This window comes from Nicotiana tabacum, chromosome 1, assembly GCF_000715075.1.
Source record: "Nicotiana tabacum cultivar K326 chromosome 1, ASM71507v2, whole genome shotgun sequence".
NCBI lineage: Eukaryota > Viridiplantae > Streptophyta > Magnoliopsida > Solanales > Solanaceae > Nicotiana > Nicotiana tabacum.
In genome coordinates, this window is record NC_134080.1 from 182,696,142 (window position 1) to 182,768,230 (window position 72,089).

General features: G+C 42.2%; 2 long non-coding RNA genes and 1 pseudogene across 2 annotated transcripts in view; 2 read left to right on the forward strand and 1 right to left on the reverse strand.

Annotated features, from left to right (window-relative positions):
• Positions 1 to 9,205, forward strand: part of LOC142181705 (uncharacterized) — a 9,267-nt gene extending 62 nt beyond the window's left edge. The window contains exons 1-3 of the long non-coding RNA XR_012710621.1: positions 1 to 834; positions 1,405 to 3,013; positions 8,879 to 9,205. The exon at positions 1 to 834 is cut by the window's left edge and continues 62 nt beyond it. This is a non-coding gene — a long non-coding RNA (uncharacterized LOC142181705). The remainder of the gene's footprint in view (positions 835 to 1,404; positions 3,014 to 8,878) is intronic.
• Positions 9,206 to 18,429: 9,224 nt separating this feature from the next.
• On the forward strand, positions 18,430 to 38,518 carry LOC107766016 (omega-amidase, chloroplastic-like; annotated as a pseudogene).
• Positions 38,519 to 38,724: 206 nt separating this feature from the next.
• LOC107766014 (uncharacterized) lies at positions 38,725 to 43,141 on the reverse strand. The gene is made up of 4 exons (XR_001643570.2): positions 42,696 to 43,141; positions 41,709 to 41,977; positions 39,217 to 39,393; positions 38,725 to 39,133 (listed from the first exon to the last, which is right to left on the reverse strand). It is a non-coding gene; the product is annotated as an uncharacterized LOC107766014 (long non-coding RNA).
• Between the last annotated feature and the right edge of the window lie 28,948 nt (positions 43,142 to 72,089).

Below are 72,089 nucleotides of genomic sequence, written 5' to 3' on the forward strand. Positions count from 1 at the left end.
CGACGTATAGGCATGGTGACGAGTATCTATACGTTGGTGTCGAGCATGACCGTGAGTCCTAAATTGATACTTGTTGTATTCTTATATGATACTACGAATGCTATAGTGGGTGAATTCTTAATAATGAGTAAAGAGTTAAGTTTATTTTCGTGAAAGATACTTATGATTGAGAAATGGTGATAATTGAGATGAGTAGGAGTTGAGTTAAGATTGGTTATAGTTGATTCTCCCTTGCAGGAACATATATATTTATATTGTTGAATTCCCTTACCGGGATAGTATAGTTTATTGTTGACCCCTTTCCGGGACTGTTATTATGATAATTGTTGACGGTATATTTGGGATGGGTTGCGTGCCGCAACATTATTATATATATTTATGGATCGGGTTGCACGCCGCAACAGATATTATATTGGATCGGGTTGCATGCCGCAACAGTTATATATGTGGATCAGGTTGCACGCCGCAATAATATTAAATTATAAGGGATCGGGTTGCGCGCCGCAACAGTATTGTTATTGTATTGTTGTAGATATTGAATTGTCCTTTCATATATTATTAAGTTGCTGTTGGATTTGGTATGTTCCTCGAAGCATGTACCCCCTCCCATTTAAACTGCTTATTCCTATTTATTTTCCGCCATATGTTATATAAATGCAAAGGTTTATCTGGAGTCTGGTCCTAGCCTCGTCACTACCTCGTGGGGTTAGACCAGACACTTACTAGCACATAGGGTCGGTTGTGCTGATGCTACACTTTGCACTCTGTGCAGATGCCGGAGTAGCATTGGATTAGTAGCTTGGGAGCCAGCCTTCAGTCCACCGAGATTCCAAGGTAGTCCTGCAAGCGTCCGCAGGCCCGACGTCTCTTCTATATATTATTATGTTCTGTTATCACTTGTATCCGAGACAGACTGTGTTTCGTTCCTTCAGACAATTGTATGTAGTAGTCATAGACGGTCCGTGAATGTTGTGACACCAGTTTCTGGGTAGAGGCATATGTTGATTTCCGTATTACTTTGGCTTATTTGTCTAAGTCTTCCGCTTAATCTTGTATTTTGCTGTTATTTAAATGTTTATCACTTGTTAAAATAAGTTGTAAAAAGAATTAAAATAAAAGAATTAAAGATTCCTAATTTCGTGGCTTGCCTAGCTTCTAAGAGTAGGCGCCATCACGACTCCCGAGGGTGGGAAATCCGGGTCGTGACAAGTTGGTATTAGAGCTCTAGGTTACATAGGTCTCACAATTCACGGACAAGCTTAGTAGAGTCTGAAGGATCTGTACGGAGACGTCTGTATTTATCCCTCAGAGGCTATAGAGTTAGGAAATCTTCACATTTGTTCTTTCCTATCGTGCGGTTTTGTTTCTCTATGCTAATTGAATTTCTACTCTATTCTCTCACAGATGGCGAGAACACGTGCTTCCTCATCTACCGCTCAGTAGCCCGAACCCCCAGCAGCAGCTCCCACGAGGGGCAGAGGTTGAGGCCGAGGTCGTGCTAGAGGCCGAGGAAGGGGCAGAGCTCAGCCCAGAGCAGCAGCACCAGTGATGGAGCCTCAGGTTGATTTTGATAAGGAGGTTCCGGCCCCAGCAGTTTCGGTGGGCCCATCTCAGGTCCCAGAGGGGTTTATTGCTACCCCAGTCCTTCAGGATGCTCTAGTCCGATTAGTGTGTCTCATGAAAACTGTCACCCGAGCAGGCTTGCTTCCTATGGCACCAGCCATCTCTCAGGATGGATGAGGGGCCCAGACTCCTGCTACTCGCACTCTGGAGCAGGTAGCTCCTCAGATTCAGACTCCAGCGGTTCAGCCAGTTGGAGTAGTTTAGCCGGGTGTGGTAGCTCAGGCCGGCAATGGAGCGCCTATGTCTGCCGAAGCTTTGTGGAGGCTGGATAGGTTCACCAAGCTCTTCACTTCTACTTTCAGCGGTGCATCTGCTGAGGATCCCCAGGATTACATAGACAACTGCCACGAGGTTCTCAGGAACATGGGTATTATTGAGACCAATGGGGTCGAATTTGCTATGTTTCGCTTGTCTGGATTGGCTAAGACTTGGTAGAGAGATTATTGCTTGGCTAGGCCAGTCGAATCACCATCTTTGACTTGGGAGCAGTTTATAGTGTTTTTTCTGGAGAAGTTTCTCCCCATTACTCAGAGAGAGGCCTACTAGAGGTAATTTGAGCATCTCCAACAGGATTCCATGACTATTTCCCAGTATGAGACCAGATTCATCGACTTAGCTTGCCATGTCCTTGTCATACTTCTTATCGAGAGAGAGAGGGTAAGGAGGTTTATTGACGGTCTTATTCAACCGATTCGTCTTCAGATGGATAGGGAGGTTGGGAGTGAGATTACTTTTCAGGAGGTGGCTAATGTGGCCCATAGAGATGAGATGGTTCTGTCACAGGGAGGTGGTCATGGGTCGGACTAGAGGCTTTCAGGTAGATTCAGTGGTACCTCGTCCAGAGGTAGAGATTCATATGGTAAAGGCAATCCTCTGAGGCCTTTCTAGTTAGCACTTTAGGTTTCTCACGGTGCTTCAGGTAGCCGTGGTCCTCAGATGCAGTATTTTGATCAGCAGTCCTACAGCGCACCACCAGCTCCTATCAATGCACCGCCGCTCCAGAGTTTTTAGGGTGGTCATTCAGGTTGCCAGGGTCAGTCTCAGTTTCCTCAGCCGTAGCACTCAGGTGGATGCTATGAGTGTGGTGAGTATGGTCATATCAGGAGGGCTTGTCCGAGATTGGTGGGTACTCAGTCGCAGCAGCAGCAGGGTCCCTATGCTATGGTTCAGGCACCAGGTGTTCCACAGCCTGCCCAGCCAGCTAGAGGTGGGGGTAGAGGTTCTAGAGGTGGAGGTAGAGGATTTAGAGGTGGAGCTCAGACCGCTAGAGGTGGAGGCCAACCAGCTGCAGGTCGTCCCAAAGATGTAGTCCAGAGTGGTCGGGCCCAGCCCCGATGCTATTCTCTTCCAGCCAGGCCCGAGGCTGAGGCTTCAGATGCAGCTATTATAGGTACGGTTCTTGTTTGTGATAGAGATGCTTCAGTGTTATTTGATCCAGGGTCTACATACTCGTATGTGTCCTTTTATTTTGCACCATATCTGGTTATGCCTAGTGATTCTTTGAGTGATCCCGTTTATGTGTCTACGCCGGTGGGTGATTCTATTGTGGTAGATCGAGTCCATCATTCATGTATAGTTGTGATCGGGGGTCTTGGGACTCGTGTAGATTTGTTACTTCTGGACATGGTTGATTTCGATGTCATATTGGGGATAGACTGTTATCACCTTACCACGCTATCTTGGACTGTCAAGCCAAGACTGTGACCTTAGCTTTACCGGGTTTGCCTCGTTTAGAGTGGAGAGGGAGTCCTGGTCATTCTACCCGTAGTGTTATCTCTTATGTGAAGGCTCGGCTCATGGTCGAGAAAGGGTGTTTGGCCTATTTGGCATATGTGCGTGATTCTAGTGTTGAGGTTCCTTTTATTGATTCTGTGCCCGTTGTTTGTGAGTTTCCTGAGGTTTTCCCTTTAGACCTGCCAGGTATGCCACCCGATAGGGATATTAATTTCTACATTGAGTTGGCTCCGGGCACTCAGCCCATTTCTATTCCGTCGTATCGTATGGCCCCGCCTGAGTTGAAAGAGTTGAAGGAACAGTTGCAAGACTTGCTTGAGAAGGGTTTCATTAGACCTGGCGTTTCGCCGTGGGGTGCGCCGGTGTTGTTTGTCAAGAAAAAGGATGGATCGATGAGGATGTGTATTGATTTCCGGTAGTTGAACAAGGTTACAATCAAGAATAAGTATCCATTGTCGAGGATTGATGATCTATTTGATTAGCTTCAGGGTGCCAAGGTATTTTTAAAGATTGATTTGAGATTTGGCTACCATCAGCTGAGGATTAGAGCATCCGATATGCCTAAGATAGCTTTCCGCACTCGGTACGGGCATTATGAGTTCTTGGTGATGTCATTCGGGTTGACAAATGCCCCAGCAGCTTTCATGGAATTGATGAACCGAGTGTTCAGTCCTTATTTGGACTCGTTCGTGATAGTATTCATTGATGATATCTTGATATATTCCCGCAGCCAGGAGGAGCACGAGCAGCATCTCAGAGTGGTTCTTTGGACTTTAAGGTATAGTCAATTATATGCTAAGTTCTCGAAGTGTGAGTTCCGGTTGAGCTCAGTTGCATTTCTGGATCATGTTATATCAGTAGAGGGTATTTAGGTTGATCCTAATAATATTGAGGCAGTCAAGAACTGGCCTAGACCAGCATCAGCTACAGAGATTCAGAGTTTCTTGGGGTTGGCAGGCTACTATCGTCGATTCGTAGAGGGGTTTTCATCCATTGGAACCCCGATGGCCCAGTTGACCCAGAAGGGTGCCCAGTTCAGATGGTCGGACGAGTGTAAGGCGAGCTTTTAGAAGCTCAAGATAGCTCTGACTATGGCACCGGTGTTGGTTTTGCCCACAGGAGGGCCTTAAATAGTTTATTGTGATGCATCTCGTATTGGGCTTGGTGCGGTGTTGTTGCAGGATGGAAAGGTCATTTCCTATGCTTCACGGCAGTTGAAGATTCATGAGAAGAACTATCTGGTTCATGATTTGAATTTGGCAGCCATTGTTCACGCATTGAAGATTTGGAGGCATTATTTGTATGGCGTGGCATGTGAGGTGTTCACGGATCACAAGAGACTTCAGTATTTGTTCAAGCAAAAGGAGTTGAATTTGAGGCAGAGGAGGTGGTTGGAGTTGTTGAAAGATTATGATATCACCATCTTATATCATCCGGGAAAGGCCAATGTGGTGGCCGATGCTTTGAGTAGGAAGTCAGCCAGTATGGGCAGTCTTGCTTATATTCCGATCGGTGAGATACCTCTTGCTTTGGATGTTCAGGCTTTGGCCAATCAGTTCGTGAGGTTGGATGTCTCTGAGCCCAGTCGTGTACTAGCTTGCACAGTCGCTCATTCTTCATTATTGGAGCATATTCGAGATCGACAATATGATGATCCCTATTTGTATCCTTAGAGACACGGTGTAGTGCGGAGATGCCAAGCAGGGTACCTTAGATGATGATGGAGTTTTGAGATTGCAGGGTTGCGTTTGTGTGCCTAATGTGGATGGGCTCTGAGAGTTGATCTTAGAGGAGGCCCATAGTTTCCGGTACTCTATTCATCCGGGCGCCGCGAAGATGTATCAGGATTTGTGGCAGCATTATTGGTGGTGTAGAATGAAGAAGGACATCATTGCATATGTGGCTCGGTGTTTAAATTGTCGGCAGGTTAAGTACTAGCATTAGAGGCCTGGTGGTTTATTTCAAATGATTGAGCTTCCCGAGTGGAAGTGGGAGCGGATCACTATAGACTTTGTTGTTGGACTCCCGCAGACTCGGAGGAAGTTTGACGCAGTATGGATCACTATTGATAGGCTGACCAAGTCAACGCATTTCATTCCTATGGCAGTCTCCTATTCATCCGAGAGGTTAGTTGAGATCTATATCCGTGAGATTGTTCGTCTTCATGGTGTTCCTGTGTCTATCATTTTGGACCGAGGTACATAGTTTACCTCGTATTTCTATAGAGCAGTGCAGCGAGAGTTGGGCACTCAGGTTGAGTTGAGTACAACATTTCATAATCAGATGGACAGGCAGTCCGAGCGGACTATTCAGATTTTAGAGGATATGCTCCGAGCCTGTGTCATCGACTTTGGAGGCTCATGGGATCAGTTCTTGCCTTTAGCAGAGTTTGCCTACAACAACAACTACTAGTCGAGTATCCAGATGGCTCCTTATAAGGCTTTATATGGTAGGCGGTGTCGATCTCCAGTTGGATGGTTTGAGCCGGGAAAGGCTTGGTTGTTGGGTATGGATCTGGTTTAGGAGGCCTTGGACAAGGTCAGGATTATTCAGGATAGGCTTCGTACAGCTCAGTCCAGGCAAAAGAGTTATGCAGACCGCAAGGTTCGAGATGTGGCTTTTATGGTCGGTGAGCGGGTATTGCTCCGAGTGTCGCCTATGTAGGGCGTGATGAGATTTGGGAAGAAGGGAAAGCTTAGCCCTATGTTCATTGGCCCGTTTGAGATTCTTGATCGAATGGGAGAAGTGGCTTATAGACTTGCTTTGCCGCCGAGCTTATCAACCGTGCATCTAGTGTTTCATGTGTCCATTCTTCGGAAGTATCACAACGATCCATCCCACGAGTTAGATTTCAGCACTGTCCAGTTGGACAAGGACTTATCTTATGAGGAGGAGCCGGTGGCTATTCTAAACTGGCAGGTTCGTCAGTTGCGATCGAAGAGTTTTCCTTCTGTTCATGTTCGGTGGAGAGGTCAGCCTCCTAAGGCATCGACCTGGGAGTCCGAGTCCGATATGCGGAGCCATTATTCTTATCTTTTTCCCGACTCAGGTACTTCCTTCTTATGTCCGTTCGAGGACGAACAATTGTTTTAGAAGTGGAGAATGTGATGACCCAAAAGGTCATCACTTGTGTCGCAAGTGCATTCAGTGTTCCGAGGCCTAAAAACCTCCCTTTTACCCACCTTGATTTACGTTCATGGTCCGGACCTATATCCGGAAAGCCTTCTATGTGAAAATATGAGAAATAGAAATTTTAGAGTAAAAAATTGATTATGGTTGACTTTGGTCAATATTTTTAGCAAGCGGATCTAGATCCGTGTTTCGACGATCTCGAGAGGTCTGCAGTAAAATATGGGACATGGGCGTATGCTCGGAAACGAATTCCGAGGTCCCAAGCCTTAGAAATCAATATTTGAAAGAAATTGTTTTACTGAATTATCTAAGAAATAAAAAAAAGAATTAATGTTCGAAATCATTGTTATCGGGCCCGTATTTTGGTTTCGGCGCCCGGTACAAGTCTTATATATGATTTAAGACATTTTTGTGGAATTTGGTGAAAAACGAATGTCATATGACGTGATTCGGACTTAAATTGCAAAGTTTATGTTTAAAGAAGTTTTGAGAAAATTTCATTGATCTCGAGATTTAATTTGATGTTCATGATGTTATCTTGATGATTTGATTACACGAATAAGTCCGTAGGATGTTTTTGAGGTTTTGTGTGCACTTGGTTTGGAGTTCCGAGGGCTCGGGTGAGTTTCGGGTAGGTTCCGGGATATTTTAGGCTTAAAACCAGAAGTTGCAAGCCTCTGAACCCGCCAGTGCGGTCCGCTATCGGCCTTGTGCGGTGTGCGGTATAGGGTTGTGCGGCTGCAATCAACTTTGTGCGGTCTACACAGGGGCGCTGCTGTGCGGCTGCACTCGACTTTGTGCGGTCCACACAGGGAACTGGACTGCAGTATCCTCAGGAAGGGTTGTGCGGCCACAATCCATCTTGTGTGGTCCGCACAGGGGGTCTGAGAGGGGTATAAATAGACGGGATTTTCAGTCATTATTCATTTTTCAAAACCCCATAAACATAAGAGGCGATTTTTCAAACAACCTTTCTTCTCCAAATCAATTGTAAGTCATTTTAACTAGTTTTCTTCAATCATTAACATCTTTTAACATGATTTCAACTTCAAATCAATGATTTTCATGGAGAAATTGGGTGTTTTGGGTAGAACCTAGGTTTTTCAAAAATTGGGGATTTGGACCGCAATTTGAGGTCCGATTTCAAAACAAATCATATATTTGGGTTCGTGGGGGAATGGGTAATCGAGTGTTGGTTTGAACCTCGGGTTTTGACCATGTGGGCCCGAGGGCGATTTTTGACTTTTTGGGTAAAAACTTTAGAAAACTCATTTTCATGCATTCAAATTGATTCATTTAGCGTTTGGTGATGTAATTAAGTAATTTGTGACTATATACGATCGAATTGGCAGTGGAATCAAGGGGTAAAGCTATAATTGAAACTTGAGTTGTGTTCGAGGCATCGAGGTAAGTGTTCGGTCTAACCTTAGCTTGAGGGATTAGGAGTTGAGTCCTATTTGCTAATTGCTTCTTGTTGAGTACGACTTATAGGCATGGTGACGAGTATCTATACATTGGTGTCGAACATTACTGTGAGTCCTAAATTGATACTTGTTGTATTCTTAAATGATACTACGAATGCTATAGTGGGTGAATTCTTTATAATGAGTAAAGACTTAAGTTTATTTTTGTGGAAGATACTTATGATTGAGAATGGTGATAATTGAGATGAATAGGAGTTGAGTTAAGATTGGTTATAGCTGATTCTCCCTTGCCAGGACGTATATACTTATAATGTTGAATTCCCTTGCCAGGATAGTGTAGTTTATTGTTGACCCCTTGCCGGGACTGTTATTATGATCACTGTTGACGGTATATTTGGGACGGGTTGTGAGCCGCAACATTATTATATATATTTATGGATCGGGTTGCATGCCGCAATAGATATTATATTGGATCGGGTTGCACGCCACAACAGATATTATATTGGATCGGGTTGTACGCCGCAACTGATATTATATTGGATCGGGTTGCACACCGCAATGGATATTATATTGGATTAGGTTGCACGCCGCAACAGATATTATATTGGATCGGGTTGCACGCTATAACAATTATATATGTGGATCGGGTTGCACGCCACAACAATATTAAATGATAAAGGATCGGGTTGCGCGCCGCAACAATATTTTTGTTGTATAGTTGTAGATATTGAATTGTCCTTTCATATCTTCTTAAATTTCTGTTGGATTTGGTATGTTCCCCGAAGCATGTACCCCCTCCCATTTAAACTGCTTATTCCGGTTTATTTTTCGCCATATGTTATATAACTGCACAGGTTTATCTGGAGTCTGGTCCTAGCCTCGTTACTACCTCGTCGGGGTTAGGCCAGACACTTACCAGCACATGGGGTCGGTTGTGCTGATGTTACATTCTGCACTCTGTGTAGATACCGGAGCAGCATTGGATTAGTAGCTTGGGAGCCATCTTCAGTCCATCGAGATTCCGAGGTAGTCCTGCAGGCGTCCGCAGGCCCGATATCTCTTCTATCTATTATCATGTTCTGTTATCACTTGTATCCGAGGCAGAATATGTTTCTTTCCTTCAGATAATTGTATGTAGTAGTCATAGACGGTCCGTAAATATTGTGACACCAGTTTCTGGGTAGAGGCAAATGTTGATTTCCGTATTATTCTGGCTTATTTTGTCTAAGTCTTCCGCTTAATCTCGTATTCCATTGTTATTTAAATGTTTATCACTTGTTAATATAAGTTGTAAAAAGGATTAAAACAAAAGAGTTAAAGATTCCTAATTTAGTGGCTTGCCTAGCTTCTATGAGTAGGTGCCATCATGTCTCCCGAGGGTGGGAAATCCGGGTCGTGACAACCGGCCTTGGTTGCTATAGTTCGAGAGAGGGTCCATCGGTTTATTGAGGGTTTGCACCCCAGCATCAGGATTAGCATGGCCCGGAAGTTGGAGATGTATATATCGTACTAGCAGGTTGTGAGTATTGCTAGGAGAGTGGAGGGCATGCTTGCTCAGGATAGAGAGGAGAGGGAGGCCAAAGGGTCTCGAGAAAATGGCTCTTATTCTAGTGATCGTGCCCCGGCTACAGTTCTCCATGGTAGGGGCTATGTGAGTCACCCTTTTCATTCAGCTCTTTCAACCGCCAGTGGTATCGCGGCTACTCCTAGGCCCCAAAAGCCTTATTATGCACCGCCAATATCTAGTGTACCTCCTGTACGGGGTGCTTCTAGTGGTCAGTCTAGCAGACCTGGCCCCAATCTAGCCACGCCCTCCGAGAGCTTATTTTGAGTATGGCGACACTCGCCATATGGTGAGAGATTTCCTCAGACTTAGGAGGGGTTCCCTCTCCATAGACTTCTCAGGCACTGCGTGCTCCACCGAGTCTTCAAGCTATGATCACAACACTAGCTACCACTCTACCTGCTCAGCCATCTCGAGGTGGAGGTCAGGGAGGTAGAGGTTGCCCTAGAGGGGGAGGCCAGGCAAGATACTGTGCTCTTCCTGCTCGTATAGAGGTAGCTGCTTCCGACTCTGTCATTATAGGTATTTTTCCAGTCTGTCATAGAGATGCATCAGTTTTATTTGATTCAGGCTCCATTTATTCCTATGTGTCATCTTATTTTGCTTTGTATTTAGATGTATCCCGTGATTCTATGAGTTCTCCTATTTATGTGTCTACAACCATGGGAGATTCTATTGTTGTTGACCGTGTGTATCGGTCGTGTTTGCTTGTTATAGTGGTTTTTAGACCAGAGCCAATTTATTATTGCCCAGTATGGTAGATTTTGATATTATCTTGGGCATGGACTGGTTGTCGCCCCATTATGTTATTCTTGATTGTCACGCCAAAATTGTGACGCTGGCTATGCCAGGCTTACTGTGGCTAGAGTGAAGGGCTACCTTAGATTACACTCCCAGTAGAGTGATTTCATTTCTTAAAGCTCAATGAATGGTTGAGAAGGGGTGTGACACGTATCTAGCATATGTAAGAGATGTCAATATTGATACCCCTACAGTTGAGTCAGTCTCAGTAGTGAGGGATTTCCCTAATGTATTTCCAGCTGATCTTTCGGGCATGCCACCCTATAAAGATATCGACTTTGGTATTGATTTGTTACCAGGCACTCAGCCCATCTTTATTCCTCCATATCGTATGGCTCCTCCTGAGTTGAAGGAGTTGAAGGAACAGTTACAGGAATTGCTTGATAAAGGCTTCATTCAGCCCAGTGTGTCACCTTAGGGTGCTTCGGTCTTGTTTGTGAAGAAGAAGGATGGTTCTATGCATATGTGCATTGATTATCGCTAGTTGAACAAAGTTACAATGAAGAACAGGTATCTTTTGCCTCGTATTGATGACCTATTTGATCAATTACAGGGTGCCTAAGTGTTTTCCAAGATTGACTTGTATTCAGGTTATCATTAGTTGAAGATTCAGGAGCCAGATATCTCTAAAGCTGCTTTTAGGACTCGGTATAGTCATTATGGGTTCCTTGTGATGTCATTTGGGCTGACCAATGACCCATCAACATTTATGCATTTGATACATAGTATATTTCATCCTATCTTGACTTTTTCATCATTGTGTTTATTGACAACATTCTGGTGTACTCCCGGAGTCGGGAGGATCATGAGCAACACCTGAGGACTGTGCTTTAGACCTTGAGAGAAAAATATTATATGCAAAGTTCTCAAAATGTGAGTTCTAGTTAGATTCTGTGGCATTTTTTTGGTCACGTAGTGTCGAGTGAGGGGATCAAGGTGGATTCGAAGAAGGTGGAAGCAGTGCAGAGTTCTCCCATACCATCCTCAGCTATAGAGATCCGGAATTTCCTTGATTTGGCGGGGTATTACCGTCGATTTGTGGAGAGTTTCTCATCTATTACAGCACCTATGACTAGGTTGACCCAGAAGGGTACCCCGTTTATGTGTACAGAGGAGTGTGAGGAGAGCTTTCAAAAGCTCAAGACAGTTTTGACTATAGCCCCAATAATTTGTATTGCCTATAGGTTTGGGGTCTTATACTATTTATTGTGATGCATCACGGATTGGTCTCGGCGCGGTGTTAATGTAGGACCATAGGGTGATTGCCTATGTGTCTAGATAGCTGAAGGTGCATGAAAAGAACTATCTTGTCCCCGACCTTTAGCTAGCAGCTATTGTTCATGCCTTGAAGATTTGGCGGCACTATTTGTACGGTGTCCCTTGTGAGATAATCACCGGAGTTTGCAGGATCTGTTCAAGTAGAAGGATCTTAACTTGCATCAATAGAGGTGGTTCGAGCTGCTTAAAGATTATGATATCACCATTTTATACCATTTCGGGAAGGCCAATGTGGTTGCCGATGCCTTAAGTCGCATGGCGGAGAGTTTGGGGAGCTTAGCATATTTACTAGAAGTAGAGAGGCCATTGGCATTAGATGTCCAGGCCTTGGCCATCCAGTTTGTTATATTGGATATTTCTGAGTCGAGCCAATTTTTGGCTTGTGTGGTCTCTCAGTCTTCTCTTTATGATCGTATCAGGGAGTGTCAGAATGATGACCCCCATTTCTTGCCCTTAAGGACACAGTTCAACACGGTGATGCCAAGGAACTTACTATTGGAGAAGATGGTACATTGAGGATGCAGGGCAGGCTATATGTGCCCAATGTAGATGGTTTGTGTGAATTAATTCTCGAGGAGGCTCACAGCTCGCGGTACTCCATTCATCCAGGTGCCATGAAAATGTATCAGGACTTGAGGCAGCATTATTGGTGGAGGAAAATGAAGAAGGACATAGTGGAATAAATAGCCCGATGTCTAAATTGCTAGTAGGTGAAGTATGAGCATCAATGGTCGGGTGGATTGCTTCAAAAGTTGGAGATTATGGAGTGGAAATGGGAGCGGATCACTATGGATTTCGTTGTTGGATTCCCACGGGCTCAGCGAAAGTTCGATGCAGTTTGGGTGATTATGGATAGGCTGACCAAGTCAGCTATTTCATTCCTGTGATGACTAATTATTCTTTCGAGCAGCTGGCTCAAGTTTATATCTGCGATATTGTTAGGCTTCATGGCGTGCCGGTATCTATCATCATTGATCGGGGTACACAGTTTACATCATGATTCTGGAGGGTCGTACAGCATGAGTTAGGTACTCAGTCGAGTTGAGCATAGCATTTCATCCTCAGATGGATGGACAGTCCGAGCACACTATTCCGATACTTGAGGATATGCTCTGTACGTGTGTGATGGAGTTTGGAGGTTCTTGGGATCAGTTCTTGCCACTTGCAGAGTTTTCCTACAACAACAGTTATCAGTCGAGCATTCATATGGCATTGTGTGAGGCTCGGTATGGTAGGCTGTGTCAATTTTCAGTGGGTTGGTTCAAGCCAGACGAGGCTAGATTATCGGGTACAGGTTTGGTTCAGGATACTTAGGAGAAGGTTAAAGTGATTTAGGATAGACTTCGCACAGCCCAGTCCAGGATGAAGAGTTATGCGGATCGGAAGGTTTGCGATGTTGCATTCATGGTTGGAGAGCGGGTTCTTCCTATCAGGGTTTTGCCTATGAAGGGTGTTATGAGGTTCGGAAAGAAGGGCAAGTTGAGACCAAGGTTTATTGGCCCATTCGAGGTATTGTCGAGTTGGGGAGGTTTCTTATGAGCTTGCCTTGCCTCCCAGTCTAGCAGGGGTTCATCCAGTGTTTCATGTTTCTATTCTCCGGAAGTATCATGGTGATCCGTCTCATGTGTTGGATTTCATCTTAGTCCAGATGGACAAGGATCTATCTTATGTTGAGGAACCGATGGCTATTTTGGATAGGCAGGAAAGTTGAGGTCAAAGAACATTGCTTCAGTGAAGGTTCAGTGGAGGGATCAGTCGGTCGAGGAGGCAACTTGGGAGACCAAGCATGATATGCGTAGCCGTTATCCTCACCTTTTCACCACTTCAGGTATGTCTCTATGCTCGTTCGAGGAAGAATGATTATTTTAAGGGGGGAGGATGTAATGATCTGATCGGTCGTTTTGAGAGTTATAGCCCCGATCCCCTATTTACTGCTTCCCCGGTATCTTTTCTGCTTATGTAACTTTCTAGGAGGTTTTGTTTCTGGTTTCGGAGTGTTTTGGGACACTTAGTCCCTAAAACAGAAGCTTAAGTCTTAGAATTTTTGACCGGAGTTGAAACTGTGTGAAGATGACTCTGGAATGGAGTTCTATAGGTTTTGTTAGCTCCGTTGGGTAATTTTGGACTTAGGAGCATGTTCGGACTGTGAATTGGAGGTTTGTAGCCGATTTAGGCTTGAAATGGCGAAAGTCGATTTTTTAGAGATTTGGATCAGAAGTGGACTTTTTTTTATATCGGAGTCGGATTTCGTTTTCGGAAGTTGGACTAGGTCTATAATGTTGAATTTAACTTGTGTTCAAAATTTGAGGTCAATCGGATGTGGTTTGATAGGTTTCAGCATCGATTGTAGAAATTTGAAGTTTCAAGTTCATTAAGTTTGGATTGGAGGGTAATTTGTGTTTTTGCTGTTGTTTGATGTGTTTTGAGGGCTCGACTAAATTTGTATGGTATTTTAGGACTTGTAGGTATGTTTGGTTGAGGTCCCAGGTGGTTAACGGGTCATTTTGGACTTAGGAAAGATTGCAGGTTTTTCTGAAGTCTCCAGTTCTGGTTTCCTTCTTTGCGCTCGCGAGAAAAGTCCCGCGTTGGAGAGGAGCTGGAGGCAGGAAGAGAATTTCTCTTCGCGTTCACGAAGTGGGGACTGCGTTCACGAAGGTTGGTTCAGTGCATTGCGAATGCATGAAGGGAATCGCGTTCGCGTAGAGGAAGTGGAGCAGTTGGGACCCCAAGGCTTTGTTCTACGCGTTCGCGTAACGGAGATCGCGTTCGCAAAGCAGCAGGAAATGGAAGGTACGCATTCGCGAGAGGTCACTCGTGATTGTGAAAGAGGGATTTTGTTCAGTGAAATTTTGTTCTACGCAAATGCGAGGTTGTGACCGCGTTCGCGAAGAAGGAATGCCTAGGTAGTATTAAACATTTCAAAATCGAAAGTTTGGTCATTTTTATCAAATCTTGAGATAGAGAGCTCAGATTTGGACAAGATTTTGAGGTATTTTCAGAGACATCGATTGGGTAATGATTAAGAGAGTTAAACGGGTGGGCCAGGCCGATCTAGGTTGGGAAAAAATAAAACTGGTCGGGTTTCAGTCTGGGCCGGTTACGGGTTACAGTCTGGGCCGGTTACGGGTTAGGGCTTACCAGGCTTAACAAGTCCAGGTCCATCCGGGTAAAAAATAAACTGTAAGGGTTACGGGTACAAGAGGTCGGCCGGGCCGGGTTAGTGTAATTTTTAATTCTTTTTTGTATTTTGTATAACTATTGTAAGATAAAGTAAAAATATAAAGAATACAATGAAGATGGAAAAAATTGCACTTATAATTTGCAAGTGCTTTTTTTATTTCAAACTTACAAATTAAAGTTTGCATTTAACAACAAGTTATTGAAAAAAGAGTAAAACTAAATTTTCATTGCATAATAATACTTCAAATTAATCTAACAAACTAAAACATCAAGCATAAGTACGTCTAATAATTTTAAAATAACACAAATTGTCTCAAATCAACTTAAATACGACTTTCTGGAGGACGCTCAAGACAACTCTTCATATGCCTCCTTAAACAGCCCGTGCCCACCTACTTTAGACGAAGATTTAAAACTAGATCAGAGTTCTTGCACTTTACTTTGTGAACTTCTTCATTTTCTTCTACCACCTCAAAGTGTTCCCAAACAAATGAGCGCACTCTAGAAGTGCGGGACATGATTTAACTTGGATTGAGAATATGAGTTTGAGAAATGAGAGATGATTGAAGAAATAAAGAAGAAGGGGTGTATTTATAGTTTTTCAAAGGGCTAAATTAGTAATTATAAAAAGTGTTATTTTATATTTGAAAAATGCCCAAAAAGGGCTATTTGTTCAATAATAACGTTGGACAACGACCATAAGGCAGCTGACCATTGCCAACGTTCTTCAACCTTAAAAAAAGTTTGAAATCTAGCCGTTAAACCGAACCAGTCCGGGTCGGGCCGGTTAATCAGTTCTACAGAGATTTTGGTTGATTGGGTTTGACCAGTCCGGTTAACCGGATGAATGAAAGTGAACGGACCAACCCCCTAACCCCAGTAACCCAGCCCACCCGGCCCCTTATGTACCGGTCCGGGCCAATCCAAAAATGGGTTGACCTGGACCGTTTAACACCCTTAGTAATGATTCTATACTTGATTTTAATTATATCCCACTAATATATCATTAATTACATCTTTTAATTAAGGATTTGGGTTGAAAATTTTGGGGAAAATGGGTGAAGTTCTACAAGTAAGATTTTAGATTTTGATTTGGATTTTGATATCGGATTTAGATAGTATTGGTACGAGTGAACTCGTGACTGAATGGGTGTTTATATTTTGTAACTTTTACCCGATTCCGAGACGTGGGCCCGAGTCAACATTTTGGGACAATTTTCTAATTTCCTGCTTAAGCCTTATTTCATTAATTAGATTAGTTTCTTGTAGTTATATTTATGGTATATAATTGCTTTTGGCTAGATTTGGGCCATTCGGAGTCGGATATTCGGGGAAAAGGCATCAATTGATTGAGCTTGGTTCGAGGTAAGTGGCTTGCCTAACCTTATGTGGGAGAACTCCCCTTAGGATTTGGTACTGTTGTGACATGTGAGCGCCATGTAAGTGAGGTGACAAGTGCGTACACGGGCTATTTGTTGTAAAACTCTAATTTTCACTGAGTAATAACTTGTTTCTTTTAATTGAGTTATATTAGCATGTGTAATTATCATGTTTAGTCTAGAATAGCATGTCTATGTGTCTTAAATGCTTATCTGAACTCTCTGCAGCATGCTTAGTGGATTTTCCTGCTTTCTTCCCTGACTTGTACTTAGTCTAAACTGTAGGATTTCTTGCTGTAACTATTATTTCTATTGTTTGAGCTGCACATTTACTTTGGGACTACGAAACGATATTCCGGGAGATTCCCCCTGCATATTTACTTTGGGACTAAGGGATGGTATCCCGGGAGATCCCCTTGCATATTTACTTTGGGACTACAGAAAAGTATTCCGGGAGATCCACCTGCATATTTACTTTGGGACTAGGGGACGGTATTGCGGGAGATCTCCTTGCATATTTACTTTGGGACTACAGGACGGTATCCCGGGAGATCCCGCTGCATATTTACTTTGGGACTACGGAACGATATTCCGCGAGATCCTCCTGCACATTTACTTTTGAGAATACGAGACGGTATCTCGGGAGATCCCATGTTGTTATTCTTGTGTTTTATACTGTTATTCTTCTGTGATTTCCTTCTTGTTAAAATTTAGCCTCCTATTATACTGCGATATTTTTATTCTGCCTTATTTAATTTATATATACCAGTAGGGCCCTGACCTGACTTTGTCACTACTCGACCGAAGTTAGGCTTGGCACTTAACTGGGTGCCATTGTGGTGTACTCATGATACTCTTCTACACATGTTTTCGTGTGTAAATCTAGATACTTCCTACCAGCCTCGCTATTGGTTGTGTACTTGCTACTGCTCTGAAGACTTCAAGGTACATCTGCCTACGTCTGCAGACTTTGGAGTCTCCCTATATCACTTTTATGTTGTTCCTCCTTTACTTCTTCTAGTTATTGATGTATAGAAATATTAGACAAAATCTTAGAAGCTTTGACTTACGGTAATTCGCGTCTTGGAGAAATTTTGTGTATATTTCGAGAGCTGGTTATTGTACATACCGAGCGACATCTCTATCAGTTATTTAAATATTTGTTGCTGTTAGTTGTTAAGGTTTTGGATTTTATTTTTGGTTATTTCCGCAAATGTTAAGCTTACCTAGTCGTAGAGACTAGGTGCCGTCACGACAACTCACGGAGGGAGGATTGAGTCGTGACATTTATATGGAATGGTATTAATAAGGGATGGTTCTATTACAGCAAAAGAATCCTTTGGGTATCCACAACAAGTCAAATTTAAACATTTGAAATTTGTGTTGGATTCCAAACACTCCAACACTCTGAAACCTTATCTATGGTCCTTTAAACATCTCTGATCACAATCTAACAATCAAAGACCTCAGGCTCAATAATAATTGGGGCTTCTCTAATTTGTCTCTTACTCTGTCAAACAATATTATTGAGCTCATCAACACAATTTCTCTATCCAGGAAGCCTACTAATTGTGATACCCCCTTGTGGTCTTTAAATAATAGTGGAATACTTACTACCAACTCTTTTTATGAGTTAATTGATAATAATAACAATTGTGACAAGAACTTTAATTGGATCTGGAAGTTACATTGCCCAAATAAAATGAAATTCCTTTTATGGCAATGTTATCATGATAAACTTCCTTGTCGTGCTTATCCAAAATACATTGGCATGAACATTGATTCACTATGTCCTATGTACAACAAAGAGGAAGAAACTATCACTCACATCTTTTACAAGTGCACTATTGCTCAAGATTTCTGGAGGAGTTTGGAAGTTTCCAACTTATCGCACTTGGACAATATCCACTGGCTCATTTCCCTAAAAAAAATATGCCTATTACGCCCCCGTATACGCTTATTAGCTGGAAAAACATGTTTCCTTTTGCAATTTGGAGCCTCTAGATCAATAGAAATAACAATAACTAGAATAATATGGTATATTCTTTTACTCCCTATAATGTTATCGGGCATGTCATGAGTATAAGTTTCTCACAGAAAGAGAACCCAACTTGTCAAAAATAAGAACTCTGAATGTTAAGTGGTATAAACCATCTCCCGGTTGGTACAAACTGAACACTAATGGTGCTTATGAAGGAAATTTATTGTATTGTAGCTTTTGTGGTGTTCTCAGAAATTATAATGGCGACTGGATAGTTGGTTTTTCTAAATGTGCTTATACAGGTTCGGCAACCCAAACTGATTACTGGCTCTTATGGAAGGACTCCAACTAGCATTGAATTTAAATCTCACACCTCTTGAGATTGAGACTAATTCCACGGAGGTAATCAGAATTCTTGAACATGGTTATCCCACTCTTGACACATTAATTCGTGATTGCAGGTCTTTAATGCTCCAGTTGCAAAAGGTGGTAATCAAGCATAACTTCTGTGAAAGCAATAAAGTAGCTCACATTTTGGCAAAGAAAGCTTCTAGCCCGTCCAATATCAACAAAACAACTCACTTTAGAGTTCCTCCTCCATTAGTAGAATCTATAATTCGTTCGGATAGATAATGAACAAATACTGTGAAAATAATTTCGGATAGTATATGTACCAAGCTGGCTGAACTTGATAATCAAATGCCTTAGAAGACATTTCTATATTGTTGTAATATCTCTAACATCTTTAAGCATTAATATAAATATTTCTTATTATGTCAAAAAAATACATACTATATCTGTTTTTTAACTAAATAAGAATATCTTTTATGCCAAAATGTATAATTGAAGTATATCTTTAGACATGGGCAAAATTTAATTAAGAAACCCTTCTTGGGAATTGCTTTCTTGGGAAGCCCTTAAATGAATATTTTTGGCTGAAGATAACTTCTTATTTTGGCAACTTTTTGTGCCCTTTTGTTGAAAATCCAAATAAGGAAAGTATAAAGTAAGTACAAAAATAGACAGATTCCAGAAAAGGTAATTTCAGATAAAATCAGCAGTGGAACCACTTCCCCTGACTTCTCCTTCCAACACAGAAACAAGTGCATAGTCCTTTGCATCTATTTTATTGAAAAAATGACCAAAATTACAAAGGTTTGCTTTGCTATTTTTTTTCTTAAAATAATAATACTACTATTCTCTAGATTCGTTTTTCCTAAAAATCCCATGAATGAAAAAGCTTCAATCCTTGACATGGTTTATTTTGGAATCTGAGACCTTTCTTTCTTTCTTTCTTTCTTTCTTTCTTTCTTTCTTTGTGTGGGCTTTTTGGGTTTTGGAAAATGAAGTTCAAGATTGAAATTTGTCAGCTGAAAGTTACTATAGAGAAGAATGCCAACATTTGTTGTTCGAAAAATTGGATGATTATGAAAAATAAAAAGTTTAGCTTGAGGCGTGTCAAAGACACTGTCCCTAAGGATATTTTGTCCATACCGAGATGAATAATATTATGCATATTCCCCAGAATTCAACAAGCTCTTCTAGTATAACTAGGAGAAGAAATAACAAAGATTTATGAGAAGAAAACCCAGCACTGAAGAAAAGAGAAGAAAAGTTTTTTAACCTTTTTCACTCTACTTAGAAGATGAAAACACATAAATATATATAGTCCAAACAAATGGACTATCTGATGGTAATGTCAAAATAATGAAAAAAACGTTACCATTATAATAGCCATTATGGCTATATAAAAATTTGACTTTTTCAAAACTAATATAAAGAATCTCATAATAGTTATTTAGTGGTCAGTTTTATTTTATAGAAACTGAAATCAAACTTTATAGTTATCAGTTGAAATCAAACTTTATAGTTATCAGTTACAAATATTAAAGAAATATATTCAAAATATTTAATGTAATAAAGACCTCATTAAAAGAATGAATCTAGACATGATTTTGAATATTTCTTTTTGAGTTATCAAATTATTTTTCTAACAATCCCCCACATAACTCAAAAATAATATTAAGCATTAGAGTATAATAAAAGGTTTCACTGGGTTTTCACAAATAAGCATAATGCATCGAACCTGGTGTCTCTTGGACTATGAACCAGACCTAGATAAAATAAGATTAAACTTACAGAACAATTGGTGAAGTTCAAAACTTCTATAAACCAAGAATTCTTTTGTAAGTTTAATGTCTTATCTATCACATTATACCCGCACACGCTTTGTTGTTTATCGCAATTTTGCGCTAATAGGTCATGCGCGGGTCTGGTTTTCATGAGTGCTCTAGAAATTTTTTGCCATAAATTTCATAGGAGCAGCCCCACTCCACACTCATATAGGTACATTCATCAAGTTTATTCTGCAGCGCAGTACACCACCTATCAAAGGCTATGAATTATTAGATTAAGAGTATAATAACTCAACCTCACATTCTTTGCAGTCTTGCACTATATACACACATCATAAGAAGATACATAATTTAATAGTGCACATTTAATCAACTAATGACTTGTTATTACCCATATGAACCTACTTCATGGGATCTCCAATCACATAGACTGGATTACCATCATTGTTGATATATCTCAAATTGGCAAAAGTCTTAACCCCTCGATGTTTCACTTATAAGTCAAAGGATCGGCCAAATCCTCTTTTGACTACACATAATATTTATAAAATTTTCATCTCTAAGCAATTGCTTTATCACATTATATCTCAAGAGAATGTGTCTACTCTTCTCATTGAAAGATTTATTTTCTTACAATGGTTAATGCACCTTGGCAATCACAATTCATCGACATAATTATTGTCGGTTTAACTCACTAAGAGGTTGCTTAATTAGCCTCACTGCCAGACAATTTTAATATCATAACCCCCACCAAAAGGTATACAACAACTAGCTAGTTTTTTCTCATCTGAATCAGAGATTCAATATCTTCAATGTATCCTTTTAATATAGTGGAAAATCCACATATAGAATACTAACTCATAGTATTCTCACATAAGGCACAAAATCATCTCAAATAAAATGAAACTTGACTTCTATACAAGTGCTTTTTGAAATATTTTTCAACACATAAGAACTTATTTTCTTCTTGTATCTTCCATAGTCAAGTACCAAAGTAAAATTTTCTAAAAATTGAAGGAACTTTAACTTCTACAAGAATATCTCAAATCAGTAGGAAACAAGTCATAATTCAACGATTTCTTTACCCAAATGACTAAGAGACCCAAAGCAACATAACTTTTTCAGAGCCAGAAATATAACATATATTTTTTTTTTATCTTCCAATATAAAGTTTTGCCACAAAAAAAAATTCAATTTTGTAAGGCATTATTATAATATTAATAAATAATTTTTCTCACCTTTTTTCTTTTTAGGATCAAGCTATATAAATCTGGACACCATGGTCCCCCACAGTTTCGAAAATTTCATGTTAAGGCGTTAACCTCATCAAAACTCATAAAGAGTTCTACTTTATAAATACCAAGCTAATAATATAGCTTCACCCAATGATTATCACATAGACTATCTAACTCATTAATTAATTTAAAAGTCATATTCTTATTTCCATCTATACAATTAGATTTAGAAGAACATAAAAATCTTATCTTATGATTATTTATAATTACTTCTTGTTAATATATGCCATGATATTATCGGTATTTCATCAAGGAACGAAAAGAAGTAACATATGCCTTTATGAACATGACTTATATTGTATTTCATACATATTAACTTGCAAAAACTTTGCAGAGTTCACCCTTCATGCTTCTTATGACATAGTTAATCATTGCTGAATTGAATCATCTTATTTATCTTAATCTAGCAAATTCTATTTAACAAGAATGCTATCATCGTAAATTATTTACTTTTTTATGCTGAAAAGATCGGCAAAGAACCTATATGACCTGAATATAAAAATCGTGTATATTTTTTTTTCTAACACTCCAAATTCAAAACTCAAATTGATTGGAATTGAAAAATCAGTTTAAACCCACTATCTTAGAGCTTTCAAGAACCGGAAGAATCAATCTAACAAAAATAAAAAATATTTCATCACGGGCAAGAGCCTACTATCAAATTCATATAGTTTATGTTAGAAGTTGAACATATTAGTTTACGAATAAATTATAATGGGGTATGGATGCTATTAGACATCATGAGAAAATATTTCTCGAGAGTTTTTAGCATAAAGTGGGTTCTTAAACAAATATACTTTTGTTCCTTTGATCGAATTATATAATTACAAAATTTATATTTATGTAGGCTTACGCGCATTCAAATACTAGGAAAAGCATACCTTAATTTTGTGATGCATTTTGTCTTTCATACTGCGATAGTGTACATTTTTAAAATAGCAGCCTGCTAAGAGTGCATACCAAAGTAGAACCAGCAACAACGGCATACGATACCAATATAATAATAATATCTATCCACCTGTCATTTATTACTCTCGGAATTCCAGAATCGTTGGAGAATGCTTAAGTTTCTTCCGCGTTAGCCACTTTGAGTTTTGTTAGAAACCATAACAATTGATATTCTCCATAAGAACAGTGTGAAAATATCCTTAAGATTGTTGAAAAAATTGGATGATTATGGAGAATAAAAGGTTTAGCTTGAGGCGTGTCAAAGACACTGTCCTTAAGGATATTTCGCTCACACCAAGATGAATAATATTAGGCGTATCCCCCAGGATTCAACAAGCTCTTCTAGTATAACTAGGAGCAGAAACAACAAAGATTTATGAGAAGAAAACCCAACACTAAAGAAAAGGGAAGAATTTTTTTTTAACCTTTTTCACTTTACTTAGAAGATGAAAACACATAAATATATATAGTCCAAAACAAATGGACTATCTGATAGTAATGTCCTAATCTGATGGTAACGTCAAAATAATGAAAAAAAATGTTACCAGCATAATAGCCATTATGGCTATATAAAAATTTGACTTTTTCAAAACTAATATAAAGAATCTCATAATAACTATTTAATGGTATGTTTTAATTTGTAAAAACTGAAATCAAACTTGATAGTTATCGGTTACAAACATTAAAGAAATATATTCAAAATATTTAATGCAATAAAGACCCCATTAAAAGAATGAATCTAGACATGATTTTGAATATTTTTTTCGAGTTATCAAATTGTTTTTCTAATATTTCTCAGGCTCGAAATCTTATCCATGCTGCTGCAGACCAAGGCGCAAACCTTATACTATTGCCTGTGAGTTGCTTTGTCTTTTACTAAATCATTAAATTCTTTTCTATATATTCATAAATATTTAGTTGCCACTCTGATCCTGACTTTACATTCTTTTCTCTTTCTTTTTTGCAAATGTTTTTCTTTTTGCACAATTTTTAGAACTGTTACATGTGTGTGTTATTTTTACTAACCTGCATACACTGGTTTAATTAAGCGTACGGTTATCTTTGTTTTTAGTTTTTAATTTTTTTGACATTTTGTCCACTGCCTCAATTAGGAAGCTATCTTTTTTGTCCTTGTTCATTAACGATAGATATCTCGTACACAATGTTTGCAACACATTTATGCTGAGAAAAATAAAACTGCAATCACAAACAACTATAAAGAAAAAAGGATTTTATTGATAAACATGGCAGGTTACAACTCTGTTTATCCTTTGATTCTTTCCTCCGATTTATTCTACGTGATTCGAAGGCCTTAGCGGCGTATTTCTCGAACGTAGGATGATGCTGATCTTCCTCAGATGTATTTGATCTTCATGAAAATGAAGAACATATATTGATCACTTCAACGGCTTTGAGAAAGACAATATTTGGTGTCTTTGATCTCTTTGTGAATGTTCCATGATTTTTTATGGAATTTCGAGATCGTCTTTGAAAGATACATGTAGCCTTATTTATGGGCATAAATTAGGGTTTGATTGAAGTAGCCACCAAGTAATCCTAATAAACTCTTAACATTTTAAGAGTTGTCTTAAAATTAGGACTTATCTTGATCTGTTAAAATTTCAGTGTCTGCATAGAGCTTTGATCAGAAATTGTAATTAGCACTTGCTTATAATTTTCAGACAAATGAGTAACCTATGCTTATTAGTTTCAGAATGATAGGTATCAATTTTTTCCTTATTTGTCATTTCTGCTAAGGCGAAACTTGGATAACGACTTGGATATGTTCTGAAAGTGGATTAAAATCATTCTGCATAACCGGGAAAATGAGTTCAGCCAAGACTATGCTATGTGGATTTTCTGGTGAATTGTCATTTTGACTTGTATTACCATCTAACTAAACCACCAAAAACAACAAATTAATCCCGCAAGGGGTCTGAGAGGGTAGTTTGTACGCAGAACTCACCCCTACCTAGTGAAGATAGAGAAGGTTGTTTCCGGTAGACCCTCAGCTCGGTAAAAGTATAGTCACATCATACCATCCAACTAACCAAAAGCACCATTTAGAATGTTCCTTGATACTTAAGTATGCAGAGAATTTTCTTTTTTATAACGTGGTGCAACTGTGTAAAGAATGATTCTAGTAAAAAGTACTTAAAAGATATGGTCAAGATTCAAGAATGAAAGACTATCTCGTTAAATGTAGCTTATCAGCAGCGTCAAATATGATGATTCAACGAATTCTCAACCAAGTTTTTGTAGGAAATGTGGAACTGCCCATATTCAGCTGATCTGTTTCCAGAGTTTGCGGAGAACTTGAATGATATAATGTTATCTGAATTGGCTTACTCTCTAGGAGCCACCATCATAGGTGGATCAATTCCAGAAAGGAACGCGAGTAGTGGTAGATTGTATAATACTTGCTGTGTGTTTGGATCCAATGGAGAATTAAAGGCTAAGCACAGGAAAGTAAGTTCTTTTTGGTTAATTGGAATGAAGAAGAAGAAAATGGAAATGTTATTTTTGCTGTGTGTTTTTGCAGATACATTTGTTTGATATGGGTAAGCCATTAGAGGAGATGTTCACTTTAAGGAATGAGACAGTTTTTCAGCAGGAGAGAAGCCTACCGTCGTTGAAACAGGTAGGCAACAGTTTATGGCATGATCTGTTAGCCTGAACATTGTAAGTGTATGCGGCGAAATCAGAGAGTCCAATTTCTTGCTATCAAGTCACTTCAGAAGAACACCTCGAGACCCCGAGTGTGCAGCTGTGACCGAGTTCCCTCCCTCAGAACCCGTTGAGGTCCGACCTAAAGAGGATACCGATCGAGGCTAGAGTAGAATGGGGAACTCCCAAAGCACGCGGCTAAGTCTGGCAAAGCCGACCTATCCGGAACCTGTATCAAGATGTCACGTCTAGCCGTCCCATCTCCATGCCTTTACAATTAATATACTTTGTACTATGTTGGATTTCCCCTCCTATATAAAGGGGATCCTCATCACTTTGTAAGAGGCAGCTGTTGCTCCAACTATTTTACACAAGATCAATAACAACTCTCTCTCTCTCTTTTCTCTCTAACTTACTCGCTCAAGACTACCTTTTTCATTTATCGCTTTCATATTTGCTCTTTATTTATTGCTTGATATTGGCCGTAAAGAGCCTCCTTTAATTATACTCTAACTGTTAGTCCATTCCCGGTTACCCCCGATAGCTCGAGCCCGAGCCGAGGCATCAACCTCGAGATTCTTAGGTTAGTTCGAGGCCCGAACAGCAGGCCCCCCAGTTTGATTATAACCCTGTTTTAGTTCGTATTTTGTCGTTAAGCTTCACATATCTAGCATCGACTGCTTAAATAACTAGCATAAAAATAGATCACGTATTTTTGGAGTCCCATTAACAAATTTAATTGTTATTACCATTTCCGCGGTAAACAGTTTGGCGCCCACCGTGGGGCTAAAAATAATAGTGATTATTTTCTTGCTAGTTTCATTACACAACGCAAGTTATCTTTCACACTTCTTGTCCAAGATCTTCGATTTCAGGTCAAAATGTCTGGCTCGGTGATCAGAGTTGAGAACGACAACCTTGAAAACCACGGAGAAAATGGTGCGGCTGTTCCAATTATTGGTGTGCCACCACAGAACCCCGACAACACGCCTGGACCAATTCCAGCGGACGCGGGTTCGCTAGACGCACAGCAGGTCGACGAAACCTCACACACCGATAGGAGCATACAACATGGAGACAAACAGGAAGCCCAAAGAACCCAGCTCGGGAAGAACAGGAAGTTTGCCTTCATGTTATTTTCGAAATGTTACAGGCACAACAGCTGACTATCGCTCAGCTACAAAGCCACCCGAAGACTCCCAGCACGGTAGCACCGGGGACAGCTCCCCCAGCCGAGCATGTACCTGAGAAATCAAGCAATAACGGATCGATAGCCGACCCCGCCATCGTAAAAATACTTGAGGACCTCACCAAAAGGATCTAATCTGGCGAGAAAAATGACAGCAGCCAACGATAAGAAGGTCGAGACCTACAACTCTAAGGTCGACCAGATCCCGGGCGCACCCCCGGTCCTAAAGGGTGTAGATTGGAAGAAGTTCGTAAAATGGCCGTTCCTAGAGGAAGCGGCCCCAAAACCCATTCCTAAGAAATTCAGAATGCCGGAGCTCCTAAAATACGACGGGACCTCAAATCCCAACGAACATGTCACTGCCTATGCGCGGTAAAGGGTAATGACATAAAAGACGACGAGATCGAGTTCGTATTGCTGAAGCAGTTCGGAGAAACGCCCTCGAAGGGGGCCATGATGTGGCATCACAACCTAACTCCCAACTCCATAGATTCATTTGTCATGCTAGCAGATTCCTTCATAAAGGTACACGTTGGTGCCATCAAAGTAGCAACAAGGAAGTCCAACGTATTCAAGATTAAGCAAGGGGAGAATGAAATGCTGTGAGAATTCGTACCTCATTTCCAAAGGGAACGAATGGAACTACCCCCGGTCTCCAACGACTGGGCGGTGCAGGCCTGAACGAACAAAGTTTGGTGGCTTCAAAACAGTTGAAACTAAACTTGATCGAGTATCCAATTGTGACCTAGTGGAGCGTCCACAATAGGTACCAGTCGGAAATCAGGGCCGAGGATGACCGGTTGGGAGCCCCCTCGGGCTTAGTATGTTCGAGCAGACTCCTCGCGAAGGAGTCAAAATCAAACAAAGAAAGATACATGCAGTACATTGAAGATATGAGGAATGCCCCGAGATGCAACCTAACTCGCAACGGTCATAAAATGGATCGAGGACAATATCCTCGAAGGCTCATCAATAGAGCCAGATTCAATGGAGACACAAGGCCAATGGGGGCACCTCGCCTATCAGAATACAAGTTCAACATCGTTGTATCGGACATCGTGTTTATTGTCAGCAAAACTAGGGACATCAAATGGCCCAGGCCTATTCAGTCGGATCCTTCCCAAAGGAATCACAACTTGGTATGTGAGATTCATAATGCGAACGACCATAGGACCGAGGATTGCCACCATCTTCGAAGGGAAATAGCCAAGCTACTTAGTAAAAGTCACCGCCGAGAACTTTTGAGCGATCGGGCTCAAGTTCAATTCCGAGAAAGGAAGGCAGCCAAAAGGGATGAATCAAATGGGCCACGACATGCTATCATGATATTGGGGGAGCGTCGACACTCCCCAGGGACTCGTCAAAGGGAGGACAAAAATATCCATCACCAGAGAAAAACGGACCTGGGGATACGTACCCGAAGATGCCCTCGCGTTCAGTGAGGAAGACTCTGAAACCTCGCCCCAACCTCATAATAATGCATTGGTAACCTTCTTTCTCATTCGCTCATTTCAAATAAAATATGCGCTCGTAAATTCAGGTAGCCTGGCCAACATTGTCAGGTCGAGGGTGACAAAGCAGCTCGAACTGCCCGGCTAAATCAGGCCCGCCTCTCGAATCCTTGACAGATTCAACACGACGATCGAAACAATGAAAGGAGAGACCATTCTCTCAGTCAACATGGCCAGCGCAGATCAGAACACCAAAATTCCATGTCATCAAAGGAGACGCGAGGTATAAATGCCTTATGCGGACGGTCGCGAACACACCGCATGAAAGCGGTACCATCCCCTCTTTGCCAAATGACGGAATCCCCATCAAAGGACGGAATTAAAACCGTCTACGGGGAACAACACGCGGCAAGGGAAGTGTTCGCGTTACGTAACGTGGCGCCGGCACCAATATCTCCACTCTTGAAAGAGTCAAAGGGTAATCAAACTACGTCTTCGGCTAAGCCCGATTAAAACATAACAGAGGACCATACCGAGTCCTCGCTCCAAACAACAGGGACATATCAGGCCTCGGAACATCGCCTGCGCACCCCGCGATAAGGTAAGACCACCTCCCTCTTTTGTTATTTTACACTAACCCATATGCAGGCAGCCGGTTAGGGCGATCGAAAGTGTTAACCCAACCCGAAGATCCCATGGCCTTAATAACATCCCTTGCACTCTTTCTCTTCGGACGAGCTTTTGTACCAAATAGGGTTTCATCGATAAGGTTTTTAACGAGGCAACATTAACGCGCTACCTAAGGGGGATCCGACAAGCCTACAAGCTTTCTTTTGCAATCAACCCCGAACACTGGAGGGAACCCCCTAGAGAGGTCATCCACTTGGAAGAACTAGGGAATGACAAACGAGGCCCCAATAGGAAATGGTGTACCGGGCCAAACGGTCAAACGAACCGTGTCCGCATAAGCCGGGCTTGTAGCAACATAACAATATGTACTTATGCCAAGCAATTAAAGAATATCCTTCAACTAAAGCATCTCGTACTCCAAAGCAAGTTCAGCATTTTCGCAGCTAAGATCCTTCCATCGAGGATGCCCCGAAATACTCGGAGACTAGCGTCAATAATTCGGCACCCGCATGACCTCAGGGTCAGAACTCCGTACTCATAAGCCCTCAATGAGGCAGTACGAAAATCACGAAACATCTCTAAAAGGGAAAAATGTCCCGAACACTCGGAGACTGGCATCGCAAACTCAGAAAGCGCACGATCTCAGGGTCGGAATCTCCAAAAAACATAAGCCCTCAATGAGGCAATTCTGAGCTCGCGAGTAATGTCCTCCGAGCCTAAGCAAACTCAATGACTCGGAAACTGTTGCCAATCACCATTCACTTAAAAACCCGAGGCCATAAGACCCCAAGCGGACAGACTCGGTCTAGCAAGACCTATTAAAAGTATCAACTAAACTATAAGACCTCAAAGGTATGACAAAAACTATAAGACCTCAACATGCATGAAAAAACTGTAAGACCTCAATAGGCATAAAAATACTGTAAGACCTCAACAAGCATGAAAATACTGTAAAACCTCAAAAGGCATGAAAATTTTGTAAGACCTTACTATAGGCATAAAACTCGATCCCGAAGTTTGGGCTATATGTCGCATTTGTAAGACTCCCAAAAGGGCATACCCTCAATGTAGACGCCTAAACTACCACACTCGGGATCAAAAATGGCTCCGACCAAACACAAATGACTACAGTCAATATGGCTGCACCAACCAAATTAACGCGACTCAGGTGACACCGGACCGTCGCTATAAAATCATTGGCCATTACTTTCAATCTACTTCAAAAAGAACCGGTTAAATAGGCTGCTCTCGACTGGAAAAACGAACTTCGACCATGTCAGCTCCAAATCACAAGGCTTCGAGCTACTCAGCCTACGAGATAAACCTTCCGAGGTGCACGAACATCGCCACAAATGACTTGAAATCGAGGTTCTTCCCGAACCGACGACGGGTCAGGAAAAATCATTTCAAAAGTCCTTAACGAGAGGAAAACAAAGCCTACATATGCCCAAGGGCAAAAGCGTAAGAGCCATTATCTCCAGCCTAACGAGCCTCAAGGCCACACACTAAAAGGTCGCAACGACCAAAAGCGTGAGAGCCGCTATCGCCAGCTAAATATTTTGAAAGCTTGAGGTTAAAATGAGCTCCAGTCGTAACCCGATTCAAAGACTAGACCCAAAATAGTTAACTAATACATGCTTAAGGGAAAAGCGTAAGAGCCATCGTCGCCAGCTTCATGAGCCTCAGGGCCACGCACATAAAAGGTTGCTTCGACCCAAGGCGTAAGAGCCGTTGTCGCCAGCCCACGCAAATACAGAACTTGAGGGTCAATTGTGCTCGAGTTGAAGCCCGACTCGGAGACTGAACCCAAAATAGTTAAAATACAAGTGCCCAAAGTCAAGGCATAAGAGCCATTGTCGCCCGCCCATGCAGACACAAAAACTTGAGGGTCGAATAGACTCGAGTCGAAGCCCGACTCGGAGACTAAACCCAAAACAGTCGAGAAAAAGCATAAGAGCTCTAACGCCAGCATATACTAAGGCTGCATTGACCGAATGCGTAAGAGCCCCCGGGCCTGCCTGATGAGCCCCAGAGCCGTATTATGAATCTAAGGACTCTCACCAACTCCGAAACCAGTCCACTTGGTCAGAAGCGAAACAAAAAGGGGTACATAAGCAATAAAGCTTCAAGTTATCTCCTATTTTACATACATGAAAAAGTGCATCCTCCATCTACAAACGCGCTCTAGAAATATCACATACAAGATGGAAAAGTCTACGCCCTACCCCTGAGGGCTACAGCCTATCAGCCTTGTCTTCTATCTCCTCAGAACCGGACAGAAGTGACCGAGCGTCATGCTCGTCCGCCCTCGCTCGCGCCAGCTCTTCCGGGAGAACAAAGCCCCTGGCACTGATCTCCTCAAGTACCCTTCTTCGGGATCTGTAATGAGCATATTCTTCGATCCTCTCTTCACGATCGAGGACCCTCTTCAACTCAACATAGACATCGGTAGCATCTTTCAAATGAATCGCCATCTCCTGATCAGCCTTAGTCCGGCTCAATTCTACTTCAGCCCGAGCATCAACGATCTCAGTCCTGACCTTCGAAAGTTCGGATTCATGTTTCGTGATCATAGCCGCTTGAACTGAAACACTGTCATGAGCTAAGCGGAGTTGGGCCTCAAAGGCAGGAACTTTAGCCAAGGCACTCTTCTCCTCTGAAGCTTAAGCCTGCATCTAAGCTCTTAGCTCGCCACAGTCATTCCTGACTCGGTCAGCCTCACCCCTAAGGCGCTCCAGAGCCTCCATCTTTTTCTGCAACTGGGATAGGCAAAATGTTAACCCAAAGGGTTAAAAGGCGAAACGCATACTCACCCGGGACGAGAAGTTACCTGTTCCATTAAATAGCTCTCGTAATTCGAGCTCCGGTACGCCTCATATTGCCAGTATGTCAACTCAACTTCTATCTCCTTTCATAGGAACCCAAAGGACTTACCCTTATCGAGAGCCTTCTGGAGCCTAGCCCCATGGCGAAGCAGCTCAGACCTAAACCTTCCAAAAGCCTGCAAAAGAAAAACTCGATGAGAAAGGAAATACGCGAGATTCAAAAGGCCTATGCCAAAGCTCACCACGAAGTGAAGTCGGCGGACTTCCTTGAAAGCCGAGCACACCTCTGATAATCTAGTCCTCTCTGCCCTGGAAGAATCAATCCCGGTAGAAGCATGATCGCTCGGGGGAACTTCCTCTACAAGGCCGGAGACTTCGGATACAGTAGGCTCAGGCGATGTTTCCTCCTCAAAGACTCGGCCCCGTTTCACCCTGCTGAGAGCTCCATCGCACTGCAAATGCATATCCCATTTATCATTACCCTCTTTTAGCTCGGAAGCTAGCAACTCCACCCCCTCTCCGGAGGAGCATAGCCTCGCCCTTAGAGACCCTCCGATACCTATGACGGCAATACTAGTACATGAAAAGGGGAAAATGTCTTCCCAAATGACGAAGGACAAGTGAAAGCAGCGTACACACGTACCATGATATTTTGCTTCCCATCTGCCTCGAGACACGGCTCGCCACCTATGCTCCTTACTAGTCGAATGGGTCGCCAGCTTCCGGATATAGCCAGGCAGATTAGGAACTTCGCCGGGCGGCCATGAAATCGTTAAAGAGAAGAAGGAAACACAATTACTAAACTAGCTTCCGCCATGAGCAAATCTGAGAAAGCACCAGGCGCTCCACTCACGCGCGTATTTCCATTCCTCGGGGGAATGGCATAAGTTCCATGGGGATAATGTCAGTCATTCGAACCTGAACGAATCGACTGACCTACTCTCGATCTCCATCTTCCTCATCATCAACCACAAAGGGCGTGGATGAACGGCACCGCAAGGTTAGCAGACCTCGATGATGAAAGGGTCGGTACAGCCTGAGGAAGTGACTGAGCGTGAATTCAAGCCTTCCTTCTCCGCAAAGAACCTCATCATTAGCACTATTCGCCAAAATGACGGATGTATCTGCGCCAAAGTAACCCGGTACTTTAAATAGAAATCGAGCATGCCCCTACCAAGGGGGCCTAGTGCGAAAGGGTACAAGTACACGTTCAGGAATTTATCAGCGAGGTCTATGATACCCTCATCCGGGGGAAACGCCTGCAATGTTACCCCCTCGCCCCATCCACAGTCTCTCCTGACTATCTCTAGATGCTCCTCTCTTATCGAAGACATAGTCTTCAGAGTAAACTCCCGCGGATCCTGAGCACTAAGAGTGGAACTCTCCCATCTCAGCCGGGCAGACCCTGAAGTAGCAGTCAAGGCTATGGCAGAACTAGCAAACTGAAGTGGGAACCTAGCGAATGCTTCAGCGCTAAGGTAACGAAGGACTCGATGCCAAAACAGAAGGATAGTTATCTAGAATAATGGGATCTCCCAAGAAGCGGGAGCAACCCCATATATATATGTGGGGAAACAACAACGGTTCGCCTGCCCAAGTTAGGCCCCAGGAGGCCAACAGCTTTAGTACGGGTTCTGAGGTGGTACCCGACCTCGAGGACCTCCATCGAAAAGAAGTAATGCTTCAAATAGCTAGCCACATCGTCTTCGGTCCCGAGAAGGTATCCGACCTCAAAGGTTCCTCTCAAGAAGAAAAGTAAGCACTACAAGCTCCGTCCATGAGGATTCAACCTCAGGACATCACCCAGCCTTGGGTAACCTCTCCACAAGAACCTATCTACAATGCCTTAAAAGATTATCTACATCAAGTTCAAAGTAAATCTCCAGGTGCCCAAAGCTGACCTTCACTCAGAAACAACCCTCGAGATTTTCAAGGTTCGAGGTGCTATCTTTATGCGACTCGAGGGTCCCGATGATCCAAGTCTACCGGACCGCTTCAGGCTTGGTCCGAGGATCCACGGTAGGCTTGGAAAGGAGCCATCTCTATCGACCAAAGACCGGAAAGAATATTGACGATCGTCAATAGAGGCATACATTCAAAATCCTCGCAAATGCACAAGAATATACAAGAATAGGGCTAATATCAAAAACATAAGTAAAGAAGTTGTCTTTCTATTTCATAAACATTGGCTTACAATGGCCCTCGAAGGGTCCTTACATACAATTACAAAAGTCCGCAAAGGGTCCTTACACAAAAACAAAGAAACAAAGGGGTATACACCCATAGTGAAAACCTAAGAACCTAGTCCATCCTCGAAGGTTCATCTCCAGTATCAGCATCTCTGAGTGTCGCCTCCTCGATATCGCATCCTCGAAGGCAACTCCTTCGATCGCCGTCTCCTCTAGGTTCCCAACTTAATCCCGTGGAATGTCCTCGCCGATGGAGAAGATGAAGAAGAGGAAAAGGGGGGGATGCAGAAGAGGCAGAAAAAAGAGACATAGCCCGCTAAAGCCAAAGGTTGAAGATTCAGCGGGCCCCAGCCTCAATGGCCGGTTGTGCAATTTTATCCCTCGGGAAAGAAAAAACCCAAGGGATGAAGTGCCACACCAGGCTAGGATAGGAGAGTGAGCAGTGGTAGTCCGAATAACTTTCTAAAAAAGGGGAAAGTCGATTCCCTGTCTATCGTCATCTCGGGCCAGGGAGGACAGCAATAACAATCGTAACAACATCGATAGCGACGACAAGACAGAATAATCTCGCTCGACAAAGGGAAGCTCAGGCAAAAGGCCATCTCCCGGTCGATGGGAATGCAGCCCAACAACCTTAAGGCCGTGGACTTCAAACATGGTGATTAACATTATAGAAAGATGGCGAGAAGGAGGGCATAAGTGAATGGAGAAAGGCACTTAGATAGAAAAATGACGCCAGAACGCCCCCATTTATAGGGGATAATGACACGGCCATCAATGCCCTTAGAAGATTGACCGACATGTATAATTAATGTGTTCTTGAAGAACCAAATCGACGACGGTACTGTCACTTTGAAGAACGGGAATCAACAGCGCATTTGAGTGGTGTCAAAAAGACAAGTCCATGGGATGTCCCGGTTATCGTAAAAGCTCACCCCATAGGTTGCGTTATCGGTATGACATCATCACGGGAAGCCCGAGGAGTCGGGTATCATGATCATTTCCCATCGCTTCATTATGAGAAACGCGGAGACTATCTGTATGCGGTGAAATCAGAGAGTCCAATTTCTTGCTATCAATTCACTTCAAAAGAACACCTCGAGACCCCGAGGGTGCGAGGCTGTGACCGAGTTCCCTCCTTCAGAGCTCGTCGACGTCCAACCTAAAGAGGATACCGATCGAGGCTAGAGTAGAATGGGGAGCTCCCAAGGCACGCGGCTAAGTATGGCAAAGCCGGCCTATCCAGAACCTGTATCAAGGTGTCACGTCTAGCCGTCCTATCTCTATGCCTTTACAATTAATATACTTTGTACTATGTTGGATTTCCCCTCCTATATAAAGGGGATCCTCATCACTTTGTAAGGGGCTGTTGTTGCTCCAAATATTCTACACAAGATCAATAACAACTCTCTCTCTCTTTTTTCTCTCTAACTTACTCGCTCGGGACTACCTCTTTCATTTATTACTTTCATACTTGCTCTTCATTTATTGCTTGATATTGGCCATAAAGAGCCTCCTTTAATTATACTCTAACTGTTAGTCCCTTCCCAGTTACCCCCGATAGCTCGAGCCCGAGCCCAGGCATCGGCCTCGAGGTTCTTATCGGTTAGTTCGAGGCCCGGACAACAGGCCCCCCCGTTTGATTATAACCCTGTTTTAGTTCGTATTTTGTCGTTAAGTTTCACATATCTAGCATCGGCTGCTTAAACAACTAGCATAAAAATAGATCACATATTTTTGGAATCCCACTAACAAATTTAATTGTTATTATCATTTTCGCGATAAACACGTAAGACATCTTTTAGAAGCCCTTCAAGAAATGACTCTAATATACTGCAGATTTTGGTTGCATTGGCATAGGAATTTGCCATGACCTTCGTTTCCCGAGGTAATGATAGTTTTCATATTTAAACTAGTGTTTAGTCTTGTTAGGCTACATACTCCATCGGCCATGTTTACTAGAAACTTGTTGCTGGTCACAATCAGGTGCTCATCTAATTTGTTATCCTGGAGCTTTCAACATGTGTACAGGGGAGGCTTTAATTTGTGGGAGCTGGAACAGAGAACAAGGCAAGAATTTTGGCAAAATCATAGCACTTTCTACTGTCCTCGTCATGTTTTTTTAATCGTATTACATATGCATAATTAAGGTAGCCTCGGAGCCATGGAAGCAGTCACTATGTTTGCATTAGGGTAGATTATCTATATCACATCCCTGGGCAGATATACATGGTTACAAGTGACCCCGCTTCGCTAAAATGTTTCATTAAATATATCTATTAATGATAGATTAAAAACAAAATAACAGTTAAATTCCTTACGGTGGCACCCCTTGAACATGCAAGATGCTCCAATTCAGCGGTAACACATTTCATTATGCTAATGTGTGATGTGGGTTCGAGTCTTTGCATATGCTACTTTTCTTACCTAGAAGAGTCCTAATCCTAATGACACGTGATTCGTCCAGATGTTTTTCTTTTTTACGATTAAGAAGAGTTCCCTGAACATGCAAAGACAATTAGTGGAAATCTAACAAAAAAGATTAGGAAAAAAAAATCACAATAGTGGCTCTATTAAAACTTCATTATTAAGAATAAAATATTTAAAATAAGAATGTTGTTTTAACAAAAAATATCTCTCTCTATATATATATATATATATATATATATATATATATATATAATAAAGTTGGGAAAATAATAGATGACGTGGCATGTGTTTTTGGCCAAGAAACTCAATTATCTTTTTTCTCCTTTTTTTGACCTTTCCCTTCATTTCTTCATTTATCTAATTATTAATTTTCGAAAAGTCTTCAAATGCAATTAATCAACTTTTCACCTAATTAATTTCAAAAATAACTGAAAATAATAACTCTGCATCAGTTACAATTTGACTATAATCATTATAACTATCATGTACTAATAAAGGCTTATTAATATAGACAAAAGAAATAAAGGCTTACTAATTTTAGAATTAGTAACCGAAATCACACGATAGGTTGTATATCAAATATCCTTACCATAAATTCTCCTCCTCTATCTTTTCCTATTCCCTCAAATTCACATATGTACGTGCTCTCAATTTTGGGGAGGACCTATTATGCCCATTTCATTTGTTTCCACCTTTTGGTGCTAGCTAGGCTTCCCAAATATGATAATAGATTAGTGTTGCACTTTTTTGGCTTCCTGTTACTGTATTCTTTTCTAATGTCCTGTGTTCTAATGATATATTCCAATCCCCCGGTAACAATAAGCATTGCGGAGAAAAGAAGTTAGGTCGGTAAATGACTCAATATAAATTTTGTAATTACTTTATTCTATATATTTACATCATACTATTTGAGCTCTCACATAACAGTGTTATTTTTATTGTCTGAAATATTGCATGAAGTGGTTACTTTTAGCAAATATTAAAACATGGAACAGGTATGATGTGCTTCTTTTTATTCTATTTTGTCAGTTTAAACTCTAATCCTCAGTTATTCATTCATTTTCTTTTTCTGTCTCGCTGTTTTTTTTTCTTGGTTATGTTAACTAAGGGAAAATGATACTGTATAGTCGTTCTGAAAATAATAGTCGAAAAATATATATTTTTAATATATATGCACATTCTGTATGTTATATACAAAAATTATACAAATTTTATCGACTTTTTCGGCTATCAAATGTAAATGATTTCTAATGCGGGCTAAAAGTGATAATACCCATCTTCTTTAGTAATTCTATTGTGATAAGCTATTCAGAGGAATGAACAGAAAGATATTTCTCAAGGAGATTGCAGCTTGGAATATTATCCATCTGAATTTCTATGGATTCTCTTCGCACTTTTTTTATGTGTATGTTGAATTTATAGGAGAAACTGTCAAAGGAATTTAATATATTTTTTAGATTTGAGAAATATTAGTATAATTTAATGACTTTGAGGAAGAAAATAAATTATTTTATAGTAAAAGGTTGGTAGATATTTCTTTTTATTTTTAAAACTAAACGAGCAAGGTAGATTAATTTGATTTTTTTTATTATTTTTTTATTCTTATTTTATTAAAGCATTAATATTTGAAGAGAAAACTTAATTTACACTCACATATTAAATGTACAGAGTACAAAATCGTATTTTAAATTAATACAGATATGCACGTAAAGAGATCAAGTTTTCTTGATCATTTTCTTTACATGTTTTTTATGAGAAAACTGAGAAAAAATGTTTCACTTTTATAAATTTATTAGATTTGAAGACTAAAAAAGTATTTAAAATTTTAGTTTGAAATATTATAATATTTGGATATTATAAAAAGTTAATGATTTAATTTAATGATAGTGCGGACAAATTAACTAGTTTAATAATATTCTAAGCAACATGTCAAAACGTTTCCCGAAAACATATTTTAACCTCCGAGTTGGTGTTATAGCAATTTTTTTATTTGTTATTTTGTTTTAAGTGTGACGCTACTTACACAAAATCCTGCGTAAACGCGGGATGCCTTATGCACCGGGCTGCCCTTACATATGCATAATAAGACAGTCAATCCGAAAACAAGAAAGTGTCTTGTACTCTTAAGGATCCGATTTTGTCGATTGAGATTTGATATGTAACAAATTTCACTTAAACTTTTGATTTTGCAGGGCAGTCGATAACCAGCTAATTACACTTAAATCTCCATAAAATTCAAAGGTAGAGGCTGTAAATTGACTCAAACTTGGTGATAGCTTTATGTGGCAACTTGCTCACCATGTCGAGACTCGGCTGGTAGCTACATGATATGGGGTCATTCTACTGTGGCTGGACCAGTATGTCAACAAACTGTATCATTTATCTGCAATTGTTGCCCTCAAAAGTTCAGGACTAACACTGTAATCTGTCTTTGTAGATGGGTGAAATTATTGGAACCACAGGACACGAGGAAGCAATTCTAATTGCTGAGATTGATTATGCTAAGATTCAACTTACAAGGTGATCTGCATAATTTGCTGTATATCCTAAGTTGCTTCAGTATGAGATATTGCAGTTATCTTAACTTCATTAAAACCATTTGCAGGGACAGCTTACCCTTAGAGAATCAAAGGCGCGACGATATCTATCAAGAAAGTCCTTAAGGCTTTGATATATGATACAATAATCTGGTCATGTAATAAGTTTGAAATGTTAATCATTTTAAGGGAATATTAATAGATTTGCTTACTAGTAAAGGGGGATCAATAAGGTCCTTGATTTTTGGTCGATATAAATTTGCCTATTCGCATGTTACAGGCTTCCCTGAATTCTGAAACTCTAATATGACCAAGTAATGGCGTCAAGAACAAGATCCTTGCAATTTTAACTTATTGAACCTCATGAAAATAATATACATATACATAGCAATGGTGTTGAACGTCCAAAATCCTACACAATGGCAAACCTTTAGCACCAAGTAAAAACTTCAATGCATAAGGATAAAAACACTAACCTCCAAATATAGAAAGCCAAAAACCTAGCACTGATCCATACTAATGTTACTTGTTTTGAGGAGCACTGATCCATAAGTCTTGGTAATATGGAGTAACAATACAAATGTTTGCCATTTATTCGGAGCTTTCTGTGCTTGGTGGGGTTGCAACATTGGCCTATTCTCGGGAGGGTAAACCACCTGATATCAGAATCTGGAAAGCCTTTGCTTCTCTTATACGAAATGAGGACTATAACTTGTTTGAGATGATGAAATGCTGCTGCCCCTTTTCCGATAATGGAACATTTCAGAACCAAAAGTAAATCTAAAGCTTGAAGAGTTCTAGTAGGTGGGCGTTTGTAAGCTTACCTCTTGCTAATCTCATGCTTCTTCTTCAATGCCATGAATTTGTGCCATAGCTCTTCTCTTTGCAGTGTTTGTGGTGGCAGGTCTTCATTCTATTCTTCTGGAGATCCTTCTCAATATCAAGCATGTCAAGTGGCAATTCAATTCCTCGGTATAGCAGCTTTGGGAGCCTACACCTGTCTACATCAGTACATCAAAGTAGAGATGCAATTATCATCGGGGCAATACACTCAGGGAATTCTCATATCAGGACTAGTAGTTGATCTTTAATTTTTAAGATCATGTTTGGGATATTTGACAAGATTATAAGCAAACAAACTACTGCCTCCAGTGGGAGCAATTTGTCCAAAAGAAATGGCAAAATGAGCACATCACAAATCCTCAAAGATAGACCTAGTCATTGTTCTAACAGCCACAAGCCTAATGTGTCTATATCTTCATCTGACCTAGATGTGCTCTTCCTGAAACTGAGATGAAATACATTCTTCTACAGAATCAGCATTTTCCTGTCCTCCCCTTCCCTCCCCTCCCCCCAAAAGAAGACCATTCAGACAGCTTCTTATATCACCCATCACCAGATTCCAGTAAGACAGACGGAAGCCATCATAAGCCTGCGGATTAATGGCTATAGCTTCAACCATAGTCAAGAAATTACATCATTGGTCCTTTTCACAAATGGCTTCTTTCAGCTGTTTCAAATTATATCTGATCAGTTCCAGCTTTGTGGATATTATCTCATTTCCATCCCTAACAATAAGGTAATACAAAACCAACCTACACCATCAATCAAAGAAGTTCCAATGAACCTAGTTATAGCAATAAGAAGAAGGTATTTAGTTCTCCATAAAATTACAGCCAATAAATGACTGACAGCCAAGGAGAATGAGCTTAAACTAGAGTAGCTGATCAGGTTGCAAGCAATTAATTGAAGTCAGTATCGAGATGACACAGATATAATAGAAAGCTGAAATGGAGTGCTACGAGATACTGCGATAAGAGGATACCAATTAAAGTGAGTTGTAAGTTCAATAGTCACGGTTGCAGGACCAAAATTATGAGAATGAATGTTAGGGCACTAAGGCCAACTATATCCACAAGATGAATGACATAGAAATGTGAATATTTAAAAAAGAAAATAAAAGAAGTGTGACAATACAAGATTAGACAAAATCATCTGTCAGAAAGTAGCACATGAAGAGAACAAAAAGAGGAAAGGTCATCCAAGATGGTTTGATCATGTCCTACGTGACTGCACCTATCCGCAAGTGTGATACCATGAAAACGGGATTGACCTAAAATCACATGGAAGAATGTTATTTCAAAAGACCTACAATCTCTTGGAATTCATGCGGAAATGAATAATAAAACATAGTGGAAGCAAATACCTTACAGTTGTTGGTAAGTTACATTACGTCCAATTTTTGACAGGAGCCCTTTTAGTTTGGTTAGAGAGTTGTATTACGTGTAGGACTAGAATTCGTAGTTTTAGGAACCCTTAACTTGTGTTAAAAGATATTGGAACGGAGCAACTGCAACTGAAGATTAAAAGGGTACTGAGTATCATGTGCCGCTGCATCACAACCAGCCACCCTTCATTGGGGAATATGGCTCTACTTTCTGCTAAGCACTATATGTCAATCCACAGACATGGGGCTTCCTATCAATCATTAGTAGTCTGTCCAGACAAAAGCACATACCATGCAATTAGTTTCTTATCTTAACAAGTAGACGGCACAAGCACCAGTCATACTGCCAGAGATTAAGGATTACCACATTCTCAAGCATAAACTGAAGAGAGCAGCACCATCCTCGTTGATCTATAAATCAAACTAGTACATGAAAGTCCAGCAGACAGATTTTATAAATCTTCAAAGAATGGGCTTGCAGGATATCTAAACAACTTTTTTCTTTTTGCTTTTTGACAAACAAGGACTTAAAGAACTTATTACCCAGCTAAACACCTCAAACCTACAATCATTCAAGGGTATAGATTTCCAAATGGAAAATCCTGCAACCCCTATCAACCCAAAATCCACCTCCACACACAAGAATGAAAAGAAGAAGGAACAAATAAGGGGATAAAGAAGGGAATTATTAGCTAAGCAAAGAAAGTTGTAAGTCTTTAAGAAGGAACATTGAAGTGATACGTACAAGAATTTCTTTAGACATATAGGAGTTGTATATGCCATATATCATGAGATTAAACGTAGGCATGAGAAATTAACTTGACCCTGAAATTTCACTCTGCAAGCAGAAAAGATAGAAAATACAAATAATCCTCAAAGTGACATCAACGAGATCCAATTTTAACGCAATACTCATATTCATACATTTCTTCTAAGTTGATAAAAGTATATGTATGGATAAAAGATGCACATAAGCAAAACAAGGTAAACAATGATAAAACTCTGCAAAAGCCATTACAAAGATGAAGATTCAGGAAAAAAAATATGAAATTGCTGAAACAAAATAGGAGATCGAGGGTAGGGATATACCTCCAGCAACAAGTCTATGACACGTTTAATCTGAGCCCACACAGGAGCTTTTCGTATGCTATTTATGTGTTGAAGCCTTTCTGAATCATTTGAAAATTAAACGGCAGGGCAGGAGGTTTAGCACTAGCTGTCATTGTTGCAGTTGGCAATGTATTGTTTTGAAGGAGTTGGTATGGGAGGTCCTGCTTTGGCAGCTATACTCTAAGTGTAGATTGGCACTTCTTCTGCTGCTTCTTGAACCTCTGCAAACTTTCTTCCAGTGAAGCCATCTGGTAAAAAATAGAGCTTACTTGCAAAAGAAAAGAACACTACTGCAGTATGAACTGGTACAACATCCTAATCTATCGAATTATTTCTGAAAGAATTATACTTCTCAGCAGAACGTACTTAGAAGCTGAAATTTTCAGAAACTTGACAAATATTAATAAATTCCAAGTTCCTTTCTAAAAAAACTAAACTATGTTGCAAAAGAAACAGCACCCAAAGCAATTGACAGGGCTGACTCAGCCACCCCTTCAAAAACATGGTCCTCACAATACAAAGAATTAATTTCCAACATCTCTCTTATGATTATTACAAATGGTAGTCCTTTTTAACCTCTTACCAAATGCATGTATGATATTACTGTGTCTATTATCTCTATAATTATGAGAAATTGGTTCACGGGCATTAAATGCATGATATTACTGTGTTTATTATCTCTATATTTTTGTTTCCAAAAAAGATTAAACCTTTGATCCTATAAATTATTACACTAGTTAACAACAATTAGGTGAACCATGAAAGACTTTACCATTATCTAAAACCAGCAAAACAGTAACTATCATAAATTATTCCAAAGAATTAATCACAAAAAGAAAAAATACAAACCGAAATAACAACTTTTGAAGCTTCCATAAAATATGCACGCCCAAGAAAGAAAATTTTATGCTAAAGCATAAAAAGACAAAACACATTTAAACACTATATTCTTGGGGGTGTACTGACCTTGACCAAATTAGACAAAAATAGAACTCCGGCAATAACCCACCAAGGCGGACGGAAGACGGCGGACGACGGCGGCGACGAGATTGTGTAATTTGTATGGGATCATAAAGAAGAAGAAAAGAAACAAGATGGGTTTATCAAAGCAAATAAGTTAGGGGATTAAATGCTCACTTAAGTTTGAAACTGACACTTCTACGCCATCTTGTTCAAGGATTGAACAACTTTAACCTTTTCAATAATAAAACGTAAAAATAGCTATCATGTTTATTTCCATCACATTTTTTTACATTAAAGGTAGACATTTTTGTATGCGGCGAAATTAGAGGGCTTAATTTCTTGCTATCAAGCCACTTCGGAAGAATATCTCGAGACCCCGAGGACGTGGAGTTACGACCGAGTCCCCTCCCTCGGGACTCGCCGAGGCCCAACTCAAAGAAGACGAAGATCGAGGCTAGAGCAAAGGGGGAATTCCCAAGGCACACGGCTAAGTCTGACAAGAGCCGGCCTACCCAGAGCTTGTGTCGAGGCGTCACTTCTAGCCGTCTCATCTCCATGCTTTTATAATTAATATATGTTGTACTATAACCGGGTTCCCCTCCTGTATAAAGAGAATTCACACCACTTTGTAAGGGATTGTTGTTGCTCCAACTATTCCACACAAGATAAATAATATATCTCTTTCTTTTTTCTCTCTAACTCATCTGCCCGAGGCTACTCTTTGAATTTATTACTTCCATACTTGTTCTTCATTTATCGCTTGGTGTTGGCCATAAAGAGCCTTCTTTAATTATATCTTAACTGTTATCTCATTCCCGACTACCCCCGATAGCTCGAACTCGAGCCGGATATCGACCCCGAGACCCTTCATCGACCAATCCGAAGCTCGGGCAACAAGCCCCTCGGTTTGATTACTGCCCCGTTTTAGCTTGCATCTCATCGTTGAACTTCATACTCTTAGCATCAACTACTCTAACAACTAGCATAAAAATAGATCACGTAATTTTAGAGTCTCATTTACAAATTTAATTGTTGTTACCATTTTCACGGTAAATAGTTTGGCGCCCACCGTGGGGCTAAAAATAATAGTGATTATTTTCTTGCTAGTTTCATTACACAAACACAAGTTATCTTCCACGTTTTTCTTGTTCGAGATCTTTGATTTCAGGTCAAAATGTCTGGCTCAGTAAACAAAGTCGAGAACGACAACCTCGAAAACCACGGCGAAAAAGGTGTGGATGTTCCAGTCGTTGGCGTGCCACCGCAGAACCCCGATAACGCACCTGGACCGATTCCAGCGAACGCGGGTTCGCAAGACGCGCAACAGGTCGACGAAACCTCACACACCGACGGAAGCATGCAGCATGGCGACCAAAAGGAAACCCAAAAGACCCCGGCTCGGAAGCACAGGAAGTTAGTCTTCACGATATTTTTGAAATGTTGCAGGCACAATAATTGGCCATTGCTCAGTTATGAAGCCATCCGAAGACTCCCAGTACGGCAGCGCCGGAAACAACTCCCCTAGCCGAATAGATACCCGAGAGATCGAGCAGTAACGGATCGATAGCCGACCCTGCCATAGTAAAAATGCTTGAGGATCTCACCAAAAGGGTTGAATCGGGCGAGAAAATGATAGCAGCCAACACTAAGAAGGTCGAGACCTACAACTCTAGGGTCGACCAGATCCCGGGTGTGCCCCGGTCTTCAAAGGCGTGCATTCGAAGAAGTTCATACGAAGGCCGTTCCCTGAGGAAGCAGCCTCGAAACCCATCCCAAAGAAGTTCAGAATGCCGGAACTCCCTAAATACAACAAGACTACTGACCCTAATGAACACATTACTGCCTACGCCTGTACGTGCGCGGTAAAAGGTAATGACACGAGAGATGAGGAGATCGAGTCTGTCTTATTAAAAGGGTTCGGAGAAGCGCTCCCGAAAGGGGCAGTGATGCGGCACCATAGCCTAACTCCCGACCCCATAAACTCACTTACCGTACTGGCGTATCCCTCTATGAAGGCACACGTCGGTGCCATCGAAGCAATGACGAGAAAGCCCGGCGCATCCAAGATCGAACAAAGGGAGAATGAAATGCTACGAGAATTCGCATCTCGTTCCCAGATGGAACGAACGAAACTACCCCCGGTCTCATACGACTGGGCGGTGTAGGCCTTCACTCAGATCCTAAACAAACAAAGCCTGATGATTTTAAGGCAGTTGAAACAGAACTTGATCGAGTATCCAGCTGAGACCTGGCCGGACGCCGGCAACCGGCACCAGTCGCAAATTAGGGTTGAGGATGACCAGTTGAAGGCCCCCTCGGGCTCAGCATACCCAAGCATGCTCCTGGAAAAGAAACCGAAATCAAATGAAGGAAGATACTGGTCGTACGCCACAGATAGGAGGAATGTCTCGAGACGCAACCTACTTCGCAACGATCAGAGAACTGATCGAGGATAATATCCTCAAGGAATCATCAGCCGGGCCAGATTCGACGGGGACACAAGGCCAGCAAGGGTGCCTCGCTCATCAAGATACAATTTCAACATCGCTGTATCAGACATCGTGTTCATCGTCAGCAAAACCAGGGACACCAGATGGCCCAGACCTATTTAACAGAGTCCCTCCCAGAGGAATCACAGCTTGGTGTGTGAACTGTATAACACGCACGGCCACGGGGCCAAAAGTGGCCACCAGCTCAGGAGGAAAATAACCGAACTACTCAATAGAAATCACCACCGAAAACTGTGGAGCAAGTAGGCTCGAGTTCAATTCCGAGTAGGGAAGGCGACCAATAAGAATGAAGCAAATGAGCCGTGACATATTGCCACGATAGTGGAGGAGTGATGACACTTTCCAAGAACTCATAAAAAGGAGAGTAAAAATGCTCGTCACCAGAGAAAAACGAATCCGAGGATATATTCCCGAGGACGCCCTCACATTCAACAAAAAAGACACCGAGACCTTGTCTCGGCCTCTCACTAACGCATTGGTAACCTTCTTCCTCATTCGATCCATTTCAAATAAAACATATGCTCATGAATTCAGGTGTCTCGATCAACGTTGTCGGGATGAGGTTGATAGGGAGGCTCGGACCGACGGACCAAATCACGCCCACGTCTCGAATCTTTGGTGGATTCCACACGGCGATCGAGACAACAAGAAGAAAGATCATTCTCTCAGTCAGCGCGGCTGGCGCAGACTGGAACACCAAGTCCCGTACATCAAAAGAGGCGTAAGGCATGAACGCCTTATTCAGACGACGGCGGACACACCGCATGAAAACGGTACCTTCCCCTCTTCGCCAAAGAATGAAACCCCCAACGAAGGACAGAATTGAAATCGTCTACGGGGAACGACACGCAGCAAGGAAAATGTTTGCATCACATAACGCATCGATGTCACCAATATCTCCACTCTCGAATAAGTTAAAGGGTAAGTGAACCACGTCTTCAGCCAAGCCCGATTACACACAGCGAAGGACTGTACTAGAGTACTCGCTCTAAAATAGCAGGGACATATCGAACCTCAGAACATTGCCTGCGCAACCCGAAGATCACAAGGCCTTAACGGCACCCGTCGCACTCTTTCCCCTCGGCCGGACTTCCGCCCTGAAGAGGGTCTCGCCAGCAAGGTTCTTAGCGGAGTAACGTACCTCCTAAGGAGGATCCGACAAGATCGCAGGCTTTCTTTTGCAATCAACCCCGAACGATGGAGGGCACCCCCTTGAAGGCGCCGTCCGCTCGAAGGGGTGGAGAACGATAGACCAAGTTCCAATAGGAAATCATGTACCGGGCCAAACGGTCAAAGGAGTCGTGCCCGCGTGGGCCGAGCTCACGACAACAAAACAACATGTATTTATGCCAAGCAATTAAAGAATATCTTTCAGTATCTCGTACTCCAAAAAAGAAAAATGTGTCATGCTCGCGGCAAGGATCCCCCCACCCCATCAAGTACATCCCGAAACACTCGGAGACTTAGCGTCAACGATCTAGCACCCGCACGACCTCAGGTTCGGAACTCCGTGCTCATAAGGCCCCAACGAGGTAATTCCAAACTCATGAGTAACGGTCTTCGGGCCTAAGCAAACTCGATGACTCGGAGACTAACGTCAATCGCCATTTACTGGGAAACCTAAGGCCTTAAGACCCCGAGCGGGCAGACTTGGTCTAACCAGACCTACTTTACATAACAAACTGTAAGACCTCAACAGGTATGAAAAAACTATAAAACCTCAACAAGCATGAAAAACTATAAGACCTCTACAGGAATGACAAATTGTAAGACCTCAACATGCATGACAAACTGTAAGACCTCAACAGGCATGAAAAATTGTAAGACCTCAACAGGCATGAAAATTGTAAGCCCTTACTATAGTAATAAAACTCAATCCCGAAGTTTAGGCTATATGTCACATTTGTAAGACTCCCAAAAGAGCATACCCTCGATGTAGACGCCTAAACTATCACTCAGGATCAAAAATGGCTCCGGCCAAACACATATGACTACGGTCAAAATGGCTGTACCAGCCAAACTAACGCGACTCGGGGATGCCCGACCATCGCTAACAAAATCACAGGCCATTACTTCGAATCTACTTCAAAAAGAACCGGTTAAAACAGGCTACCCTCAACAGGCAAACAAGATTCGACCATGTCAGCTCCAAATTACAAGGCTTCAAGCTACTCATCCTACGAGCTAAACCTTCTGAGGTGCTCAAACATCGCTGCTAACGACTTGAAATCGAGGTTCCTCCCGAACCGATGACGGGTCAGGCAAAATTATCTCAAAAAGACCTTAACGAAAGGAAAACAAAGCCTACATATGCCCACGGGAAAAGAGTAAGAGCCATTGTCGCCAGTTAAATGAGCCTCAGGGCCACACGCTAAAAGGTCTCAACGACCAAAAGCGTAAGAGCCACTGCCGCCAGCTAAAAAATTGAAAACTTGAGGATTAAAATGAGCTCGAGTCATAACCCGATTCAGAGACCGAATCCAAAATAGTTAACTATACATGCCTAAGGCACAGCATAAGAGCCACCGTTGCCAGCTTCACGAGCCTCAAGGCCACATACCTAAAAGGTCGCTTCGACCCAAGGCATATAAAAGCCATTTTCATCCACCCATGCTGGCACAAAAAACTTGAGGGTCAATTAAGCTCGATTCGCAACACGACTCGGAGATTGAACCCAAAATAGTTAAAATACAAATGCCCAAGGGCAAGGCGTAAGAACCGTTGTCGTCTTCCCGTGCAGGCACAGAAGATTGAAGGTCAGGAAAGCTCGAGTCAAAGCCTGACTCGGAGACTAAACCCAAAAACAGCTGGGCAAAGCACAAAAGCTCTAATGCCTACTCGTGTTAAAAATCGCACTTGACCGAGCATGAAAGAGCCTACGGGCCTGTCTAATAAGCTCTGGATCCGTAGGTCTCCCTCTAAACACCGAAACCAGCTCGCCTGGTCGAAAGCAATGCAGAAAGAGATACAAAAGAAATAAAGCTTCAAGTTTTCTTTTATTTACATACGCAAAAGGTGTGTTCTCTATCTACAAACATGCTCTGCAAATGTCAAATACAAAATGGTAAAATGGCAAAATCTACGCTCCGCTCTAGAAGGCTACGGCCTACCAGCCCCAGCTTCGCTCTCTGTGACGTCAGCAAGAAGTGACCGAGCATCACGCTAGTCCTCCCTCGCACGAGCCATCTCCTCCAAGAGAACAAAACCCCTGGCGCCGATCTCTTCGAGTACCTCTCTTCGGGATCTGCAATGAACATATTCCTCGATCCTCTTTTCACGATCGAGGGACCACTTCAACTCGGCTTGTGCATTAGTAGTGTCCTTTAAATGAATCACCATCTCCTGATCAACCTTAGTCCGACTCAATGCTGTTTCTGCCCGAGCATCGATTATCTCAGCCCTGACCTTCGAGAGATCGGCCTCGAGCTTCGCGATCATATCCACTTGAACTGAAGAGTTGTCATGATCCAAGCGGAGTTGGGCCTCGAAGGCAGGAACTTTAGCCAAAGCACCATTCTCCTCTATATCTTAAACCTGCACTTGAGCCCTCAGTTCACCACAAGCATTCCTAACTCGGTCGGCTTCGCCCCTAAGGTACTCTAGAGCCTCTGTCTTTTTCTGTAACTACTTTTGCAAAAGGATTAACCTTAAGGGTCAAAAAGTCAAAATGAGTACTACGAGAGGTTACCTACTCCATCAAATAGCTCTCGTAATTCGAGCTCTGGTACGCCTCATATCGCCAGTGCATCAACTCAACCTCCTTCTCCTCGCTGAGGAGCCTAAGGGACTCACCCTCATCCAGACCTTTCCAAAGCCTAGCCCTATGACGGAGCAGCTTAGACCTGAGTCTATCAAAGACCTGCAAAAGAAAAACTCGATAAGAAAAGGAAGACACAAAATACAGAAGGACTACACCAAAACTCACTGTGAAGTGAAGCCGGCGGACTCCCTCGAAAGCCGAGCAAACTCCTGTTGGTCCAGCCCCTCCAACCCTGGAAGAACCAATCTCGGTCAAGGCATAATCACTCGGAGGAACCACCGGTCCTGAACCAAAGACTTCGAGAATAGCATGCTCGGGCGATGTTCTCTCCTCGAAGACACGGGCCCGTTTAGCCCCGCTAAAAGCTCCATCGCACTACGAGTGCAAATCCCATTTATCGCCATCGCCCCTTAGCTCGGAGGCCGACGACTCTTCCCCCTCTCCAGGGGAACACAACCTTGCCCCAAGGAACCACCCGATACCTGCAATGGCAAAGCCAGTACAAAAGAAAGAGGAAAATGCCATCTCAAACATACGAAGACCAAGGTAAAAGCAGCGTACGCGCATACCTTGGTGTTTTGCTTCCCATCTTCCCCAGGACGTAGCTCGCCACCTACGCTCGTCGCAAGTCGAATGGGTTGCCAACCTCCAAACCCAACCGGGAAAATCGGGAACTTCGCCCGGCATCCATGAAGTTGCTGCAAAAAAGGAGGAAACACAATTACTAAACTGGTTTTCGCTATAAGCGAATCTAAAAAAGCTCGAGACAATCCACTCATGCGTGTAATTCCATCCCTTGGGAAAAGGCATGAGCTCCACGGGGATAACATCAGTCGTCCAGACCCGGATGAATCGACTGACCCACTCTTGAACCCCATTTTCCTCGTCATCAACAACAAAGGGTGTGGACGAACGGCACCGCAAGGTTAGCAAGCCTCGATGATGAAAGGGCCGGTATAGCCTAACGAGGTGGCTAAACGTGAATTCAAGCCCAACTTTCTCCGCAAAGAATCTTATCATCAACACTATTCGCCAAAAACACGGGTGTATCTGCGCCAAAATAACCCAATACTTCAGGTAGAAATCAAGCACAACCCTATCAAGGGGGATTAGTGCGAAAGGGTATAAGTATATGTTCAGGAATCCATCAGTGGAGTCAGTAATACTCTTATCCGGGGAAAGCGCCTGCAACACTACCCCCTCGCCCCATCTGCAGTATCTCCTCACCATCTCCAGATGTTCCTCTCTTATCTAAGACATAGTCTTCAGAGTAAACTCCCGCGAATCATGAGCACTGGGAGGGGAACTCTCCCCTCCCTGCCGGGCCGGCCCTGAAGTAGCTGCCATGGCTATAGTAGAATTGGCAGACTGAAGCAGGGGCCTACACCAACACTTTTCCGCTTAAGGTAATGAAGGACCCGACACCAAGGCGAAAAGATAGCTATCTAAAATAATGGGATCTTCCAAAGAAGTAAGAGCCACCCCGCATATATGCGGGATACAACGATAATTTGCCTACCCAGGATAAGCCCTAGGAGGCCAACGACCCTAGAACGGATCCCGAGGTGGTGCTCGACCCAGGAGATCTCCGTCAAGAAGAAGTTAGGCCATAGAGGGTCAACAACATCATCTTCAATTCCAAGGTGGTGCCCGACCTCGAAGTTTTCCCTTAAGAGGAAAAAATAAGCACTTCGAACCCCAATCACGAGGGCTCGATCGTAGAAAATCGCCTAAATACGAATAGCCCCTTCCTCAGAAGCCTGCCCACAACACCTCAAAAAAGTTATCTACGCCAAGCTCAAAGTAAAAGTTTCGAGCTCCCGAAGTCGACTTTCACTTCGGTGCTCTATATCCATGGGGCTTGAGGGCCCCGATGATCCAGGTTTATCAGACCACTTCGGGCTTGATTCCAGAAATAGCGATGACCTCGGAAAGGAGCCATTTTTGTCGACCAAAGGACAGAAAAATATTAGCAATTGTCAACAGAGGCATACATTCAAAATCTCCGTGAACGCGCAAGAGTATACGAGAACACGACAAAAATCAAAAGCAAAAGTAAAGGAAACATCTTCATATTTGGTAAATATCGGCTACAACGGCCCTCGAAGGGTCCTTACATATAATTACAAATGCCCGCAAGGGGTTCTTATGTAGAAAGGAAGAAACAAAAGGGTACACACGCATGGTAAAAGCCTAGAAACTGGTCTACTCTCGAAGGTCCACCTCCTGAAACAAGCGCCTCCGGGCATGCATCCTTAGAAGCCTCATCCCGGCCTTCCACACTGATAACTCCAAAAGATAGGGCGAGAAGAAGGGAGGGATGAAAAAATGCCATAGATAACCGAAGGTCGACGACCCTTGCTGGCCAAGAGAACCTTAGAGAGATAGCGGACCGGGTGAGCCTCGGCCTCGCTTGCACGACTTTTTAGAATCCACTTCTTGAAACATTTAGCCATGCAAGCTACCAGCTCAGGGCAGAGCACCACGTCGAGCCGGGGTACGAATGTCATGCCCCAACCTCGGGAGGCGCGATCGGCGCTCAGTCGAGCAGCCTCCAACTGAGCAAGACTTATCAAACACTTCCTACCTAACTCGATATGAATAAGGAAACCATGCTTTCATTCATTTATTTAGACGAGGAAAGAGGGTGCATTCTACAATGTTAGCTCATTTTAAATCACAACATTAAACCGTCGATAAGTTCCAAGATTCCAAGCAAATACACTTTAGCAAAGCGAGAATTTGAATTACATCATAGTTTGTAGACCCATCCAACGCCCGTACATAACCCACACATATGTCTACAGAGCCTCTAAGGATGAAAAGACAAGTCATGACAATGCCAGCAACAAGGCCCCGACTATACCTCAAAAGTAGAAGTCTACAACAAAAGATGTGCAATATAACCCCTTGAAAGAGAAAGGGGCTCACCAAGACTTCAAGAAGAAGGTTCTCCGCTATGCGCGATCCCCACTATCTGCAATAGAGCCACCTACATTCATTTAAAAATGTAGCGCCCCAAGCAAAAGGGATGTTAGTACCATGGAATAGTACTAGTATGTATAACTAAACTCCATCTAGTTAGAAAGAACTTTCATGCAATAATAAGAAATCACAAGTATAACTCAATCTTTAAATGATTGCCACATTATCAAATAAAAGAATCATACAACTTCCACATCATTTTTACATAACTTTTAGTTTGGGGCATTTCACACTATTCATCATTATTCACAATACCACCGCTATCTTGAGCGGAGTCCGATCTCGACCCGATCGGCTAGGTCGCATCATTTGAGGCATATATTTCAATCACAATCTTATTTTCCTTTCCAGAATTCATTCCCTATACCACCGATATCTTGAGCGGAGTCCGACCTCAGCCCGATCGGCTAGGCTGCCTTTCCAAGGCATTGTTCCCTTTGCATTAATCACTTCATTTCACATATATCATTTTATAGTCACTTGGGACCACAACTTAACACATTATCCTTGGCACTAAGACGCATATTTACATCGTTCCCACATTCAACGTTAGCTTTGTAATTTAGGATATAAGCGCACACAAGAGCAATTAAAATTGTAGGCATAGAGGAGACTTCACATGGATGGCGCAACATACGCAGCTTCAATTTAAATTTAAAGTCCAAGAATTTCAATACATAATTCATATCCTTCCTCTCTTCAAGTTATCAAGACAGCACGTTGATCATGTTGAGACACATTTTTCACGCATATACGATTACAACTTCTATTCATCTAAAATGACAAGCAATGCAACAATTCAGCTCTAATATTACCATATTCAGACAAACACTGATGAAGCTCAATAAAAGACGGGGTTTTAGCCATACATACCTCAACCGAGCTTTCCTTAATCCTATAACGTTCCGGAATGTTCGCACTTCAATCTATTTAAGCAATATAGCACAATTTAACTCATAATCAAGAAAAGATCATAATCTAAGCTCTCTTGAGCATTTTACCGAGCATTTAGTGTTCATTAAGGCCTTATGGTTCTTTTATGCAAGATTACACTAGCCCATTACCTATGCCTCCTCTTTTATAATTCCTCATACTCTTCAAGAACACATGCATGCAATACAAACCTCCTTATCCCCATGAATTACCTCACCAATGACCCTTTGTAGCTATTTGTAAAAATGAGAGCTGAGGTGATGAAGCCTTACCTCTTGGGATGAGGGTTTAGGTCCCTCACTTGATTTCTTTAATAATTTACCAAGGATTCATGGAGTAATTTTGATGGGAAACACTTCCCCTCTCTTAGACCCCTCTCTCTCTCACTCTAAAAGTGTCAGGATATAGGCTCAAATGAGCTATTCCACAGGATATAACGACAGGGGGGTTGCGTTTAAAATTTAGAAAACTGGAGCCCCGACTCGGATTTGCGATCGGAAAAGTGGACATGCGGCCCGCATAATGGACCGCAAAAAATGCTCCCCAAGACATGAACACACTGCCTGGGTATGCGGCAGAAATGCGGTCTGCATACCCGTTCTGTGGTCGCATAATGCACCGCAGAATTTCCCCTTTCAAAATCCCAAGGGAATTATGCGACGACTTTGCGGCCCTCATATCGATTATGCAATCGCATAATCGGCCGCATAGTTGACATCAATTTAGCCAACACACTTCTTAACTCTGCGGCGACTATGCGGTCCGTATTCATATTATTCGACCGCATAGTGGAGTGCAAAAACTGCAATTTTCTAGAAAACATTATTCTTTGACTTTTTAATGCATAGACCAATTTTAAAGAGTCCGAACCGTGGCGAGCTTTACGTATCTCTTAAACATATTCCTAATTGCCACTACGAGCTTTCGGGTTTAGAATGAAAATTTTCACGGGGCCTCACATCCTCCCCAACTTAAGATTATTCGTCCTCGAATGAGGATCAAGGTTCTCTTTTTAGCAATCTCTTATGCAACCTTCCAATTTTTTTTCTCAACCTAAACTACTATTAGTCTCCAAATTCGGCTAACTCCCTGAATTGCCGAAAATTTCGCCAGAGTTTCCTTTGTATTTGGGTCTTATCCACCCGTCAGAGAGCCCTAAAAACACATCCAAACAGCAAGTACACATTCCATAGGCATAACATAGCTCGTACAATACTAACCATGGCCGTATAGGCAACATATATATATAACCAACACATAGGCAACATATATATATAACCAAAACAGGACAATTTTACATAGATTAATTCAAAAGATAATAGTTCATAGGAGCTAAGTGCATAAAAGCTATTTCATGACTATTCAAACAAATATGGGTACTTCTTTTTCGTTTCATCCTCGGCTTCCCAAGTGGCTTCCTCAACTTGCTGGTTCCGCCATAACACCTTCACGGATGCAATTTCCTTATTTCTCAACTTCTGAACTTGCCTATCAAGAATGGTAACTGGAACTTCTTCATACGACAGATCTTCATTAACCTCAATAGTTTCAACCGGCACAATAGTGGACGGATCTCCTACTACCTTTCTCAACATAGACACATAGAAGACCGGATGTACCAATGACAGCTCGGGTGGTAGCTCGAGCTTGTATGACACCTGACCAATCCTTTGAATGATTTTGTATGGTCCGACATACCTCAGACTCAATTTTCCCTTCTTCCCAAACCGTATGATGCCCTTCATAGGGGAAACCTTCAAAAATACCCAATCATCTTCCTTGAACTCTAAATCTCTGCGACGAACATTCGAGTGAGACTTTTGGCGACTCTGAGCAATTTTCAACCTCTCCTTGATAATCTTGACTTTCTCCATGGCCTGATGCACGAGGTCCGACCCTATCAATTTCGCTTCTCCAACTTCGAACCACCCAATGGGATACCTACATCTCCTAACATACAATGCCTCAAATGGTGCCATCTGGATACTAGCATGGAAGCTGTTGTTGTAAGCAAATTATATGAGTGTAAAATGGTCATCCCAACTACCCTTGAAATTAAGAGTACAAGCACGCAACATGTCCTCAAGCATTTGAGTGGTCCGCTCTGCTTGCCCATCGGTTTGAGGGTGAAAAGCTATGCTAAGATTTATCTGTGTGCCCAAACCTTGCTGAAATTTCTTCCAAAAGTTGGTTGTGAACTGAGCCCCTCGATCGGAAATGATTGAGACTGGAGTACCATGCAACCTGACTATTTCCTTGATATACAACTGGGCATACTGTTTCGCTGTATCGGTAGCTTTAACTAGCAAGAAGTGTGCTGATTTCGTAAGTCGATCCACGATTACCCAAATTGAGTCGAACTTGCGCGGAGTGCACGACAAACCTACCACAAAATCCATGTTAATCATCTCCTATTTCCACATTGGAATTTCTATGCTTTGAGCCAACCCATCGGGCCTTTGATGTTCGGCCTTCACTTGCTGACAATTCAGACATTTTGCCACAAAGTCTGCCATGTCCTTCTTCATGTTGTTCCACCAATAAATTTCCTTGAGATCATGGTATATTTTCATAGAACCTGGGTGCACGGAATAGCTGGAACTGTGATCTTCTGCCATGATCCTTCCCGAAGATCGCCAATATCAGAAACACATAGGCGGTCTCGGTATCGTAGGGTACCATCATCAATGCCAAGGGAAAAAGCTGTGGTCATGTGTTTGTGAATGCCCTCTCTCAGTTGTGCTAATAATGGATCATTGAATTGATTTTCTTTCACCTCCACCGCAACCGATGATTCAGCCCTATTCTACACAATTACCCCTCCTTTATTAGAGTCCGCAAGGCGAACTCCCAAACTAGCCAACTGGTAAACCTCCCTGGCTAACAGCCTCTGATATGCCTCCAAATGAGCCAAACTTCCCATAGATTTTCAACTAAGAGCGTCTGCCACAACATTAGCCCTTCCCAGGTGATAAAGAATATCAATGTCATAGTCCTTGAGTAACTCTAGCCATCTTCTTTGCCTTAGATTCAACTCCGTCTGCTTGAAAATATATTGAATGCTCTTGTGGTCCATGAATATATCCACATGGACCCCATATAGATAATGTTGCCAAATCTTTAGCGCAAACACCACTGTCGCAAGCTCTAAGTCATGAGTTTGATAGTTCTTTTCATGATTCTTGAGTTGCCTAGAAGCGTAGGCTATTACCTTGTCGTGTTGCATTAACACGCACCCGAGCCCGATCCTAGAAGCATCGCAATACACCACAAATCCCTCTGTACCCTCTGGCAGGATTAGTACTAGTGTTGTAGTCAATCTTGATTTCAATTCTTGGAAGTTCTTCTCACAAACGTCTGACCACTGGAACTTAACTGCTTTCTGGGTCAATTTAGTCAATGGAGAGGCAAGAGTAGAAAACCCCTCCACAAAATCTCCTGCAGTACCCAGCCAAACCCAAGAAACTATGAATCTCCATTGGAGTGGTAGGTCTAGGCCAATTCTTCACTGCTGCAATCTTTTGAGGATCAACCATAATTCCTTCCCCGGAAATAACATGACCCAAGAACGCGACAGATTCAAGCCAAAATTCACATTTTGAAAATTTTGCATACAATTGATGTTGCCGAAGAGTCTGCAAAACTGCCCTGAGATGGTCAGTGTGGTCCTCCCGACTTCGGGAATACACAATAATATCGTCAATGAATACTATCACAAAGGAGTCTAGAAAAGTCTTGAAGACTATATTCATAAGATCCATGAAAGCTGTCGGGGCATTTGTTAGCCCAAAGGACATCACCATAAATTCAAAGTGCCCATATCGAGTTGTTAAAGCCGTCTTTGGAATATCCTGCTCCCTTATCTTCAATTTGATGATACCTGGACCGCAAGTCAATCTTTGAGAAACACGTAGCACCTTGAAGTTGATCAAACAAGTCATCTATTCTTGGTAGAGGGTATTTATTTTTGATTGTGACTTTGTTGAGTTGCCGGTAGTCAATACACATCCGCATAGACCCATCCTTCTTCCTTACAAATAGGACCGGTGTGCCCCACGGTGATACGCTCGGCCGGATGAAACCCTTTTCTAGCAAATCCTTTAATTGTTCCTTTAGATCTTTCAGTTCTGCCGGTGCCATTCTGTAGGGTGGAATTGATATAGGCTGCGTGCCTGGCATCACATCGATCCCAAAATCAATCTCCCTGTCTGGTGGAATCCCATGGAGCTCATCTGGAAAGACATTCAAAAATTCATTCACAACTGGTACAGACTCAAGGCTAAGCACCTCGGCATTGGTGTCCATAACCCGAACTAAATGATAGATACACCCCTTCTTGATCATCTTTGCGGCCTTAAGGTAGGAAATAAACCGGCCTCTAGGCACTACATTATCCCTCTCCCATTCAATAGCGGGCTCATTAGGAAATTCAAGCCTCATAGTTTTAGTCCGACAATCAAGCTTGGCAAACTATGAATAAAGACAATCCAGTCCCATTATTACATCAAAATCCACTATTCCAGATTCAATAAGATCGGCCCTGGTATCCCTACCACACATCGTGACAACACAACTTCTATAAACTCGAGTAGCCAAAATTGACTCACCAACCGGAGTAGACACCGAGAATGGATCATGAAACTGTTCTGGTTCTTTCCCGAATTCCATAGCAACAAAAGGGGTAACATAGGACAGGGTGGAACTGGGGTCAATAAGTGCATACACATCATGATATTAGACAGTCAGAATACATGTAACAACATCTGAGGAAGCCTTTGCAGTCTGGCGTCCACTCATAGCATAGAACCAGCTAGGTCCTCCTGAACTCTGCACACCACCCCTAGCTGCACCACGCCCTGTAGGTGCTGGGGTACCTCGAGATGGAGAAGGGGCTGAAGATGTAGCAGCTACTGGGCTGGCTGGCTGTGTTGTGCCCCTACCTGCTCCCTGGCAGGACACATAACAATGCCTCTGAATATGACCCCTCATCCCACATCCATAACATACGGGCAACTCCATGTAGCAAATCCCCGAATGCATCTTCCCGCACCTGGGGCACGGGGACCTTTGCTGCTGCTGGAACCTCTCTCCTGACCGACCCCGCTGATGGGATCCCTTGTTTCCCTGACCGGGCCTAAAATGGATCCATTGCTGTTGGATAGGCCTTGATGGTAGTGCACTGGTTGAAGATTGTGCAACAGACTAGGAAGGACCTGATGATCCTCCCCTGAAAGCTGATCTTCCCCCACCTAGTGACTCTCTCATGTTGTCCGTAGACCGGGCCTTGCTGTTGCCCTCTCTCTCCATTCTGTTCTTCAATTTACAGTTCTCTGTGGCCTGAGCAAATGCCACCATCTTCCCATAATTCATGTTAGAATTCAACGCAGTTGTAGAAGTATGATTAATATTTAAAGAATTAAGGCCCTAAACAAACCGGCACACCCTGGCCTCCATTGTGGGCAACATATGAATGACATACTTGGACAAGCGAGCAAACTCCATGTGGTACTCCCACACGCTTTTGTTACCTTGCTTCAAATTTTCAAACTCTGCTGCATGGGCTGCCCTTTTCTCAGCGGGCAGGAAATGATCTATAAAAGGCATCAGCAAACTTGTTCCACCTCGTCGGAGGGCGCCCCTCCTCTCGGGTATCTTCCCACAACTCAAACCACGAATAGCCACCCCTTTCAGACGGTAGGAAACCAACTCTACTCCCTCCGTCTCAGTTGCACGCATAACCCTGAGGGTCTTGTGCATTTCATCAATGAAATCATGAGGGTCTTCTTCTGGATTGGCACCTGAAAACACTAGAGGGTCTAACTAAAGAAATCTGTTCACCCTAGAACTAGTAGAATCCCCTTGCTGGCTGGATGAACTGGGCGCAACATTTGACCTCTGGGCCTGAGAGGCCACTAGCTGGGTCAACATCTAAATAGCTCCCCTAAGATCTCCAGAAATACCAGAACCAGAAATTGGGGCTGGAGGCGGGACATTGGTATCAACAGGAGGGATAGTGGTACCCTCCATGGGTGTAGGGACTAGGTTAGTCTGCTCTGGAATAGAAGAATCAGGAAGAGTGATAGTAGGGCGGCTACCCTCACCCACAGTATCAAGCAGTGAATCATTAGCCACTCTTGAAGTGGCATTAGCATTGGCTTCCTATCCAATCCTTGCTTTCTTCTTAGGTGCCATTTACTGAAAGATAGAATAATGCACTAATTAGAGAGGGAACAATGTCATCGTACGATCCGGAATATCAAAGAAGGGTGTTATTCCTAAATGCCCAAGTAGCCTCCAACTTATAGATGTGGTCAACTACACATCGATAAGAAGGACTCTACTAGACACGGCTTCGAGACATCCTAGGACTCTTTAAAACCTTAGGCTTTGATATCAAGTTTGTCATGCCCCAACCTCGGGAGGCGCGACCGACGCTTAGTCGAGGAGCCCCCAACTGAGCAAGCCTTATCAAACACTTCCTACCCAACTCGATACGAATAAGGAAACCATGCTTTCATTCATTTATTTAGACGAGGAAAGAGGGTGCATTCTATAATGTTAGCTCATTTTAAATCACATTAAACCGTCGATAAGTTCCAAGATTCCATACAAATACACTTTAGCAAAGCAAGAATTTAAATTACATCATAGTTAGTAGACCCATCCAACGCCCGTACATAACCCACACATATGTCTACGGAGCCTCTAAGGATGAAAAGACAAGTCATGACAATGCCGGCAACAAGGCCCCTGCTACACCTCAAAAGTAGAAGTCTACAACAAAAGATGTGCAATATAACCCTTGAAGGAGAAATGGGCTCACCAAGACTTCAAGAAGAAGGTACTCCGCTACACGCAATCCGTACTATCTACAATGAAGCCACCTACATTCATTTAAAAATGTAGCGCCCCCGACAAAAGGGACGTTAGTACCATGGAATAGTACTAGTATTGATAACTAAACACCATCTAGTTAGAAAGAACTTTCATGCAAGAATGAGAAATCACAAGTATAACTCAAGCTTTAAACGATCACCACATTATCAAATACAAGAATCATACAACTTCCACATCATTTTTACATAGCTTTTAGTTTGGGTCATTTCACACTATTCATCATTGTTCACAATACCACAGCTATCCTGAGCGGAGTCCGATCTCGACCCGATCGGCTAGGTCGGCTCATTTGAGGCATATATTTCAATCACAATCTCATTTTTCTTTCCAGAATTCATTCACAATACCACCGCTATCTTGAGCGGAGTCCGACCTTGGCCCGATCGGCTAGGCCGCCTTTCCAAGGCATTGTTCCTTTCACATTAATCACTTCGTTTCTCATATATTATTTCATAGGCACTTGGGGCCACAACTTATCACATTATCCTTGGCACTAGGCCGCATATTTAAATTGTTTCCACATTCAATGTTAGCTTTGTAATTTAGGATATAAGCGCACACAAGAGCAATTAAAATTGTAGGCATCAAGAAGATTTCACATGGATGGCGCAACATACGCAACTTTAATTTCAATTTAAAGTCCAAGCATTTCAATACATAATTCATATCATTGCCTTCTTCAAGTTATCAAGACAGCACATTAATCATGTTGAGACATATTTTTCATGCATATACGGTTACAACATCAATTCACGTAAAATGACAAGCAATGCAACAATTTAGCTCTAATCTTAACATATTCACACAAACGCCGATGAAGCTCAATTTCTAAAAGACGGGGGTTTAGCCATACATACCTCAACCGAGCTTTCCTTAATCCAATAACGTTCCGGAATGTTCGCACTTCAATCTATTTAAGCAATATAGCACAATTTAACTCATAATCAAGAAAAGATCATAAAAAGCTCTCTTGAGCATTTTACCGAGCATTTAGTGTTCATTAAGGCCTTATGGTTCTTTTATGCAATATTATACTAGCCCATTACCCATGCCTCCTCTTTTATAATTCCTCATACTCTTCAAGAACACATGCATGCAATGCAAACCTCCTTATCCCCATGAATTACCTCACCAATGACCCTTTGTAGCTATGTGTAAAAATGAGAGCTGAGGTGATGAAGCCTTACCTCTTGGGATGAGGGTTTAGGTCCCTCACTTGATTATCTTCAATGATTTACCAAGGATTCATAGAGTAATTTTGATGGGAAGCACTTACCCTCTCTTAGACCCCTCTCTCTCTCTCTCTCACTCTAAAAGTATCAGGAAATAGGCTCAAATGAGTTATTGCACAGGATATAACGACAGGGGGGTCGGGTTTAAAATTTAGAAAACTGGAGCCCCGACTCGTATCTGCGATCGCATTTGCGTTCGCAAAGTGGACATGCGGCCCGCATAATGGACCACAAAAATTCTCCCCAAGACCTGAACACACTGCCTGGGTATGCGGCAGTAATGCGGTCCGCATACCCATTCTGCGGTCGCATAATGCACTGTAGAACTGCCCCTTTCAGAATCCCAAGAGAATTATGCGACGACTTTGCGGTCCGCATATCGATTATGCGATTGCATAATCGGCCGCATAGTTAACATCAATTTGGCCAACATACTGCTTCACTCTACGGTAACTATGCGGTCCGCATTCCTATTATGCGACCGCATAGTGGACCACAAAAATGGTACTTTTATGGAAAACATTATTCTTTGACTTTTTAATGCATAGACCAGTTCTAAAGGGTCCGAACCACGGCAAGCTTTACGCATCTCTAACACATATTCCTAATTGCCACTACGAGCTTTCGGATTTAGATTAGAAATTTTTATGGGGCCTCACAACGAAGGTGAGAAGCGGTGTATAATCCGAGCCCCCTTTTGAGCAGCGGTATATAATCCGAAGAGCTTTTCACGAGCAAGGAAAGCTGACCCCCGTATGTTATCGTCTCGAGCAAACAAGGGCAGTGGCAACAGACACAATAACAACCGCAGCAGTAACGGAATAGCATAGTCGAGCTCCGGCAAAGGGCCACGACACGATCTATCGAAGCTCTGCCAAACGGCCTTGAGGCCACAAACCCCAAACATAATGTTCAATGATAGAGGAAGATGATAAGAAGAAATGGGCGAATGAGGAGATGAAAGTACTTGGATAGAAACCAGAACACCCCATTTATAAGGGGTAACGACATGGTCATCAAGGCTTTGGAAGACTGACCGACGGACGCAATTACTGCATTCTTGAAGAACCGAATTGACGGTGATACTTTCACCTTGGAGAACGGGAATCAACAGTGCATTGAATAATGTCAAAACACAAGTCTGTGGGACATCCCGGTTGTCGCAAAGACTCGCACCGTAGGTTGCATCATTGGTATGACGTCACCGCAAGAAGCTCGTAGAGTCAGGTATCAAAATCATTTCTCATCGATTCGTTCTAGGAAACGCGGAGACTATCTGTATGCGGCGAAATCAGAGGGCTTAGTTTCTTACTATCAAGCCACCTCAGAAGAATATCTCGAGACCCCGAGGACGTGGAGTTGCGACCGAGTCCCCTCCCTCGGGGCTCGTCGAGGCCTGACTCAAAGAAGACAAAGATCGAGGCTAGAGCAAAATAGGGAATTCTCAAGGCACGCGACTAAGTCTGACAAGAGCCAGCCTACCCAGAGCCTGTGTCGAGGCGTCACGTCTAGCCGTCCCATCTCCATGCTTTTATAATTAATGTATGTTGTACTATAATCGGGTTCCCCTCCTATATAAAGGGAATTCACACCACTTTGTAAGGGGCTGCTGTTGCTCCAACTATTCCACACAAGATCAATAATATCTCTCTCTCTCTCTCTCTCTCTCTCTTTTCTCTCTAACTCATCTGCCCGAGGCTGCTCTTTCCATTTATTACTTCCATACTTGTTCTTTATTTATCGCTTGGTGTTGGCCATAAAGAGCCTTCTTTTATTATATCTTAACTGTTATCCCATTTCCGACTACCCCCGATAGCTCAAACTCGAGCTGGATATCGACCCCGAGGCCCTTCATCGACCAGTCCGAAGCTCGGGCAGCAATCCCCTCGGTTTGATTACTGCCCCGTTTTAGCTTGCATCTCATCGCTGAACCTCATACTCTTAGCATCAACTGGTTTAACAACTAGCATAAAAATAGATCATGTATTTTTACAGTCTCATTTACAAATTTAATTATTGTTACCATTTTCACGGTAAATAATTTTTATATTAAAGTCAAAAACATGTTCAATCTTTGTTAATCATATCATCATATCATATCTATCTATCTATACTAGTTTTTACGAAAGTGCGTTGCACGTTAATAGTGACACGTAGATGTTCCATCATTATTTATATGAAGAAATAATAAATTAAATTAATGAACAAATTAATTAAGTTAATTAGATATATAATATCTGTGCTTATAGTCTATACATATGTAATGTAATTACCTAAAACTTGTTTATACAGTGGTGAATGAATTTGAACTGCATGCCCGTTAAGAATTATTTTGATCATAAAACTTAGAAGGGGGCTAACATTTGGATCTTTTGAATGCAAAAGAATAAGCAATTGACAAGTTATTCAACAAATTCGCACTTAAAAAAAATTATTAGTTAACTTTAAAGTCTTAAATAATTAAGAAAATAATTTTATCGAATTTAAAATTATCTATTTCAATTAATAACTCAGCTTTGAAGAATATTAAAGTCAACGTAAAACTTTTTTTTCTCTATGCCCAACTAAACTTGAAATTCTTAGAATTTAGGCAAAATCTTAGATATTAAAATTTTATCTAATTTAATTATGTTTTTGAAGTAATTTAATTATTCAAGTGCATAAAAGTTGATCAATTTTCTGAGATTATTCTGATAGGATATCTTTTCTTTTCTTCTAACGTTAAAATCATTACCAAAGAAGCACAATTTCGCAAGCTAATTCATATTTAGGGAACTTAAATATCTCATTTGAAGTTAAAAATGGTGTAATATTTTTTCTCCATAATTTCATTAATCTGTTCCCATTCATAAAAAAATGTTACTCCACTAATACATATCACATCTACTATCTTGCAAGAATTTTATTGTCACCACCCAGATTTTCCACCCTCGGGATTTGTGATGGTGCCTACTAGTGAAAGATAGGCAAGCCGACCGTTTGAACAAATTACTTTTTCTTATTTTAATTCTTTAATAAATGTGAATCAACAGTTTATAAACAGCGGAAATTTAGAACAAGCGGAAGAAAGAATTAAACCATTTAAATAATTCCAACATGAGTTCTTAAACAAAAACTACCCAAGACTGGTATCACAACTCCACAGACGGTCTACGAATTCTACAAACAAGGTCCGAAAAATAAATGCAACATTGTTTCTGAATTACATGAGTGAAACAGGAAGAAAAGATAGAGGGAGACGTCGGGGCCTGCGGACGCCTACAGGACTACCTTGGATCTCCGTATGGACTGAAGGCAGCCACCAAAGCTAAGGTCCAAAAGCTGTTGCTCCGGGATCTACACACAGTGCACAGTGTAGTATTAGCACAATCGACCCCATGTGTTGGTAAGTGTCTAGCCTAACCCCAGCGAAGTAGTGACGAGGCTAGGACAAGACTACCAACTAAACATGTGCAGTTAAATCATATATATATGTAGCAAGTAATAATCAAGAAAACTATCAATTAAAGATGGGAAGGGGACATGTTGTGGGGGGATATCATTTGCCAACAGTAACACAAAAGAAAAACATAAAGAACAATCTAAAATTCGCAGCAGAAGGAATAAGGAAACAAAACAAATCAATATCCACTTTTATCCTTTATTGTTCTGGCGCGCAACCCGATCCAAATCATATACGCTGTTGCGGAGTACAACCCGATCTAAATATAATATTGTTGTGGTGTGCAACCCGATCCAAATATGCTATTGTTGCGGCGTGCAACCCGATCCAAATATAATATTGTTTCGGCGTGCAACTCGATCCCAATATACATTTCAACACCAATCATAAAAGAGTCCCAGCAAGGGAGCAATAAGGAAACAACAATATCCCGGCAAGGGAATCGACAATAAGAAGCAAATACATCTCGGCAAGGGAATCATCTATAACCAAACTTGTTCCAATATTTAACTTTACAAAGAAACCTCATCTATATCCAACACTCAACCATAAGAAATTCCACGAGAATAATCATAATTCTTTCCCAACACAGGGAATCAATAATTTAGGCAGTTTTTGTACTTATTAGGAACACAACAATTTCAATTTAAGACTCACAGACATGCTTGACAACGACGTATAGATACTCGTCACCATGCCTATACGTCGTACTTAACAAATAACACATAGCAAATATGACTCGACTCCTAATCCCTCAAGCTAAGGTTAGACCAAACACTTACCTCAAACTTCCATGGCCAACTCAAGCCTCAAACACCGCTTTTCCTTTAGAATTCGCCTCCAAATAACATGTATTTAGTCCAAATTGATTTAACAACATCAATAAATGCTAAAGAATTCATACCCACTGCTTAATTATAGGTTTTCTATCATTTTTCCCAAAACATTAAAAATTGACCCCGAGCCCGCTTGGTCAAAACTCGAGGTTCGGACCAAAATCCGATTACCCATTTACCCACGAGCCCGAATATGCAATTAGTTTCGAAATCCGACCCCAAAACGAGGTCTAAAATCCAATTATTCAAAAAGCCCTAACTCTACCCAAAATCTCAAATTCTACCATGGAAGAACAATATTTAGGCCTAGAAATCTAATAGGGGTTGATGGAAAATGAAGGAGATGGATTGATGAACACATACCTATGATTTGGTATTGATTTTACTCTTCAAAAATCGCGTAGGTTCTGATTTTGGGGAAGGAGATCTGAGAAAATGGGTTATTCCCATTTCTGTTACTGTTTAAAAGAGCTAGGCGAGAGTGTTCATCGCATTCGCGAGAACACTGTCGCGATCGCGAAAAGCTGCCAGAAGTGGAATTACGCGATCGCTAGTCCTCCTATGCGTTCGTGAAGGGTTGTCCCCCTTGACCTTCGCATTCGCGGACCAGCGTACGCGTTCGCGTAGAAGAACGATAACATCCCAGACCAGCCCCCCATTTTACACTATGCGTTCGCGGGACATAGGTTGCGTTCGCGTAGAGCAGCCCCTAGTGCTCCGCGTTCGCGTCCCTTAATTCGCGTTCGCATAGAAGAGGTTGAGCCCAGCCCCAATTTCCCTTTCACGATCATGTGATAGGCTTCGCGATCGCGAAGCACAGAATGTTTGTGCATCAGAAACAACATTTCTGCAACTTTTCCTAAGTATAAAAACCTTCCGAGACCTATCCGAAACTCACCTGAGCCCGCGGGGCTCCAAACCAAACATGCACACTAACTCAAAAACATCAAATGGACTTACTTGTGCGATCAAATCGCCAAAATAACATCAACAAGTATTAATTTAGCATCAAAATCATGAAATCACTTAAGAACATCAAATTTTCTAATTTTCTCAAATATGTCCGATTCACATCATTTCAGGTCCATTTCTTACCAAATTTCACAGACTCAACTTAAATCACATATAAGACCTGTATCGGGCTCTGAAACCAGAATACAGTCCCGATACCATCAAATTTCAAACACATTTCATTTCCAAAAACTCATAAATATTCCAGAAAATTATTTTCTTTAAAAATTCATTTCTTGGGCTTGGGACCTCGAAATTTGATTCCGGGCATACGCCCAAGTCCCATATTTTCCTGTTTACCCAAAATGTTGACTGAAGTCAACTTAAATTCATTTTAAAGGCAAAATTCCTCATTTTTCATAAATTTTCACATAATGGCTTTCCGGCTACGTGCCCGGACTGTGCATGCAAATTGAGGTAAGGAAAGAGGAGGATTCTAAGGCCACGAAATGCAGAACTTACTCATAAATCAAGTGATGACCTTTTGGGTCATCACATCCCCCACCTCTAAAACAACCGTTCGTCCTCGAACGGACATAAGAAGAAAGTACTTGAGTCGGGGAAAAGATTGGGATAACGGCTCCGCTTATCGGACTCGAACTCCCAGATCGATGCCTCAGCAGGCTGACCTCTCCACTGAACACGAATAGAAGGGAAACTCTTCGATCTCAACTGACGAACCTGCCGGTCTAGAATAGCTACTGGATCCTCCTCATATGACAAATCCTTGTCCAACTGGACAGTGCTGAAACCTAATACGTGGGATGGATCACTGTGATACTTCTAAAGCATGAACATAAGAAATACTGGATGCACGGCTGATAAGCTCGGCAGCAACCCAAGTTTATAAGACACCTCTCCCACTCAATCAAGAATCTCAAATGGGCCAATGAACCTAGGGCAAAGCTTGCCCTTCTTTCTGAATCTCATCACGCCCTTAATAGGCGACACTCGAAGCAATACCTACTCACAGACCATGAATGCTAAATTACGAACCTTATGGTCGGCATAACTCTTTTGCCTGGACTGAGCTGTACGAAGCCTATCCTGAATGATCCTGACCTTGTCCAAGGCATCTTGTACTAGATCTGTACCCAACACCCGAGCCTCTCCCGGCTCAAACCATCCAACCGGCGACCAACACCATTTACCATACAAAGCCTCATAAGGAGCCATCTGGATACTCGACTATAGCTATTGTTGTAGGCGAACTCTGCTAAAGGCAAAAACTAATTCCACGAGCCTCCAAAGTCAATGACACAAGCTCGGAGCATATCCTCCAAAATCTGAATGGTCCGCTCGGACTGCCCGTCCGTCTGAGGATAAAACGTTATGCTCAACTAAACCCGTGTGCCCAACTCTCGCTGAACTACTCTCCCTAAATGTGAGGTAAACTGTGTACCTCGATTCGAAATGATAGACACAGGCACACCATGAAGACGAACAATCTCCCGGATATAGATCTCAGCTAACCTCTCGGATGAATAGGAGACTGCCACAGCAATGAAATGTGCTGACTTGGTCAGCCTATCAACAATAACCCACACTGCATCGAACTTCCTCTGAGTTCGTGAGAGTCTAACAACAAATTCCATAGTGATACGCTCCCACATCCACTCAGGAATCTAAATCTTCTGGAACAAACCACTGGTCCTCTAATGCTCGTACTTAGCCTGCTGACAGTTCAAACACTGAGCCACATATGCAACAATGTCCTTCTTTATTCTCCTCCACCAATAATGCTGCCAAAAATCCTGATACATCTTAGCGGCGCCCAGATGAATAGAGTACCAGGAACTATAGGCCTCCTCTAAAATCAACTCTCGGAGTCCATCCATATTAGGCACACAAACTCGACCCTGCAATCTCAAAACTCCATCATCTCCTAAGGTAACCTGCTTGGCACCTCCGCGCTGCACCGTGTCTCTAAGGACACACAAATGAGGATTATCATACTGCCGATCTCGGATATGCTCCAATAAAGAAGAACGAGCGACTATGCAAGCTAACACAAGGCTAGGATCAGAAACATCCAAACTCACGAACTGATTGGCCAAAGCATGAACATCCAAAGCAAGCGGTATCTCACCCACCGAAATATAAGCAAGACTACCCATACTGGCTAACTTCCTACTCAAAGCATCGGCTACCACATTGGCCTTTCCCGGATGATATAAGATGGTGATATCATAGTCTTTCAACAGCTCTAACCACCTTCTCTGCCTCAAATTTAGCTCCTTCTACTTGAACAAATATTGAAGACTCTTGTGATCCGTGAACACCTCACATGCCATGCCATACAGATAATGCCTCCAAATCTTCAACGGGTGAACAACGGCTGCTAACTCCAAATCATGGACCAGATAGTTCTTCTCATGAATCTTTAACTGCCGTGAAATATAGGCAATGACCTTGCCATCCTGCATCAACACCGAACCGAGCCCAATACGAGATGCATCACAATAAACTATATATGGCCCTGAACCTGTGGGCAAAACCAACACTGGTGTCGTAGTCAAAACTATCTTGAACTTCTGAAAGCTCTCCTCACACTCATCCGACCACCTGAACTGGGCACCCTTCTGGGTCAACCTAGTCATCGGGGTTGCAATAGACGAAAACCCCTCCACAAACCGACGATAGTAGCCTGCCAAACCCAAGAAACTCCGGATCTCTATAGCTGATGTGGGTCTAGGATAGTTCTTGACTGCCTCTATCTTCTTCGGATCAACCTAAATACCCTCTGCTGATCCAATATGACCCAAGAATGCAACTAAACTCAACCAGAATTCGCACTTCGAAAACTTGTCATACAATCGTCTGTCCCTCAAAGTCTGAAGAACCACTCTAAGATGCTGCTCGTGCTCCTCACGGCTGCGAGAATAGATCAAAATATCATAAATGAAGACTATCACGAATGAATCCAAGTAAGGCCTGAACACTCGGTTCATCAAATCCATTAAAGTTGTTGGGCATTTGTCAACCCGAATGACATCACCAAAAACTCATAATGCCCGTACCGAGTACGGAAAGCTGTCTTAGTGACATTGGATACCCTAATCCTCAACTGATGGTAGTCAGATCTCAAGTTAATCTTCGAAAATACCTTGGCACCCTGAAGCTGATCAAACAAATCATCAATCCTTGGCAATGGATACTTGTGGCCCTGAACCTGTGGGCAAAACCAACACTAGTGCCGTAGTCAAAACTATCTTGAACTTCTGAAAGCTCTCCTCACACTCATCCGACCACCTGAACTGGGCACCCTTCTGGGTCAACCTAGTCATCGGGGCTGCAATAGACGAAAACCCCTCCACAAACCGACGATAGTAGCCTGCCAAACCCAAGAAACTCCGGATCTCTATAGCTGATGTGGGTCTAGGCTAGTTCTTGACTGCCTCTATCTTCTTCGGATCAACCTAAATACCCTCTGCTGATCCAATATGACCCAAGAATGCAACTAAACTCAACCAGAACTCGCACTTCGAAAACTTGTCATACAACCGTCTGTCCCTCAAAGTCTGAAGAACCACTCTAAGATGCTGCTCGTGCTCCTCACGGCTGCGAGAATAGATCAAAATATCATAAATGAAGACTATCACGAATGAATCCAAGTAAGGCCTGAACACTCGGTTCATCAAATCCATTAAAGTTGTTGGGCATTTGTCAACCCGAATGACATCACCAAAAACTCATAATGCCCGTACCGAGTACGGAAAGCTGTCTTAGTGACATTGGATACCCTAATCCTCAACTGATGGTAGTCAGATCTCAAGTTAATCTTCGAAAATACCTTGGCACCCTGAAGCTGATCAAACAAATCATCAATCCTTGGCAATGGATACTTGTGGCCCTGAACCTGTGGGCAAAACCAACACTAGTGCCGTAGTCAAAACTATCTTGAACTTCTGAAAGCTCTCCTCACACTCATCCGACCACCTGAACTGGGCACCCTTCTGGGTCAACCTAGTCATCGGGGTTGCAATAGACAAAAACCCCTCCACAAACCGACGATAGTAGCCTGCCAAACCCAAGAAACTCCGGATCTCTATAGCTGATGTGGGTCTAGGCTAGTTCTTGACTGCCTCTATCTTCTTCGGATCAACCTAAATACCCTCTGCTGATCCAATATGACCCAAGAATGCAACTAAACTCAACCAGAACTCGCACTTCGAAAACTTGTCATACAACCGTCTGTCCCTCAAAGTCTGAAGAACCACTCTAAGATGCTGCTCGTGCTCCTCACGGCTGCGAGAATAGATCAAAATATCATAAATGAAGACTATCACGAATGAATCGAAGTAAGGCCTGAACACTCGGTTCATCAAATCCATTAAAGTTGTTGGGCATTTGTCAACCCGAATGACATCACCAAAAACTCATAATGCCCGTACCGAGTGCGGAAAACTGTCTTAGGGACATTGGATGCCCTAATCCTCAACTGATGGTAGCTAGATCTCAAGTCAATCTTCGAAAATACCTTGGCACCCTGAAGCTGATCAAAAAAATCATCAATCCTTGGCAATGGATACTTATTCTTGATTGTAACATTGTTCAACCGGCGGTAATCTATACACATTCGCATCGATCCATCCTTCTTCTTATCAAACAACACCGGCGCACCCCAAGGCGAGACATTAGGTCTAATGAAGCCTTTCTCAAGCATGTCTTGTAACTGCTCCTTCAATTCTTTCAACTCAGTCGGGGCAATACGATACGGCGGGATAGAGATGGGCTGAGTGCCCGGATCCAAATCAATGCAGAAGTCAATATCTCTGTTAGGTGGCATACCCGGCAGGTCTGAAGGAAATACCTTAGGAAACTCACAAACAACAAGCACATAATCCATAGAAGGAACCTCAGCATTTGAATCACGAACATATGCCAAATAGGCCAAACACCCCTTCTCGACCATACGCCGGGCCTTCATATATGAGATAACACTACGGGAAGAATGACCAGGAGTCCCTCTTCACTCCAAACGAGGTAAACCCGACAAGGCTACACAGTCTTGGAATGACAATCCAAGATAGCATGGTAAGGTGATAACCAGTCCATCCCCAATATGACATCAAAATCAACCATGTCCAGAAGTAACAAATCTACACGAGTCTCAAGACCCCCAATCACAACTATACACAAACGATGGACTCGATCTACAACAATAAAATCACCCACCGGTGTAGACACATATACAAGAGCACTCAAAGAATCTCTAGGCATGAACAGATACGGTGCAAAATAAGATGACAAATAGGAGTATGTAGACCTTGAATCAAATAGAACTGAAGCATCTCTACTACAAACCAGAACAGTACCTGTGATAACTGCATCAGAAGCCTCAGCCTCAGGCCTGGCTGGAAGAGCATAACATCGGGGCTAAGCCCCTCCACCCTGAACTACATCTCTGGGTCGACCTGCTGCTAGCTGGCCTCCACCTCTAGATACCTAACCTCCACCTCTAATACCTCTACTTCCACCTCTAGCACCTCTACCCCACCCCTAGCTAGTGGAGCGGGTGGTGGAACACCTGGCGCCTGAACCATAGCACGGGAACCCTGCTGCTGCGACTGAACCCTGCTGCTGCGACTAATCTTCGACAAGCCCTCCGGATATGACCATACTCACCGCACTCAAAGCATCCACTTGAATGTTGCGGCTGAGGAAACTAAGACTGACCCTGGTGACCTGAATGACCACCCCGAAAACTCTGGAGCGGCGGTGCACTGATAGGAGCTGGGAGTGCACTGTAGGGCTGCTGATCAAAATACTGCATTTGAGAACCACGACC